The 72,089-nt window shown below is 34.0% G+C and overlaps 1 protein-coding gene across 1 annotated transcript; it reads left to right on the top strand.

Annotated features, from left to right (window-relative positions):
• The first annotated feature begins 28,440 nt into the window (after positions 1 to 28,440).
• Positions 28,441 to 68,320, top strand: LOC127544579 (A disintegrin and metalloproteinase with thrombospondin motifs 6-like). Its single transcript, XM_051971259.1, has 6 exons — positions 28,441 to 29,125; positions 37,774 to 38,155; positions 41,310 to 41,674; positions 50,930 to 51,098; positions 67,930 to 68,147; positions 68,306 to 68,320. The coding sequence occupies exons 2-6, from the start codon at positions 38,059 to 38,061 to the stop codon at positions 68,318 to 68,320; spliced, it is 864 nt and encodes a 287-aa protein (XP_051827219.1). The 5' UTR covers positions 28,441 to 29,125; positions 37,774 to 38,058.
• Positions 68,321 to 72,089: the final 3,769 nt, after the last annotated feature.

Below are 72,089 nucleotides of genomic sequence, written 5' to 3'. Positions count from 1 at the left end.
CACATGATTAAGCAATAACCAACTGCAAAGTGCCTTGAAGATGAAGTGTTGAGTATCAATAATCCTCAATTGAATTGCTGGAGAAAGAAGAAAACAGTGGTTTATGAGATGCTCCAGGACTAAATCTGATTTTTATCATCCTAGCATTTGGGGATACTGGGTCATGTTATATATGTTGCCACTGATATGTTAAATGTGTTGCCATTGATAATATGAAACAATTTGAAATATGCAATTATTTTCTTAGAGTCTTAAGATTTTATACTGTTGTAAATGTCAAAAACTATTCTTTGAGAAGATTCATTTGAATAGGAGCAAATGTGAGGCTGGCCTGAGGTTGGGTGCAAAAATACAAAGAACAGTCTGAAAGGAAAAGTGGAGCAGTGTCTTGGGACAGAGTGGTTCAGATGATTCATCTCCCCTAGAGTCCTTTGAGGATGGTTGTGCTCCAGGTTCCTCTGAGGGAATCATGAGTTGAGACTTGGATAGTGGTTGCCATCAGGAGGAAACACAACCTCCTGGAAAAAAAAATTGTATCTCCAGAGAGATACCCCCAGACAAAACCCCTTTTATCCAATGCCAGTCATAGCTCTGGAATTTAGATTTACTGAGAACCATCTAATCCAGTGGTTCTCAAACTTTTGAATCTCAAGACCCCTTAAAACCCTTAAACCCTTTACAATCAACCCCAAATATGTAGATTTTATCTATTGATAATTTCCATGTTAGAAACTAAAGCATCTTAGTGCTATTGTGAAAATAGTTTTGATTTTAAACACCCCATGAAAACATCCCTGAACCATAACTTCAGAATCGCTGATCTAAGCCAACTATCTTATTTAACAAATGAGAAAACTGGAGCCCCCAGAGTTTAAATGATGTGGTAATGATTTGTTTAAATGACATAGTGAATAGACTACTAGATCTGAGGTTAGGAAGACCTAAATTCAAATCCAGGCTTAGATGTTTACTAGGTGTGAGACCCTGAACAAGTCTTTTAATCTCAATTTTCTCATCTGTAAAATGAAGATAATATTAGTACCTACCTCCCATGGTTTTAAAGATCAAATGATGCAAACCTTAAAGTGCTATATAAATATTAGCAATCATTGTCATCATCATCATCATTTTTGTTATTCTTGTTATCACAGAGGAAATAAAGATTTGAATTTGCTTACTTTAAATATAACTATGCCACATTAAACTGATATGAGAGTAATGCATGTATATTTATTCTTTGGACTCTGTAGAAATCATATTAATAATAATAATAATATGAATGGCACACTGAAAGAAATCAGATGCTACAAATCAATAAATAACATTTGAGAATACTCTACAAATGTATGGTAACCACAACACTAAGTTGCTAAAGGCTTTGGAAAATAAATAATTAAGTCTGAACTTTTAAAAGCAACATGGATTGACGCAAATAATAACTTAATGGGTATAGCAGGAGAATCTGAGGCAGCGGGAAGGAAAGCCCTGTTTATATATTCAGTTCTCTGATTGTTTCCAGAATGCAGTCTTATAACTGGAACATTTAACCTTTTTCTCCAGCCTTGGAATGAAAAATTGGTTTAGGATTATGTAATTATTGCTCTTTTAGGAAGAGGACATAATATGGTGAATATTGAAAGGTGTAATAAAAATGAGCAAATAAATGAAGTCATAACAGAACTCAGTTTGGGCTTTTCGGGAGTTCAGGAAAATACAGTTATTTACATCTTTGGTAAGATAGACACATAAAGATACAGCACTGATAGGAAATGTTTTCTTAACTTGAAAAATTATTGCTTTTACTACCTGAAGACAGAATGGTTTAAGTCCATTCTAGGAAGTATCTAGCTAAACTAGGCAAATAGTGCAAACTTTGTAATGGTTAGGAAAATAGGGTTCCAGTGAGGATCTCACTGTCACTCTGGAGCCCCCAGAGTTTAAATGACACAGTGAATAGACTACTGGATCTGAGGTCAGGAAGACCGAAGTTAAAACCTTTGGTGACAAGCCTCTGGATTCTATTAAGGTCAAAGTTCTTTCCATTTCATCAGGCTGCCTCTTGTATACATGTTATCATTAATTTATATACATGTTATCATTGAGTGGTATAACTTGTAGCGGGAAGAAGAAAGTTAGTTGCAAAGGGACTCCAAATGGGAGAAGTGCCTGAATAGACCTGCAAATGCACAGGCTTGTATTTTCCTCTTAGCTCTAAAAAAAGTTCCCCTATTCTTTAGTTTCCAATTGCTAACATTATTAAGTTCAGCAAACAATGCAGTTTTTTCTTACACATGAGTAGGAAAAGATCTATCCACCAGTCTGACATTGTCTCTGGTTTCATAACTGTATTAATAGATTTGCTGTTTTCTCCTAAATTCTTAGAATAAATAATTTCTAGGCAGTTTTCAAATTATTAGGAAGGTAATTGAGTTAATGTTAATATATTGAAATATAACAACAGAGATTTTTTTTTTATTACTTACAAATATTATATGATTTGATTGATTGATCTATTTTATCCGGTGTGGAAGTGCTACAACTACCAATCATATGTTCCTAATTTAATTACTTAATAATTTCAACTTGCTCTATTTCTCTGGCCTAGACTGCTTTTCCCCTTTTAAGGCAAAATACCACTTCTTTCTCTTGGGAGCTCACCATATTAATGCTGGACTCCCAATCAGTTTTAGATTTATGGCAGCTTAGAGCTTCACTAGCCTTGGCTTTCCCTAGGAGCAGGGATTTCAGGCCTGCTGGCTTACCTGATTGATTTTGACAAAGACTGGCAATATTTCAGACATGGGGTAACAAATTACTCATTCCCTGTTTAGATGGCAGAAAATATAGGTGGAATGAAGACTGAGACTATTTAGGTATCATCAGAAAAACCCTGATCAAAGATGTCTCCTTCACATATTCGACATTTGGGTTAATAAGTTCCTTTTTAAAATTAGATATAATATCTTCTCCCCAGTAAATCCATCAGCCATTCACACATTTCTATTTGAACAAAGTCTAGTTTACTTTTCTCCTAACAGCTGAAGGAAAAGCAGTTTTATAGGGAGGAAGATAAAGCAAAGGAGTTAAGGGATAGAGTCTGATAATATTGGAATTTGAACTACTTTTTAGGTTTGAAGACTAGACTATACTACCACAATGTTTGAATTAAATGGGACAGAAGACACCCTGAGTATACTGTGTGTGCTAGGAAAGATAGAGGGCTAGGAGATTTGAGGGGGGCATAAAGGGAGGCAAGTATTATTTGCCAAAGACATAGAAAATATCATTCAAGCATACAGAAAGAAGAAAGAATTTGCATATCAAAAAATACCCATCAGGATTTCATCAGACTTCTCAGACAAAACAATGGAGCAAAAATGCAGTTAATCCAGAATATACATGAGACTAAAAAACATAAACTTGAATCTTGCCATCCATCTTTCAGCTAATATAAGCATTCTTTTTTGAAGGCAAAAGAATGATATTTAAAAAAAAAAAAACTTTTAAGGATTTGTTAGTGGAAGTCCATTCAATCACAAATACTTAAGACATGAAATGATTGCAGAGAGAATCTAGAGATTATCATCAACCACAGTTGAAACTATAAGAATAATATTTCTTCTTAAAAATTAAATTACGTAAAATCTTATTTTGTCTAAAAGAAGCCGATCAAGTATAAATATATGATGAAAAAGAGACTTTTAGATATCCAAGAAATAAAGCAAAGGTAGTGAAAGGGAAAGGAGTATGTTATTGTCAAAGTAAAGTTCTTATTCTTAATAAAGGTAGTAGAAAGAAACTAAACTTGAAAGAATTATATAGTTTCTGTTTTAAATTACAAAGGTTGTTTAATTAATGTGGATTTACAAATAAAAATAAATTTAATAGAATTAAAGAGATAATTCATGTTGGGGGGAAATGGCAGATGATATTAGATCTAGCCATTTTTATATTAAATATGAACGGGCTGAATTCCCCTATTAAAATAATTACATCATTAGTTTAAAAAATTCAACAATATGTTGCCTACATGAAACACTTCTAATTTAAGTATATATGTTTAAATATATAAATTATACTATAAGATCTTGAAAAACTGAATTAAGTAAAATAAAATATATTCTATTTGTGTTCTATTAAATCTGGGTTAACAATCTACACAATAAAATAAGAAAGTTTTAATTCCCTTTTGATATATTGTGTATAATATGTTGTATACAAGAAATACATTTAGTGTCAAGAGATGACCACAGATTCAAAGAACAGAGATTAAGCAGAAATGAGCTACTATTGTTATTATTTTGCTAAAATGTGGTTTTTTTTTCCCTTATAATAAAAGTCATTCTGATTTTATGGTAAGATTTCTCTTCTTGTTTTGTTATTTGGTCATATTTATTGAAATGATTAAATTCAAAAGAAAAAGTTAAATTTTAAAAAAGGAAACCATAGATATAAAAAGTTTATTGAACAAACTGAAATTAATAGACTTTAGAGAGGACTAAATAGGGGATAAAAATGAATGTATTCTTTCTCCTGAGTACACTCCCAGAAATTCATAATGTTTTCAAACACAAAGTAGTATCATCTTTTTATTTCTCACCTGGCTAAATTCACTTTTTGGAATTCTTTGGCTTCTCCATTATGCCCTCAATAAACCTACCATTGAAAAATCTCATTAGATCTTGCAAGATCCAATCAGCTTTGATACTCATACCTCATTAATATCTTTTGCCTTTCTGATTGAAGGTAGATCTTTAAACACCTTCATTTAAGAAGGGGAACAGTTAACTGCATTCATTCTGGACTTCTTTAACTTCTCTAGTATCACTCATTTTGAACTTTTTTTTGGTATCTCCACCATATTCCTATAGCAGTACCTCTCTCATCCTTTTCAGCTTTCTTTTGTATATTGTCTTCTCCCATTAGATTATAACTTTCTTGAGGGCAAAAAATGTCTTTCTTTTTTGTGTGTCTCTATCTTTAAAACTTTATTCTGGTACATAATTGGAGCTTGAAAGATGTTAATTGACTGCCAATTAATGTCAGGCAAATCCAAAACGGCAAAAGCTGAATGTTCAAAATTTTTGAGGGATTATTTATGTGAAACTTTGTGTATGGAAGTGAAAGTGTGTGTGTATGTATGTGTCTGCAATATGTAGTAAGGATAGAAGAGTTGCAGCTGAAAAGTTCTCATACAGGTATGGTTCAGAATTGTGGTATGAAGAAGCAAATGAGGAGAAGTATGCTTTTCTTGTGTTTCATCCCTGATAGCATGCTGCTCTTAAATTTGAAGGCCAGATGAACTGAGACCTATAAGCAACAGGCAACAGGTATATACGATGGGACTGGGAGAGGTTTTGATGGAATAGATGTTATAGAACCTGCAACAGACTTATTGGCAAGAGTTGCTGCCTTCATAAAACACAGGTTGTTCTATCTTCCTAATTTTGAAGTGAAAAAGTATACAAAACATTAGTGTTTCATAAAATTATATATGTTAAACATGGAGGAAATTTCTCTAATAAAGACTGAAAAAATGGATAGCAAAATAAAGATAAATTTCTGTTTATATTTTATATAACATGGCATAACAAAAGTTTAGCTTTTTATGGCTTTTAAAAAAGTTCAAAGAAAAATGGTGTAATAGACTCACTTCAATTATTGAGGGAAAATGAATTTGCATCCAGCAAACAAATGAAAAGAAAATGTTTGGAGTCAGGGTACATCCATTTCTTTTACATAAAATAAAAACATTCTATGTAATTAAAAAAAATAGAGCCAAGATTTTTAAATGAAAAAGGTTATTTTAAAGGATTTTCATTAGGATTAAGGTTAAGATTGGGTTATAGTTATGATAAATATATCGGATTATAAATTGGCATACCAACATTTAAAAGAAACCAATATAAATATACAGTATAACACACAATCTGCCATGGATAAATGGTCAAAAATAGAAAAAAAAAACAATTTGGAAAAATAGGAAAAACAAATTGTGAATAATCATTTGAGAAAATTTTCAAATTTACTAATAAATGGTAACATCTGATTGCCATAAAATTGGCAAAACCAAAATGAGAACACTCAATGCTGTTAGAATTTCAGGCAAATTAGGTACACTCATGCATTTCTTTTATTATTATTATTATTATTTTAGTCAAGCAGAACCAAGAGACACTCATGCATTGCTACTGATTTTGCAATTTGATATAACTTCTTTGCAAAGCAATATGACAGTGTAGCCACAAGAATTCTAAAAGCTAGCATATCCTTAATCCAATAACCCCACTTGGGAATATACCTAAAGAAAGTCATATTTTCTTTTTAGTTAAAATCAGTAGAAACATATTTGTAGTTAGATTATTTGTAACAGCAAAAAAGTGGAAATTACTATAATGACAGATTAGCTAAATAAATTCTAGTATAGTGGTATTAATTGAACATTACACTGGCATAAAATGACAATCATGAGAAATTGAAAATGTAGTGTAAACTGAACAAAACAAAAATCAGTTATTGAAATCCAAAACTATTGGATCAAATACTGTCCTCGGATGCTTAGTTACTTCCATAGAAACTTTTAGGCTTTTCATCTGTAAAACAAAGTGGTTGTATTTTATGTCCTCTGAGCTTTTTTCCAACTCTAAACTGATGCTGTGATCTTGAGAATAGTACCTACTAAAAATAACAATTTGAAAAAAAAGTTTACATTTGCACATATGTAAATAGAGATCAAGGCAAATTTTATATTCTTGTATGTTGTTACAAATTGTAAATAATCATAAGTGTTTGTATAGTGGATTTCTTTTGCTTTAGGAAATTAACTTCACAGTAGATTTTCCAAAAGGTTCCATTACTAGTTAATGACAAAGCTAAGACTAGAACTCAGCTCTCTAGATTCAAAGGTCAGGCTTCTTTTCCTTGTACCATTGGAGAAGAAATAAAGTGTGAAGAACTGGATAGTGTGAACACAATAATTTTCCTGGCCACTTTTCCCACTAGTTCCATTTCAATTCTAAGAAAACATAGTATGTTGTTGTTGTTCATTAATTTTTCTGATTTCCTGTTTCATTCCACAGAATTAAGAATAATGACAAACAAATAAACAAACAAAAAACTTTTATTACAAATGTATAGTTAAGGAAAACAATTTCCAGCCTGACAATGTTAAAAACAAAAACAAAACCCCCAAACATATTTCACTCTGCATTCTGAATCCTTCTTCTATCTTTCAGGAGATAGGTGGTGTGTTTCATTAGTAGTCTTCTGGAATCATGGTAATCATTATGCTTATCAGCATTCCTAATTATTTCAAAGTTGTTTGTCTTTACCCTATTATCATTATATGATCTGTTCTGGTTCTTTTAACTCAGTCTGTATAAGTTCATAAAACTCTTCCTAGGCTTCTCTAAAAACATCTCCTTCAGAATTTCTTATAGTGTAATAGTATTTCATCACATTTTTATATTTTAACTTGTCCAGCCACTTTCTTATTCACTGAGAGGGCACCATCTCAGCTTCCCATTCTTTGCCATTTCAAAAAGAGTTATAAATATTTTTTGTACATACTTAGTGTTTGATTTGCTTAGAACTAATTATTCTTTTATCTCTACTTCATCTAATCCCTCCTTCCCCTATCTCCCTTTCCTCTCTATTTTCCTGATGTGTGAAATATATTTTTGTACCCAATATTTGTGTGTAGGTATGTATTAGGTTCTTTGATTAGTTTAGATGAGGAGATTGATGTGTTAGCTATTCCTCCATTTCCTCTTCTTTATGTATATAGACATCTACTTGCATTTGCAAATGTTTGGAAGTCCTCTGTTTTTTTAAAGGTCCATTTCCCCTTCCCCCTATAAAGTTATGCTAAGTATTTTTGGGAGACTATAAGTCTATATCCTCTGCTTTCTGGATTATCATATTCTAAATTTACCACTCATTTACAGTGGTCACTGCTAAATCATGTGTGCTCTGACTGGCTCCTTGGTACTTGAATTCATTCTTTCTGGCACTTGCAGTGCTTTTACTAAGAAGCCCTGGATTTTGATTATAATGTTCCTGGGATTTTTCATTTTGATGTTCCTTTCAGGAAATGGCTGGAAATCCTTTCTAATTCTATTTTGTCCTCTGGTTCTAAGAGACCTGGACAATTTTCTTTTTTAATTTCTTAAAATAAAATGTCTATGATCTTTTTGGTCATATTGTTCAAATAGTCCAAAGTTCTTAAGTTTTCTTCTTGATCTGTTTTCCGGGTCAATTGTTCTTCCTATGAGATAATTTACATTTTCTTCTATTTTTAAATATTTTCATTTTGATTGAATATTTCTTGTCCCATAAGTCATTGGCTTCTTTTTTTTATATTTTATTTTATTGTATAATAAATTTATATTGACAGAATCCATGCCAGGGTAATTTTTTTTTACAACATTATCCCTTGCACTCGCTTCTGTTTCGATTTTTCCCCTCCCTCCCTTCACCCCCTCCCCTAGATGGCAAGCAGTGCTATATATGTTAGATATGTTGCAGTATATCCTAGATACAATATATATTTGCAGAACCGAACAGTTCTCTTGTTGCACAGGGAGAATTGGATTCAGAAGGTAAAAATAACCCAGGAAGAAAAACAAAAATGCAAATAGTTCACATTCATTTCCCATTGTTCTTTCTTTGGATGTAGCTGCTTCTGTCCATCATTTATCAATTGAAACTCAGTTAGGTCTCTTTGTCAAAGAAATCCACTTCCATCAGAATACATCCTCGTACAATATTGTTGTCGAAGTGTATAATGATCTCCTGGTTCTGCTCATTTCATTTAGCATCAGTTCATGTAAGTCTCTCCAAGCCTCTCTGTATTCATCCTGCTGGTCATTTCTTACAGAACAATAATATTCCATAACATTGATATACTACAATTTACCCAGCCATTCTCCAATTGATGGGCATCCATTCAATTTCCAGTTTCTAGCCACTACAAACAGGGCTGTCACAAACATTTTGGTACATACAGGTCTCTTTCCCTCCTTTAGTATCTCTTTGGGGTATAAGCCCAGTAGAAACACTGCTGGATCAAAGAGTATGCACAGTTTGATAACTTTTGGGGCATAATTCCAGATTGCTCTCCAGAATGGTTGGATTTGTTCACCACTTCACCAACAATGCATCAGTGTCCCAGTTTTCCCACATCCCCTTCAACATTCATCATTATTTCTTTCTGTCATCTTAGCCAATCTGACAGGTGTGTAGTGGTATCTCAGGGTTGTCTTAATTTGCATTTCTCTGATTAATAGTGATTTGGAACACTCTTTCATATGGATGGTAATAATTTCAATTTCATCACCTGAAAATTGTCTGTTCATATCCTTTGACCATTTATCAATTGGAGAATGGCTTGATTTCTTATAAATTAGAGTCAGTTCTCTATATATTTTGGAAATGAGGCCTTTATCAGAACCTTTAACTGTGAAGATGCTTTCCCAGTTTGTTGCTTCCCTTCTAATCTTGTTTGCATTAGTTTTGTTTGTACAAAGGCTTTTTAATTTGATATAATCAAAATTTTCTATTTTGTGATCAGTAATGGTCTCTAGTTCATCTTTAGTCACAAATTTCTTTCTCCTCCACAAGTCTGAGAGATAAACTATCCTATGTTCCTCTAATTTATTTAGAATCTCGTTCTTTATGCCTAGGTCATGGACCCATTTTGATCTTATCTTGGTATACGGTGTTAAGTGTGGGTCCATGCCTAATTTCTGCCATACTAATTTCCAGTTATCTCAGAAGTTTTTATCAAATGATGAATTCTTATCCCAAAAGTCAGGATCTTTGGGTATGTTAAACACTAGATTGCTATAGTTGACTATTCTGTCTTGTGAACTTAACCTTTCCCACTGATCAACTAATCTATTTCTTAGCTAAGTCATTGCCTTCTTATTTGGTACATTCTAATTCTCTGGGAGTTTGTTACTTCAACAAGGTTTCTCATCTCTTGTACTGTATTATTGAAACTTTTCCCAAACACTTCTTTCATAGCCTTCATTTATTTTCCATTTATTTTTACCTCAGGTACTCTTATTTCATTGCAAAAATCTTTTTTAAAAAATCTCTTAAAAAAAAAAAAAACTCTTGCTTCATTTCTTTGAAGGATTCTAGATAAATTTGTACCACAATGTATGTTAATCTGAGACTTTGTAGATGTTTTGGAATTTTTCTCTTTTATGTTCACATCTTGAATTTCTCTATAAGTGTACTGGCTCTTTATGGTGGGACTATTATTAGTCTTTTTGCTCATTTTTCCAGCCTACTTCCTGACTTTGAACTTGAAGTTAGGGCTGGGCTTTGCACATTTCTGGAGGAAAGGTCTGGGCTGGTCCTTTTGCTGCTTTCTTGAGATATTGTATGTTGGGTTATTCTAGGATTGAGGGACAGGCAGGAGACTTACAAGTTTTCAATGTTCCCATAGTGGTTTGATTTAGGGCAAAGTCTAATTGCGTCCTGACCCCACTTTGATCTGAGTCCTGAAGAGTATCAGAATTAGAGGGTCCCTTTTTTACCTGTAATTCCCCTCCTGGTTATTCCTCTGCAGGCTTCAGACTGGGCCAGAAGTTAGAATTGAGGCCCTGCTCTCTTCTCAGGGACTTGAGCCCCACCACACAGATCCCTTAGATCTGTGACCTGAAACTGAATAATGGGTAACAAAGCTTCCACTTAGCCTCTGTTCTTGCATCCTGCAGGTCCCATCATGGATCTGAGGCCTCCTCTTGCCCTCGGACACAGTTTCTCTTTGGGCACAGAGTGTTCTACTAGCTGATGCCCTTGGCAAGACTTTGTTGATGATAATGCTTTTATGCTTCTTACGCTATAAGGTTGTTATGAAAATCAAATGAAATAAATTATGTGGAAGAGATAGAAGTAATAACAATAATACTGTTTTATTAAGTATCTCCATATCAAACACTTACAATCTTCAAGCCACCTTGAATGGAAGATTTTTTAAAACTTTATAATAACTTTTTATTGACAGAACCCATGCCAGTGTAATTTTTTACAACATTATCCCTTGCATTCACTTCTGTTCCAATTTTTCTCTTCCCTCCTTCCACACCCCCTTCCCCCCCTTAGAGGGCAAGCAGTCTTATACATGTTAAATATGTTATAGTATATCCTGTATACAATATATGTGTGCAGAATCGAACAGTTCTCTTGTTGCACAGGGAAAATTGGATTCAGAAGGTAAAAATAACCCAGGAAGAAAAACAAAAATGCAAATAGTTTACATTCGTTTTCTAGTGTTCTTTCTTTAGGTGTAGCTGCTTCTGTCCATCATTGAGCTATTGAAACTGAGTTCGGTCTCTTTGTCAAAGAAATCCACTTCCATCAGAATACATCCTCATACAGTATCGTTGTTGAAGTATATAATGATCTCCTGGTTCTGCTCATTTCACTTAGCATCAGTTCATGTAAGTCTCTCCAAGCCTCTCTGAATTCATCCTGCTGGTCATTTCTTACAGAACAATAATTTGAATGGAAGATTTAAAAATATAGAGACCTTACAGAAGAAATTAAAACCATAAGGAAACAGGATGAGGAGAATATCATTCTTATTGTTCCATTCACTATTATTAAACTTGTACTGGAAATGCCTTCATTGAGCCCTCAGGAGTATGAGTTTAAATCCCATAAAAAGTAATTATTTTATACTTGTCCAACAGATTGTTAGACAACTAGATGGTGCAGTAGAAGAGTACTGGTCCGGGAAACCAGGAAAACTCATCTTCCTGAGTTCAAATCTGACCTTAGATATTTACTACTTATGTGACGGTCTGAATCACTTAACCTTGTTTGTCTTAATTTTCTTATCTGTAAAAGGGGCTGGACAAGGAAATGGCAAACCACTCAGTATCTTTGCCAAGAAATCCCAAATGGAATCACAAAAATAATTTTAAAAGACTGAACAACAAAGAAGAGATTATAGAATATAGGCATCTAGACAACAATAGATAGACCATGGAATCAAGAGTTAAAAAGATCTGAGTTCAAATATACACTTACTAGCTGTCTGCCTCAGTTTCCTTATGTGTAAAGTAGAGATAAGGAAAGCACCTTCTTCCCAGGGTTTTTGTGAGGATAAAATGAAATATTTCTGAAGTATTTTGCAAACCTGAAAGTGTTATACAAATGTTGTCTAAAAGGAATAAAATAATATGTACTTGTAATGGGGCCATGACAACAACAAATGGAGCTGAATCCCATCTAAAAAGATGAGAAAAGGTTTCAGAAAAACCTGGAAAGACTTACATGAACTTATGCATAGTGAAGTGGACAGAATCAGGAAAAGATTATACACAGTAACAGCAAAATTGTTTGATGAAGAATTGTAAATAACTTAGGTATCCTCAGAAATACAATGATCTAAGACAATTCCAAAGGACTAATGATGAAGCATACTATCTATCTTCAAAGAAATTACTGATATTATTTGAATACCGATGGAAATGTTATTTTTCACTTTCTTTCATTTTTTTTGTTCAATTTTTTTTTGTATAAAATGATTAATATAGAAATGTTTTACATAATTGCATTATATAAACCTATATCTGGTTACTTACCATCTCAAGGAAGGGGCAGGGGAGGGAAGGAAGAAGGGATAGAATTTGGAACTCAAAACTTGAAACAAAAATATTTTAAAATTTTAAAAAAGGATGCATATAAGAGTATAATAGTAGTAACTAATATTTATAGAGTACTTTAAGATTTGTTAAACACTTTACATAAATAAGATCTCATTTGATCCTGACAACAATTTTGTGAAGTGCTGTTATCCTTATTTTATGAGGAAATGAATTCATACTAAATGACTCACTTAGAATCACATAGTTATAACATTATTAAGAAGTTGAATCTAGACCTGTTTTGAGTCTAACTGTATATGGGGCAGCTAGGTGGTGCATTGGATTGAGCACTGGACCTAGAGTTAGGAAGATTCATCTTTCCCCAGTTCAAATCTGATCTCAGACATTTATATGTGGTATGACTTTGGACAAGTCATTTAATCCTGTTTGCCTCAGGTTCCTCATCTGTAAAATAAGCTAGAGAAGGAAATAGCAAACCATTCTAGTATCTCTGCTTAGAAAATCTCCAAATGAGATGATTAAGAGCTAGACAACTGAAACAATTCAACAACAACAACAAAACAACACTGTCCACTATTCTCTGAGCCTCGCAATTATAGTAGAGTTTTATGATAAACTACATAACTGTCCTACAAGTATTATTGTTACTTCCATTTAAACAAAGGGATCCTTAGATTTAGGATAATAATGTTTATATTTTTAAGCACCCCTGGTTTTCATCAGTATTATTTACAAGTATGCAGCTTCCAATACTTGAGAAAAGACTTTTGAGGTTATCTTCTCTACTTAATCTCCCATGGGAATCAATTACATTAATTATCAATGACTTGCCAAAGGCTGGATTTTAAACCCAGATTTTGGAACTATAAATCCCATCTATTTTCTACTGCATTATGCTATCTGTACACACAGAAAACATTTTACTTATAATAATTCACTAACACAGTGCCTAGGGATTGGTTCTGAAGTAGAGATTTCATTGGTTTAGGAAACTCCAGGTGAGGAAACTCCTATCAATGCAAATTTACTAGTATTCTTCAATTGACATCATCAGAAATTTGCCTAAAAGCACAGAGAAATTAAGTGACTTGCTAAAAGTCAGCCAGTAAAAGAGATGAGATTTGAATCCACTCCAAGGCTAGGTAAGTTTTTATCCCTTATACCATGCTGCCCTCACATAGTAATGGGTATTAAATAAATATTTGTTGCTTGCAATTACTAGTTGAATAAATACTCCATTATCCATTCTCATGAAAAAATCTAGCTTAGTATATGTGATATATATAAAATTATGCCTGAAAAGGAAATTATATTTAAAATAACAGCAGAATGTGTAAAATATTTAGGAATCCTATTTCCAAAAAACACACAGGAATTAAATGAATATGACTTCAATGTACTCTATAGAAATACGGAAAGACTTAAATAATTGTTTTATTAATATTGTGGGGTTTTATTTTAATCACTACAATTTCTCCCAGTATCTTTTTCCTTTCCCCTTCTGGAGAGCTAGCTCATATAACAAATATTACTTTTTTGAGATAAAGATTAAAAATCAAAAGATATGCCTGTGCAACATTTGTGGACTTTCCCACCTTTTCAAATAATGGAATGGAAGTACCTTCTCTACTTCTGAATTATGCTTGTTCTTTATAATTTTGCAACATTCACTTTCTGGTGTATTTTTTTTTTTCATTTACATTGTTATAATTACTGTCCATATTGTTTTCTTCATTCTGCTGACTTCACTCTGCTTCAGTTCCTGCAAGTTCATGCTTCTCTGAATTTGTCAAATTCATTATTTATTATAGCATATTAATATTCTATTACATTCATACAGGCACAATTTGTTTAGCAACTCCAAATCTGATAGATATCCAATCTGTTTCCAATTTTTGTAATTGCAAAAAGTACTGCTATAAATTTGGGAACTTTCTTTGTTATTAGCTTTTTTGGGATAAAACTGGTAAGGGAATCTCTGGATCAAAGGATATAGATATTTTAGCTACTTTATTGGTTAATTTCCAAATTGTAAAGCAAAACGGTTATATTGCTTTATAATTCCAACAACACTACACTAGTACGCATACCTTTCTGCCACCTCTCTAATATCTTTGATAGATAATTCCCATTTTTTGCTATCTTTGCCAATTTTGGGGGTTTAAAGCAGTATCTCAGGTTGTTTTGATTTTCATTACTTTTATTATTTGCGATTTGGGACATTAACAACATATGGTTGTTAATACTTTGTAATAGTTCTTTTGAGAAGTCTTTATTCATATCTTTTAACTGCTTATCTATAGTTTTTGGTCATATATAAACATATCTGTTCATTGTTTTTATATCATGGATACCAAGTAATTTTCAAGAATTTGATACAAACACTGTTTCCCATTTGACCATTTCTCTTTGGTAATTGCTTGTCTACTTTGTTAAGAATACATTTCTTCTCCTTAAGTGTGAGAGGTATATATGATTTACTTCTCTTTTAATTTTTTGTAGTATCATATTTAATATTAATGTCATGTATCCATCTAGAGCATATATTGTGGAATAGGTTGTAAACTATTGGTTTAAGCTTAATATCTGCCAGATTAATTTCTAGTTCTTTTAATGATTTTCATTGAATAAGATGTTCTTTCCTAATTATTTATATTTTCCAGTTTATTGAATACTGAGTTAAGTTCCATAATTTCTAATTTTCCTTTCTATAATCTATTCCATTGATCTATATCTTTTTTTAAAAAAATGGTTAGCAAGTGGATTTGATGATTGTTGAATTATAATATAGTTTGAGACCAGAAAGTACTATTCTTCCTTTGTCCCTATATTTTTCATTATTGATATTCTAAATTTTTAATTTTTCCAAGTTGATTTTATTAATATTGTATGAAGATCTATAAAGTATTCCTTTGACAATTTGGCATACCATTAAAAGTGTACATCACTTTTGTGATTTGTAAATCAATTTTAATAGTCTTATTATTTTTATTATTATATTGGCACAGCCCAGGCATGAGCACTGATTTTTCCTCTAGCTATTTAAGTTGTTCTTTATTTATTTCATTGGTTTGTTTTTGTTTTTGTTTTTGTTACTTTTTAAAGAAGCATTCTATAATTGAATCTGCACATGTATTTTCTTGCTTTGTTAGATTGATCCCACAATATTTTGTGCATTTTGTACTTATTTAGAATGAGATTTCCCAGTCTATTTACTGCCTCTTAGGCAGTATTTTTTTGAGGATTTATTTTGCAGCCTGCAATTTTACAGGAGCTATTGTCTCTGTTAGTATCTTTATTGATACTCCAGAATTTCTACATAAACTGTTATCTATGTAACAAATAGGAATGGTTTTATTTCCTCTTCATCTATCTTTATGACTTTCATTTTTTTGTCTTGTCTTATTGCTATTGTTTGCATTTCTAGAATTATATTAAATAATAGTAGAGAGAGTGGGCATTGTCACTTTACTCTTGAATTAATTGGAAAAGCTTCTAGTGTATCCCTATTTCAAATTGTACTTACTTTTGGTTTTAGATAGATACATATAATGATGTTTAAAAAGGCTCTCTATGTCTATATTCTGTAATTTTTTTAATAGGATAACTAAGAGTGGGACTTCATTGAATTTTTTGCATATATTGAGAGAATGCTATTGCTTTGCATATTTTTACTTTTAATATGATTTATTATTAACTTTTCCCTTAATGGTAAACTATCTTGTATCCCTAGTATACAACTTGATCATAATGAACAGTTTCTTGGATGAATCCTTGTAGACTGACAGAATTTTATTTAATTTTTGAATTAATATTTGTTGATGATATTGATTTATAATTCTCTTTTTGTATTTTATCCTTCCTTGGTTTTGGTATTAGAACAATATTTGTTCCATGAAAGGAATCTGGTGGGATTATTTATTTCTTGGTATTTTAAAATAAATTGCATAGTATTGGTATTAATTGTTCTTTAAAACTTTGATATAATTCTTCTGTGAATCCATTAGGAACAGAAGTTGTTTCCTCCCTCTCCAACCTCCTCCTTTGGTAGTTCATATAAAACAAGTCTTATTTTCTTTTCTGAGATTGGATTACTTGAGATTTGTATTTGGCCTTCTTTTAATGTGAGTATTTTTTTTGGAAGGTATTTTTCTATTTTCTTTGGATTTTAGGCTTAATTGGCATATAACTGTACATAAGTTTTGATAATTCTTTTTTTCTTTTATTTTTTTGTGAGGTGCTTCACATTTTTCATTTACTATTTTATTGATTTGTCCATCTGACAACTAGTTTGGATATTTTTATATTTTTGAAGATATTCCTCAATTTTTTCTGAGTTCTCAGTTTTGCTAGTATATAGCTGGATATATGAGGTTCTGATAATTCTTTTTCTTTTTCTTTTGTTGTAATTTCACATTGTTTATTTGTCATTTTGTTGATTTTCTGTCATCCTTTTAAATCAAATTGGCTAAAGACATTAATTTTATTAGTTTTTTCTAAGAAACAGCTTTTATTTAATTCATCATTTCTACAGTCATTTTATTTCTAGTTTATTTCATCTCTTTTGCTCTTATTTTAGATTTATTTGTTAACTTCCTAATTGTTTTAAATACATAGCCTATTAATTAATTGAATCCTCCTTTTTCCCCCTTTTATTTTCTTAATGTATGTTTGTTGGGATAGGATTCTCCCTCCCTGAATTGCATTAGCTGCTTCCCAGAAAGTTTTATTCATTATTAATTGTTTCTATCATTTGTTCTTTGATCTACTTATTATTTAAGATTTCACTGTTAAGTCTTCACATGGGTTTATCTTTTGTGCTCTTTGATTTGCTTATTATTTTTATTGCATTATGGTGTGTAAAAGATATGTTTACTATTTCTGTCATTTTAACATTTGTTTACAACATCTCTGTGTCCTAATACAGGGTCAATTTTTGTAAAAGTTCCAGGTGGTGCTTGCTTTTGATTTTAGGTTCTACTATTAGTGATAATATGATCTTTACAATCCCATTTAGAAGATCCTATAAATTATTTAATTCTGGTTTTTCCAGCAACTTGTTCAATTCCATATTTTCCCTTTTGTTTATTTATCTGTTAGACTTATCCAAAACTAAGAAAGGGACAATGGAATCTCCTGCTACTATTGCATGACTGCCTGCCTCTTCTAGTTAGTTGATTATTTGTTTATGCTTTTAGATGTAAGGTATTTGGAGCATTTAAGTTTGATACTGATTTGTTGATATAGTTCCTTTCAGTACAGTGGAACTTCTTTATATTATGAATGTTTGTTTTGATTTTTTTCTGATATCATGATTGCAATTACTTTTTTGGCTTTATCAGATACATAGTAAAATTTCCTCCCAGCCTCTTATTTGAATTCTGTAATGTTTTTGTTTTTCAAATGGATTTCTTATAAGCAACAGATTGTGAGGGTATGTTTTCTCCTCTAATTTGTGGCTTTTTAATTTTTCATTGGTTGGTTTAATCAATTACTATTCAAAGTTATGAGTTAGTCTTATCTTTTCTTCAAATTGTCTTTAATTTTTTTTTTTTTTTTTTTTACAAATTAGAAATCCCCCTCCCCTTTCTTTGTAAACATAGCATTTGTCTCTTTATTTTTACTGAATCTACTTCAAGATAATCTTCTTCCCACTATCTATCTTCCTCTCACCCTTAACCTTCCTCCCATTTGTTATTCACCTCCCTAGATCTGGAGTTTTGTTAAATATATTAGTTCCTTCACCCTCTTCTTTTTATGTAGTTATTTAATTCTTCCCCCTTTCCCCCCTCTGAGTTAAGTAATCAAGTAAAACCCTCCTTCCTCTCCTTCAACTTTTATTTGTTTTGTTTCTCTGAAAAGGATTTCTTTTCCTCAGTCTTTACATTATTTCTGTTTCTTTTCTGTTTATTCTGCTCTTTTATTCTTTGATTTATGGCCCTTATACTTATTAAGTACTTTAGTCTCCCAGTTCCTTATAGGATTAAAGCTTTTAAGGTGCTTATTATGAGTATCCTCTTTAAAGCAGTTTGCATGTTATTGCTTTGTAGATCTTGACCCTTGACTCCTCAGTTTTCAGTTGTACCTCAATCTTGGAAAAATATCAATTTCTGCTGGACATAGGAAAAATATTGCCTCATGGTAAGAATTTTCCAAAGTCCTTAATTGTCCAGTTCATTATTAACCTTTGCCCTCCCCGTGGTCACTTTTTCCCCTTTACCCTCCATTTGCTTTGAAATTTCTTTCCTGAGTGCACACCCTCTTACTCTTCTGGGTGTCAGCTCTACATTTTTCATTGTAAGGTACCCAGCTATCTTTATGGAATATCTTTCTTTCCCCATAGGAGCATCCACAACAGTGGTACCCCCTCCCAACCCTAAAATGCCTCTTTTTTCCTCTTTATTCATTCTACTGCAGAATGTAGTTCATCAGATTGTTACCTTGTTACCTCAATTTTGTGAAGTCTTGTTTTAAGCAACTGGAACCTTATCAATGTATCAATTGTTAATCTGTCAAGCAAGAATGAATCATTTTGATATAGATGGGAGAAATCTTGTTGAAAAAGAACTTGTAAAGTGATATTCTGTTCTACTGAATCAAATGCTTTTTAAAAAATCAGTAACAATAAGCATAATGTAATCATGTGTTCTCTACATCTTTTAGCTAATTGTGAAATAATAAAGATTTAGTCTGTTATTGAATATAGCTTGAGAAAGAATGTTCTCTACTAATACCCTCATCAAGAATGATTTATCTATATATAAAGCTTTTCCAAGATGGGATAATAAACTATATAGACTGATTAGTAGTTGTGTTCTCTTGGTTACCTTTTTTTAAAATTAAAAAAGTCCATTTTTTTTCATGCTATTGCTACTTTTATTTCCTTCAGATACTTTCTATATTACCTTCACCAAATACAAAATTTTTCCTCCTCTTTCTCAAAGAAGATCTCCTCTATAATTTGGCTTCTTTTCCAGTCTTTGGACTGGAATAAGCATGATTATAAGGTTCAAGTGTTTCCATAACAAAAAATTGATAAAATAACTTTCAAAATATTTTTCATTTTTCTTCTTTCTCCCGTTTTTCCCACTTTTATCTTTAAACATTTCAGAATGGCTTTGCCTAGTTGTATGTCTTTCCAAACCTTAACTAAACTGCTTTTACTTTTCATTGCTTCTTTCTTCCTTGAGAACTAATACTGCTCAAAATTATATCTAATATTTTATAAACAAATTTATTCTCCTTGACATTATGTTTAGTAGGCATCTCTCTCCATTTGTTAGACAAGTTGGAAAAATAATCAAAATGTTTTCTGGGTTTCTTTAGTCTTCTTGTTGTGGTAAAACTTGCATATAAAATTATTAAAATTTACATCTATACATATTTCCTTATTTGCTATTTTTATGGTCATTTATTTTGTTTGAATAGTTCAAAATAAAGTTGTTTCAACTTTATGACATTTTTCTCATTATTATATTTTTCTGAATTATGGGAAAAATAATGCTTAGCTCTGATGACTATGTGCAGACAACTGATTCAGGGATAATTACAATGATTATAGTTAACATTTATACATTGTGTTTTAAGGCTTGCAAATTGCTTTACAAATATTATCTTATAACCCTGAGAAGTAGGTGCCAGTATTATGTCACTTTACAGTTAAGGAAACTGAGATAGAGGACTCTCCATGATCACACAACTAGTAAATGTCTGAGAATATATTTGAAATCAGATTTTCCTGATTCCAGGTCTTTATGGTCTCACCTAGATACCTCACTGACTCCTATATCAATAGTGAATCTTTTCCTATTTATTAAAATATAATAATTTAAGGGTTTTGTCACAGTATTTGGTGCTGGTCAAGTGCAGTTCAGTTCAGCAAAAAGAATGCTTTCTTAAAGAAAGTTTTCAATAACAGAAAAATTTGAAGTTTTTAGTTATTATTTGTTTGTTTTTTATTTTGGTTAACTCCTTGTCAGATATCCTTGGTCATTATTTTTGCCCTACAATATGACTGGAGAAGTCCTTATACTAGGAATAGAATAAATATCAGTTCTTCCATTTTCTTTTTTTCTTTTTGTGCTTAAATTATTAATATAATTTTCAATTCATAGTTTCTTTGAAGTAAGAAAATTGTCTTGTCTATTTTATGAGAGGCTAGATAAAACTTGAAGATATACTCCACAAAGACATTTAATTAGGCACATGTGAACTGAAATATGTGGAAATAGACTTGAAAGTGAATAAATGAGTGAGGATGCCACTGCAAACCACTACATGTCTTGGAAATCTCACTCTTTCAGGATACATTGTGTATTGTGGTCACATGACTGGCACATGACATATGGAACAAATAAAGACATTATTAATACTAGTGTCAATCTGTACCCTAAGTATAAGTAAAGCATAATTTCTTTTTCTTTTTCCTCCTTCTCTCCCTCTCTCTTTTCCTCCCTTCATTTCTCCCTTCTTTCTCCCCTCTTTCTCTTCTTTCCTCCCTCCCTCCCTCCCTTGTTCGTTCATTCCTTCCTTCCTTCCTTCAACAGAATTAGAAGTTCTAATATTTTCCTGCCACCTCAATGGATAATCTTATACTCCCCTTGGAGTCTATCTACCTTACTTTGGATACTAATGGTCTAAACTATTTCATTTTAAAGATGTAGAAGTGAAAATTATGAGAGATAAAAGTTTGTTATCAGACATATTCAGGTTGTTTCACTCCAAATCCAGCTCTTTCTACATATCCACAATGCTCCTTTTAGTAGCTAGTGTGGGTGACTGTGACCTCGCTCCAAAGTTGAAAATTTACCTGGTACAAAATCTAAAAGACAAAAAATATGACACCTTCAGTCAGTCCTTTAGCTGAGGAGAGCTCAAATTCAAACCTGTGATAAGAAAGGGGAAGAGGAGTTTGAAAGTTCCCTATCAGGATAGTGAACTGCAAGAGGTGTGTTCCCCTTTTTTTTCTTCCTTTACCTTATAAATTCCTAAGAGTTTGCCCCATCCTTCCCTTAAGGCTTTTTATCCCTTCCCAATGGATGACCCTTCACCTTACCCTCCCTCTTTCCTTCCCTCTGCAAAGTTACATTTTTTTCTACCAAGAGCCAGTTATAATCCTAATGATTTCTTCCCTACTACAATCCATAAGGGAAATAATTTTCCATTGGTTGGATTAAATTACAAACAAGGTCCCTTCCAAATCTGTGATTCTATCCCCTAAATTCCTATAGGAACTAATTTCCCTCCCACTCAGCTGAAGGAGTCAGTTACTTCTTGTATTATTTTTATATCCTTCCTTACCAAGTTAATTTGAAGGGTACAACTTGTATTGCCTGCTTAAGTAGCTGATAATTGTCCTAGGCAGCAGTTCCCCCCACAAGATGGAATTGCTTCTTAGATACTGCTATTGGAGAAACACTGAGTTAGACAACATATTGTTCTTAGAGCTGGCATACCTCAGGATGATACCCTGCCCTGATCTGATGTTGGCTTGTTTTTCTTAGACTTGGTCTTCCCCTGAACAAAAAATCAGTCTTTTGCTTTTGGATCCCATTTCTGTTACTGTGGCTTTCCTCACAGATGGAACCTCATGTACCTACATTCAGGCCCTTGCTTCCCTTCCCTCCCTCCCACATTTTGATTCAAAAATAAATAGTTTGAACCTGTTCCTACTAATGTTTTTCCTACTTTAGGTTGACCCTTTGCTCTGTCTGATCTCCTTGGAGCAAACTGCTCTGGTGACCTGTTGCCCTCTCCTGCCTCATTTGCACCAAGCTTCACTTAGGTCGTTTATTAATTACAAGCTTGGGGTCTCCTATTGCCTCAGGCTCAACTCAGTATGGTTCTAACTTCTGCTCCGTCATCGAACAACCCCACAATAGAGTAGCAAAAATTGCATTCAGTGGTTTATTTTACCTCTCTGTCTACCCTCTTTCAGTTCCTTTTCTGACAAGGGTATTCTCTGCTTGAAATTGTGGAGGCCGGACAGTCCAGAAAACCCAACTCTCTTTCTTTTCAGCAGCTTGCAGCTTAATTTATAACAAAGATTAACTATGACCCCAATTAAATTGTATTTTTCATATAATCATCATAATTTAATGACCAAACTTTGATATTTTGATATTTTTGCACAATTTCATCACTGTGGGTTTTTTTTTCTCCAAGGATACCTTTGTTCCTACTCATCCAATGTGATTCTTCCTATGTTTTGCCATCAGTCCTCTACAGAACATATGTACCTTTTTTTTTTTTTAATTTTGGAGATAACTGAATGTCTTGAGGATATCTCATGCCAAATTGATTTTCCTAAAGCATCATGTCACTTTTCAACTTAAACTTCAGTGACTCCTTACTATCTTTAGGATCAAAATCAAACTTTTCTGTTTGGCATTTAAACTGGCTTCATGGATTATCCTCCCTTTGCATCCTTATTATATATCATTCTTTTTTCCATGCAATTTATGGTCTGGTGAAATTGACCTTCTTGCTGTTCCTCATATAGGACATCGCCTCCAGACTGCTATTACAATTTCTGCACAGGTTGTCCCCATATGCCTGAAATGCCCTCATGCTCATTGTCACCTCTCAGAATCTTTAGCTTCCTTTGAAACTCAGCTTCGATCCAGTTTCTACATGATCCTTTGCTGATCCTCTACATGACAGGACATTCTTCCATGAAATTACATTGTATTTATTTTTGTATGAATTTTGTATAAAATATACAATGAATATTGTATCATGCATATACAATATATATAATGCATATGTATATACCACATATACCTTATGTATTGTATTATACATGTACCTGTTGTTTCTTCTGAATGAATGTTTGTCTCTGTATATTTATCAAATTACACAATGCTGTTAAAATGCTATTAGTAAATTACTTAATGCTATTAATAAATGAATTTTTTGATTAATTGTCTCTCATTCTCACCAGAAGACTACCAGCTCACATATTATTCCACCTCTACTATGTCCCTTTCTCAACTTCTTAGATACAAGTTGGGGTATCATTAATGTTATAATGTTATGAACAAACCATTTTATGGTTTCTAAACTAACAAGATTGCTATTTCTTCCATTAAAAATGCTGTAAAGGGAGTGTCAAACATGTTCCTGCATTTGACCAATGTCTCGCTCAACCCCAAAATAAGTAAAAATGCAACAGAACATAGATAATGTTAATATGTGATTTTTCTAAGTTGATATGTACTTGCAAGGATCCTTAAATATAGATCTGATTTGATATAGTTTTGATTTGAGTTGGACATCACTGATGTAAAATAGACATTACTTATAAGAAATTCCATGGTGCAGAAGAATGAAAGGTGCATTTGAAGTTTAGAGATCTGGTTTTGAATTCTACTCCCGCTACTTGTTATCTGTATAATCAGGAATATGGGGGGATTTCTCTGGATCTCAATTTCTTCAAATGTAAATGAAAGGGTGAATTCAATGTCCTCTAAGATCTCTTCCCCTTCAAAATCCTGTAAACCCCAACAAAACCTGGATAACAAATATTAATTCTAGCTTTTTTTTTTTTAATGTAGGCACTTAGATTTGTAATTTCTTAACTGGGACAGCTAGGTGACATAGTAGATATTAGGAAAACCTGAGTTCAAATTTGGCTCCAGATCTTTACCAGGTATGTGATCCATGGCAAGTCACTTAACTCTGCTTTAGTTTCCTCATCTGTAAAATGAGCTGGAGAAGAACTACCAAACCACTCTAGAATCTCTGCCAAGAGAACCCCAAAAAGGGATCACAAAGAGTTGAATCTGATTCAACAATAACAACTTCTAACAGTTTTTCTAAGTGTCCTCAGAATTCCAAGACTGATTCAATTAATTGATGAGTTAAGACTTCATAAATTTGTCTTTCCTCAATGGTCAGCTGTATGATATGGTATGGTGGGTAGGGAGTATACTTAGATTTAGAAAACCTAGGGTCATATCTCTTTTTACTGGTGGGGTAATTCTGAACAAATTACTAAGTGTTCTAAACATCCTTTTAAGATTATGCAACACATAGGGGCAACCTGCATGGTAGGAAAAGTTTCTTCATGACAGGAGTACACTATAATAATAAAATAACAGGCTTATTCCTTATCTTGACATTAAAGTTCTAAAATTCTAAAATTTATAAGCCATCCATTCTTCCTTTGCCTCCATACTTTGATGCCTTTACTTGCTTCAGTCTGCACATTGCTGTTCTCCCAAATTGCTATTCTCTCAGACTTGTAGTTTCCCCCTTTCTTTTCACAGTCATAGAATCTTCCTTTTTCTCCACTGTGTCAAATGAAATGTGAGAAAAATAACTTTTCCCATGACTTTGCTTAGGGGTGTCTCATCTTCACTCTATCTCAGGTAATTATATAAACCTAATTCTTAAACTAAAGCCAGGAGGGGAAATGCTAAAACTAGGGCAGAAGCTTGGAAAAGGAAAAAAGCAGCAGCTATCCCTATGACTTCCAAAGATCTTCTAGGTGAAAACTAGTAGTTTATTTTCCCCTCACATTTTTTAATTTGACTTGGAATCTCATTTAATTCATTCACTCTGTTGCCAAGAGAAGAAAGAGTGTGTGGGGGTTGTGTGAGGAGAATACAGCATCACTGCAATAAGTGACGCAAACTTGAAGAACACCACATCAGTTACATTCTTAGTTTTATGATAATATAATATGTAATATATATGATAAATATGTAATGTAATATATATGATAAAATTTATTCATGTATTCTTGTACAAAATAACTAATACAGAAATGTTTTATATAATTGCACATGTATAAATTATATCTGGTTGCTTACCATCTCAAAAATGGGAGAGGAGGGAGGAATGAAATTTGGAATGCAAAACTTTAAATAAAGATATTTAAAAATATAATATATCAACATAAATTATATCATATACATAACATCAAGGCATCTAGGTAATCCAGTGGATAGAGTGATAGGCCTAGATAGAATCAGGAAGACAGGAATTCATCTGCAGTCTTAGACACAACTAATGGTAAGACTGGACAAGTTATTTAACCTCTGTCTGCCTTAGTTTCTTTATCTGCAAAATTAGGCTTATAATGGCATCTTCCTTCCAGGTTACCGTAAGGATAAAACGAAATACTTGAGAAACTTTTGGAAAACCTTTGTGCGTTATATAAATGCTGGCTATAATTATTATTGCTCATAGAGATAGCTTTTTCCTTCTCCACTTTCTTCCCGCAGCCTATTTCAGAAGAAATTAGAGAGAAGACTCTTTGGCTCGGATCTTCCCATTACACTATTTAGACGCAGGATGGCGCCCTTTGAATAAGCAATTACTCCAGAGCACTCATGCCGGAACAATGCCTCTTTCCCTAACAAATCCAACTATTTCTAAGGGCATTTTGATCATTCTGACCACAGGTCTGACCTGTACCTGGACAATGGCAATAATTCAACTAGAACGCAACTATTGCAAGCTTTAGCTTGAGGAGTAGGTGGCATATTTCCTGCCCATATAGATATTTTACGCGTTTGGAAGATTTCAGAGCAGCAACCTTTTTACGAAGGAAAGCGGTCATAAATGCATCTTTTCCATTCTATTCTTTTCTATTCTATTCTTTTCCTTTCCTTTCTCTTACTTTCCATTCCTTTTCTATTTTCCATTTACTCTTAGAACTATCATTAAGCCATCTCACGTATTTTATGTAAAGTCAAGTTTCACCATAATAGCTCTTTATCTCAAAAGGAAAAAAAAAGGAAGAACGGAAAAGAAAGAAAGGAAAGAAGAAAAGAAAGAAGACGTGCTACCACCATATGGACTGTGTTTATTTGAAACTGTCAATGTCAACTACAGAATATATTTCTACATTTTCAATGGCATGTAGCCAAATCCTGATTAAGGTCACGATGAGGACTATTGACTCTGTCGACTGATGCTTTTTCCCTTTCAACCCTCGAAGAAGAATGGAAATAACTGTATTCTTGGATCTTTGGAGTCTGATTCATGCCTCTCTTTCGCCAGCTATTCATGGATTCACCAGAAGAATTACACCTACTACCTCCGGCGTAGGATGAGGTGGGGGAGGGGAGAGGGAGAAGAAATCAAATGGGAAATAATGTTAGCAGAAGTTGGAAACTTCAGAGTATATTCAGCAAGGGAGGGAGGGCCCCCTCCCCCTCCGCTCCGGTCTACTCCCCCTTTCTCCTCCTGGCCATCGGAAATTGACTTGGCGGTTCTAAGCTGGAATTTCAAGGCGCCAACTTTACCCCTTCCCCCACCATTCTCCGAAACCCTTAATGTTACTCCCATTCTAACCTCCGAGATACAGATAAATGATACAACAGATTACACCGCGGGAAAGCAACATTTTGTTCTACTTTATTCTCCCCCTCTCCTCGTTTCCAATTTGTATGCCAGAGTTTGCTAAACTTACTACATCCAAAACCTATTTGGGCTTTTCGCTTACTCCTCATCACCTTCTTCTCCCCCCTGCGTTAGGCCAGTGCCAGTAGACTTCTCCTAGCAAATGAAAGTGAAAGTGCTACGTGTTGTAGAGTTTTTATCCTTAAAAATCAGGACTGGCCGCATGTGGCTGGGGGTGGGGTGGGGTAGAGGAGAGCAAGTGAAGAGCCGGTTTGAGGTTTTGTTTGTTTATCTTGAGATCGCAGTGGGGTTCCTGTTTTTTGTCTGACTTCAGATTTATTTTCATTTGGCCAGTCATTGAAGTTTTCATTCAATGTGCTTGCTTTAAAAAACCCCAAACCTAAAAACGCCACTTCACTTGTAGCTTTCCCCTGGCTGCACCATTCTTACCATTCAAATCTCACTCTCATCTGGAAATAATGCAAACTTTCCTCCCCATCCCCCGCTTCTCTCTCTCTCTCTCTCTCTCTCTCTCCTCTCTCTCTCTCTCTCTCTCTCTCTCTCTCTCTCTCTCATTTTTTCCCCTAAAAACTTCCAGAGATCTAAACTTCCTAATTAGATGGAAAATGTGTTTATTTGACTCGTTTTCGGGGTGACTATCTTTCTAGTTAAAGCATACACATACAAGCTCTTTGGGGGGCAAGGATCAACTGTCTTTTTCCTTTCTTTGTATACTCACTGTTTAACACATGTACTAGGCACATAGTAGGCGCCGGATAAATGCTAGATGACAGACCACAGACTCTCGGATGGGTTGTGCACATGTAGCTTCAGTCTGCAAAGTTGCCCGCTCCACCAGATCATGCATTTTACCTCCGGGCCGCTGAATATCTGCAACTTTCCCCAGTTATTATTATGCCTACCTTAAACGCACACACACACACACTCACACATACAACGCACTACACCACTGAAAGTTCGGGGGTCCTCTTAGTGATTTTAGCTCATCTTAAGTCATTCATCCTCTCCCTCCCTCCCTCCCCCCTCCCCTTCCCCAGGAAACAGCTAACAACAACTCAGGCAGTGATTTCTAAAGGTTTCAGGAGAAAGGGGCGGGGTGGGGTGGAGGAGAGAGGTTAGAGGGCCAGACTTTCTCTCTCCCATTCACTGGGTGGAAAAGTTGACATTGTCTAAGCCCTTCTGAATGGTTCGGTTGGTTTTTGGGTTACCCTGATTGTACCTCTGCCTCCCCCTCCCCCTCCACGTGACGGCCCAGGACATGCGCACCCGATGCCTCTACAGCCAGAGGCACATCTGCAGACTGACGTCAGTGCGTTCAACCTCCCAGGAAAAACTGCCAAAATTTCCTCCTGCTGCTGCACTCTAGTTGGCTGGAGGCCGGTAGTGAAAGAGAGAGAGAGAGGGAGAGAGAGAGAGAGAGAGAGAGAGAGAGAGAGAGAGAGAGAGAGAGGGAGAGAAGAGAGAGCGAGAGCGAGACACTGAGAGAGAGACAGAAAAAGACACAGAGAGACAGAGATAGACAGAAAGAGACAAACAGAAAGCGAGACAGAGAATGAGAGAGCGAGAGAGCTAGGCTACTTCAAAACTTTGCAGTGCCCCTTTCTGCTCCTCTTGTCTTTCTTTCTCCTGATATCTTTTGATGCTGCTTACACGTTATTAGCACAGAAAAGGCATTAGACTAGCTAGGAAGAGGGCACCACTTTCACCCCAATAAGTTTCTTTTCCGTTCCCCTTTCCCCCCCTCCATTTCTTTCTTTTTCTTTCTTTTTTCTCCTCCTCCTCCTTCTTTTTCTTCTTCTTCTTCTTCTTTTTTTGGTGGGAGGTAGGGGGAGTCGAAGGGAAGGGGTTGCAAAGACAACATCTCAGAGTGATAGATTGGGTGAATTCAAGGCATCTCTCTTTCTGCCAAGTCAGTCCGTTCTCTAAAGCCCCTCGTAGCCAGGCTATAGGAGTTTATTCTGGTTGCAGAATAACTCTGGTGTGGTTTTGCAAAGGGGAGGAGGGGGAGAGAAGAGAGGTGGGCAAAAAAAAAAAAAGGCTGAGAGGAAAGAGAGGATACGTGAATCGTCCAGTGCAAACTCTATTGTTTGAAACTCACTTTATATCAGAATTTGAAGATGAAAACGGTAAGGAAGTCTTCAACAATATTCAATGAAACTTTTTTTCTTGTGCTTTTCTTGTCTCCCGAATAATGCGTAGAGACCTTTTTTCTGTGTGCTTTTTTTTTTTTTTTTTTAATGGCATTGGTCGAGCTTAACTGTAAAAACTCCTTTTTACAGATAGAAATCTTGTGAAACTCCAAAACTAATTGGGGATTGGAATGATTTTAGGATGTTCAAATATATTGTGTTTCAAAGAATATCAGGTTATTATATAAATATATAATTTCATGAAGCATGAATTATTTTAATTGTGGTTACCGGAACTTTAGGATGGCTTATCAACTAGTTGCCGGGAAAGAAAAAAGAGATGAAAAAACGTTTTGAAGTGATTTTGATTTCTCACAGAAATCTTCCAGCATAATATGGTTTCATGCCAGTGGCTTATGTAGTCAGACAAGTGCATATTTTATGCCTGGGCTCAAAGGGCAGCATTAATATGATAGCTGCAGTTCTGATGCTCTAGGATAAGTTAAGCTCTTAATAGGCTAATCAAAGAGATGGAAGCGTGTGTTTTTGATTTATTTCTGGCCACTTGGGACGTGCTAGACTCGTAACTCTACGGAGACTTATTTATCGGTGTGTGTCTGTGTATATATTGTATGGCACGGAGTTCAAAGGGATTTTTTTTTTCTTATTTTATTGGAAACTCGCCTCCTGATGAAGTGTATGTACAAGTCCTGTCTTTGCTAATTTCTTTCACTGTTGCACCAGAGGGCAAAGAGAAGGAGAGAAGGAGATAGGCAAAGATAGAGGGAAAGAGACAGGAGAAAGAAGTGGGGGGCGTAGAAAGAAAGAGAGACAGACAGACAGACAGAGAAACAGAGACACAGAGAGAGAACGAGCGGAGAGTGAATTTCTTAGACCCTTGTTTTTATTTGAGCTGCCGGTGCAACGCATTTGGGCCAAATGCCAACTGTCTGGGTCACACGCGTTTTATCCAAATAGATTTAGCGCTGCTGTCTGGAAATGGGCTGCTGAATGTTAACTTTAGGATCAACTCAACCAGAGCAACTCAGACTGTTCCCCTCTGTCTCAGAAGGGGGTAGATGGGTGTGGAGGGGGGTTATAGGAGTATGTTGTGGGGAGGGGAGTGACTTATGTTGATTTTTTTTTTTTAAGGCAAGCTGTGTTACTTCCAATTTATTCATTTATACCCAGAATCCCTGCCCGGATTTTCTTGGCTTTTTGCTACCCCCTCCCCCATTTGTTTTAAGGTTCTCCCTAACTTATTGATTCGTCTGGTATTTTTAGATAGTAGAATGACAGGTCTTAGAAAGCGTGGCAAGAGGAGTGGAAAAGGTGCTGGTAGTAGTAGAAGGGCAGAATGTTGAAGGAAAATTACTTTAAAACTCTTTACAGCTGTTTTCCGGACAAGGTAGAAGCCGCTTGTACCCCAGATTGTATGATTTCAGCTATGATTCTCTCTCTCTCTCTCTCTCTCTCTCTCTCTCTCTCTCTCTCTCTCTCTCTCTCTCTCTCTCTCTCTCTGTGTGTGTGTGTGTGTGTGTGTGTGTGTGTGTGTGTAATTTTGGATATCAGAAGGGCAAAAACCCTTTCAGTTTTTACTCATTTTGCCTAAATCAAACCCACTAGTTTTGCCATAAGTGTCTTAAAAGAAGGTCTGGATAGCGGTATTTATGATTTTGTTACTCACAGGGGGAAAATCTCTAATTTCCAGGCTTTTGAAACACTGTAATGATTTTCATGTCCATTCCGATACCTGTAAAATTAATTCCTACCCTAGCCCGTATTGGTCCCTCCCTCCTCATTTCCCTAGCAACCATTCCTAGTACTCACTACTGTCCGTTTAAGAAGACTCAGTCTCTAGTCTCACCTTCTCTGATTTGCATTAGAGAATGGAGAAAAACGAATATGCCCAATTGTTTCTGTAGAACATAAATTCCAGAGAAAACAATCTTCTGAGAATAAGTTTTTACCCAAAGCCTATCTTGACAGTCAACCATGTGTATCTGACCAGGCTGGGAGTCTTTTGTAGACAGGAATTGTGGAAAATGTGTGTTATCCTTGTTGTCTAGAAGGAAAGCTTAGGGTTATTTGTCATTGAATGATGTATTTCTGTACAAAAGCTCTTTTCTTTTTGTACATTCACCTACATTTTGTGTATCTCCTTAGTAGGAGATAGCTTTTCAAGGTTTACACAGAAAGGAGGAAACCTTTGTGCTTGGTTGACTAAATAAGGAGAAACCCACCTAAAAGGACGATTAATAAATAAGTATTGGAAAAGAAAAAACTGTTAAGGAGAAGCAACTATATCTTCTCCATTTTGGAACTCCCAGGAATGATTGGATACCAGCTGCCATACTAATCAAATTCTAGGGTGAGGATGGAGGAAGGAAGCCCCCTAGGAGAGTGTTCTACCTGTTGCTTTAGCTGCATATTAATAGCTCATGGGAGGAAGCCATGACCTCAGCTACACTGATTAGTGTGAGCAGGAAGTTACCAGGGAAGGGAAAGGTGATTTGTCAGCGGAAGCTGACAACAAATGCTCTCTTCTTCAGGCAGGTTGTTGAGGCTAGAGAGGCATTTTTTCCCCAATAGCTTATCTCACCTCATTTCCCATTTAGCTAGTATAGCTTTGATCTAGGGAAACAAGTAAATGACACCTTAACTTTATGGCCTGATGATTTGTGGTGACTTTTAATATATTTTATAAATGGAGTTCTTTATATATAAAATCAGGTCCTTGGAGGTTCTTATCTGCTCCAAGAGTTAACTGGACTTAATGGATTCATGTAAGCCAAGAAAAATTGTTTCATATCTTTTTCTTTTGGAGAGGGACAAGAGGCCATATAGTTCAACCTATTCAGAGTGACCTATTTGAAGGGAGAGTTAGCTCTTCCTTTGAAAGAAGATGGGTTGAATGACAGCAGGCGGTTACACAAAGAACTGCTACATTATGATCAATGGCATCTTCCTGTCCTTTCATGTCAAATTGATCTTTGACCTGTGGGCACCACATCTGGAAAGTTCAATGTCTCTACTCATCTGATGATGGTCCCCAGGCCAAGCAGGCTCTGGAGACTAGCAATTATGAGCGTGATTTTTCTTAGGGAGTAAAACATCTGCCCACTAGAGAGTAGAATAACCTATTAGTTTTTGTCATGTGGATTCCCAACAGCATTTAGATGGAAAAGGCTTTAAATTGTTATTGAGGGAGCTGAACTTCACTCCTCCCTCCTTTCCCATCAGCACTTAGTCACTAAGTGGTAAGTTTCCTGAGATCTCCAAGCAAAGCTCACTAGACCAGACCATTTAGTAATTAAACTGAATGAATTAAACCTGTTTCAATTGAACCCACATTTATTAAAATAGTACTTTGTACAATACACTGTACCAACTTAGGGGACTCAAAGACAACCTCTTTCCCCAATAGTTTCTGTCTTCACAGCAGTTTACATCTCACAGGGACTAGAGATAGTGCAACTGGGAAACAATTGCATTATTAGACTTATGCTCACTGCTACTGGCAATATTGCTATTATTAGTTGTAATAATAACATTTGTATAGCACTTTAAGGTTTGCAAAGTATTTTCCAAATATTATGTCATTGGATCCTCAATCAATATTGAGAGGTAGTTGCTATTATTCTCTCTAAATTAGAGTTGAGGAAACTCTCTAAATTATAGCTGAGGAAACTGAGGCAAATAAAAGATTGTGGCTTGCCTAGGGTTACATAGCTAGTAAATGTCTGAAACCAGATTTGAACTCAAATCTTCCCAGGACTTGCTCCATTGCTCTATCCACTAGGACACTTAGTTTCCAGGATGGAGGAAAATTTGCATTCATTTAATCCTGGTCAACTGTATTACAGATTTGTGTTATTGGTCACAGGTTCAGAACACCAAGAGATCAAGTATAGATGAATCAGTATAAATCCATCAAGTTTACTAAAAAAAGTTTAATCTTCTGCTTTTGGCTCAGTAACATTGTATATCTACAAGGGACTTATCTTCAAGTGCAATATCACTGAATTTCGTAAAATACTATAGTGATTTAGAAAGAAATGAATGTTAATGAACATTATTCCTACAACACTAATTACATTTAAATACCTTGTTATAACAATGCTTGGCATTTTTATAGTGCTTTGAGGTTAGCCAAGTACTTTACACACATTTTGTTTGATCTTCCTAACAACCTTATAAGATGGAGGTATTTGTAGTATTATACTTTATTTAGCAGATGAAGAAACTGAAGCACAGAGAATTAAAGTGATTTAATGATAAACATTGATATAATATGTTCATTTAGACAATTTATAGTCTAATGAATTGGGGACCAAAATATGTAGTGGTGTTTGTTTTTTTTTTTTTTCTATACTCTGTCACTGAATGACTAGTTGATCAGGGAAAGTCATTTTATCACTCAGATTCTCCCTCTGTGAAATGAAAATGGATATAATAATTATTATTAGTAATTATAATTATATTACTTAATTCAGAGAAGATGGTTTCAAAGTAATATTATTTGTGGTTACTGAAAACTGATTATATTCTCAGTATTCTCAAATGCAGGCAATGTTGTATGCTGGACTTGAATTCAAGCCCATTTTCTGACACTTACTGAGTGACAACGGCCCTCTCTATAAAATGAGGATAGTGATATTTCTACTATCTACCCTCCTCTTTTCCCTGACTTCCTTAGTGATCTCATCCAATCTTTCTGTGCAGCTTATTCTTTATTATTTGGACTGTAGTCCTTCAGCTTTAGCTGCATATTCTATATCTCTATGTTGATTCTCGTCAGCTCCATGAACTCATAATTTTCCTTCAGTATTACTGTTGATGGTGCCATTATTGCATTAAGTCACCCAGGCTTGAAATTTCAGAATCCTCTTTGGCCCTTTACTTTCTTTTATTCCCCTGCCTCCCATCCTGCTCCTCTTCTCTCCTTGATTCCCTTCTCTCATCCCCATCCCTCCCTCCACATCTTACAGATTTTAAGTTCTGATGATTCTCTTTCCATTATATTTCTCCTTCCTTTAATTCAAGCCTTTACCTGACCAATTTCAAAAGCCTCCTAACAGGTCTCCTGGCTTCTAGTCTCTATTTTTTTCCAATTTGTTTTTCACACAACCCATGGGGCAATTCAGCCCATGTCACTCCTCTGCTAAAAACACAGCAGTAGTTTCCTCTTAAGGTCCTTAGCAATCTGCCACTAATCTATGTTTCTAGCATTATTTCTCATTGTCACTTTGAAGATTGCATGTTCCATCCCAAATAATCAGTACATATTCCCTAATGTTGCCTTGCCATCTCCCATCTTCATTTATTCAGACAGGCCATCCTCATATCCCATAACTGAAATTCATTCTCTCTTTTATTCTTCTCTCTGTTCAACTCTCTTTGAAATCCTTATCTTCTTGGTAAGCACTAGAAGTTTTACCTGATTGCCCCTCCACTCCATTGAAAGGGATTCTTCACATTTTCTTCAAGTACTTAATCTGAATTTCTTTGCCCTCATCCCATCCCACTTTGCATATATGTCTATATACATGCCATTTTTCTTTCAGTAAAGGATAAGGACTTCTTTTTAAGTTTATTATGATACAAGTATTTTGTAAATGTTAAAAGTACTATACAAATGTGTGCTGTCATTGTATTCTTCATCATACTTTGCACATAGATTTCCAATAAACATTATAAATCAGTGTCATTTTCAAACAAAACACTAGATTATGAGTCAGTAGACCTTGTGTTTTAGTCCTGCCCCTAGTTCCTAGCTCTTTATGACCTTAGAGACCCTTAACTTTTCTGAGCTTCAGTTTTCTTATCCTAAATGGGAATAATAGTATCTGCCATATCTGATAAGCTAATTGAATAAGAAAACTTATGTGAAAGCACTTCTTAAATTAAAAAAAATTAATGCAGGGATGGTAGTATCATTAATTAGATAGCTGGTGATGCAGTGGATAGAGTACAGGAACCAGAGTCAGGAAGACCTAAATTCAAATCCAATTTCAAGAACTTGCTAATAAAGATGTGATCTTTGGCAAGTCACTTTACCACTGTCTGCCTCAGTTTCTTCATCTGTAAAAATGAGGATGATAACACTAACTTCCCAGGGTTTTTTGAGATGTAATGAGACAATATTTTAAAAATGCTTTTCAAATCTTAAAGTAATATGTAAATGTTAGGTATCATCATAATTATTATTCATTGAATTAATTCATTAAAAAAACTTAGGGATGAAAAATTTCTTATAGTCATGGTTGTTTTACTGTATAATAACACCTCATTTATTTATCCTAAGACACAGACAAGGAGTGAGGTATTAAAATGGTGGGCCCAGTCAAATACGGGAAACCTATTTTATATACCAGAGAGTTTTTTATACTATCCATTTTAGATGAAAATATTTCTAGAATGTGTGACACATTGCTCTGCTTTCTTAAACATAGTTCATCATCATAAAGATGACATGTTGTTCAGTCATTTTTTAGTCATGTCAAACTCTTCTTTACTCTTTTTGGGGTTTTCTTGGCCATTTCCTTTTCACTGAAGATGAAGAAACTGGACAACGAGAAGGAAATGATCAAGAAACCCCCAAAAGATGAATAAACTAAGGTAAATAGGGTTAAGTGACTTGTTTAGAATCACCCAGGTAGTAAGTATCTGAGGCTGGATTTGAACTCAGGAAGAAGGTCTTCCTGACTTCTGGTCTGGCCCTCTATTCACCGAGTCATCTAGTTGCCTTATGACTTATATAGCCCTATGATAATTTAATATAATGTAATATAGTAACATAGTAATGCAATATAGTAATATAGTAATTTAATATAATATAGCCATAAATTAATACAATAGTAATATAGTAATTTAATATAATATAATATAGTAATATAATATCCAGTGATATTTAAATGTGTAAGGCAATTTGATTTTGCAGTAAATAATTCCAGATTGCTTTTCAACAACAATTTCCTTCTTCCTTCCTTCCTTCTTCTTCCTTCCTTCCTTCCTTCTTCCTTCCTTCCTTCCTTCCTTCCTTCCTTCCTTCCTTCCTTCCTTCCTTCCTTCCTCCCTCCCTCCCTCCATTCCTATCCCCTCCTCTCTCCCTCTCTCTCACCCCTTTCTTCTTCTTCTTCTTTCTCTTCTTCTTCTTCTTCTTCTTCTTCTTCTTCTTCTTCTTCTTTCTCTTCCTCTTCTTCTTCTTCTTCTTCTTCTTCTTCTTCTTCTTCTTCTTCTTCTTCTCTTCCTCTTCTTCTTGTTCTTCTTCTTCTTTCTCTTCTTCTTCTTCTTTCTCTTCCTCTTCTTCTTGTTCTTCTTCTTCTTTCTCTTCTTCTTCTTCTTTCTCTTCTCTCTTCTTCTTCTCTTCTTCTTCTTCTTCTTCTTCTTCTTCTCTCTTCTTCTTTCTCTTCCTCTTCTTCTTGTTCTTCTTCTTCTTTCTCTTCTTCTTCTTCTTCTCTTCCTCTTCTTCTTGTTGTTCTTCTTCTTCTTTCTCTTCTTCTTCTTCTTCTTCTTCTTCTTCTTCTTCTTTTTCCTCTTCCTCTTCCTCCTCCTTTTCTTCTTCTTCTTCCTCCTTCCTCTTCCTCTTCCTTCCTCCTCCTCCTCCTCCTCCTCCTCCTCTTCTTCTTCTCCTTTCTCTCCTTCTCCTTTTCCTCTTTTTCTCCTTCTTTTTCTTCTCCTTTCTCTCCTCTTCCTCCTTTTCTTCTTCCACCTTTTCCTATTCCTCCTCCCTCTTTCTGTTTCCTTATCATTCTGTTAACTGTCAGTGAATGTATTTCTCTCTAGCAGCCCAAAGACTATTGAAGTTTAGAGTACTGATCTGTAGTCTAGGAAACTAGGTTATTAAATTTCTTTGAGAATCATCAATAAAGTAAGAGTAAATATATCCAAAAGAAGATATCTTCTTAAAAGCATTAATATGGACTTTATAGCCATTTTTACTATTCAGAAACTTTTTTTTTTTTTTTTTGCTTGCTTGGCTGTACTCTGGATAGCTGAGGTTGCTGGATTCATGACCTCCACCTAAGTGAGAGTTTACTATAAACTGTTTTTTAACTTTTCAGCAGCTTAGTTTGGACTACCGTTTGGGTGTATAGAGGCAGCTGTTATATGTCACTCTATATTTACAAATGTATGTTGTCAAAGAAATGATAGCAATCATAGAATGCAACAATTAATACATATGCTCCCTGAGTATGAATTGAAATGAAAATGTATGTTATGGAGTAAAATTACCTCCCACTTGCCCTTAATACTTAACTGACTTAGAAAATCATGCAATTTTTGTTTATGATTTTATAGAAAGTGAGAGTGGGTGGGTATTATTCTGCCCCATCCCAGAGATTTAGATACATGAATATGTATACAGATATCTATGTATCTGTATATATCATGATCCCTCTTTTGGTTCCTTCTTTGGCTATTAACTAGATCTGGCATTGTTCAGATAAAATACCATTTAGGTTTCTAGCTCCATGTTTAGTCTTGTAGATGTTTATTTAGACTATAAAGAACAACAATGGTCTAATTGAATTCCCCCAAGTTATTTTGTAATTTATGTACTTTGGCAAGCATTCTGCCATATACAGTGGATCTGTCCATCCAGATGATTGTATTTTGACTTTATTTTTTGGATGTTCTAGGTACAAAAATGGCCCTACTTCTGCAATTATCCAGCCTAATGCCTTACTGATGAAAATTTTTACAACGTTATCTTTCTTTTTCATTTTGGATTGGAAAAAAAAATGAATCCAGAGAGAAGAGAAAGTACAGGATGTTGGAAACGAGCACCTGCTAAAAAGTGGAATATCTAATCATTGAATTTTCAATAAATAGCAAACAAAACTGTTATGCAGCAATTCTGGAGTTGTGTTAATTCTCTAGCAAGTAGGTAGCCCTCCAACAACTCATCCAATTTTTTCTAAATTATGGAAATTTTGTGGAAGACGTTGACCTGGATTTTGAGCCTCGTCATGGCTTCATCGGAATTTCACAGTGACACCAGGCTTTCATACCGTTCCCAAGGTAGGGTTCCTCCTTTTACAAATGGTGAGAAATCTGATGCAATGTTGGGATAGTAGTGATTCTAGCAGATGAAGAATGTCTTGGGAGAATGAAGTCTCTGAAGCCAAGGGCTCTGTGATAGGACAACAGTTCTGGGCCCATTCTGTATGTTTCTTTTAAAATAGATTGTCTTTTTGGTAAGAAATATGATTATAAGAATAAATCTTTGTGACAATATTTTCTCCCCTTTCATTATAAGTTGATCCCTTTTTTTTTGGTCTGTGAATGGACTTTGCTATTTAAAAAATTGTAAACTACCCACATGACAGAATGCCTATCTAGTATCACAATACAAATTAGGACCTATTCAATAAATAATCTCTCTAAGTCCTAGGAGACTTCTCATATAGTGAGCATCAACAATAACAAGCACTAGTCTGCAGCATTCACTAAAGATTAATTGTAGGACTTCATTATGTTTACAGAAGGTAGGAATTCCACTTCTAGAACTTAACTTCTTCTTTAGTTCTTCCTGCCAAACTGAATGCCCTTCCTTTGGAGAGGATGCATTGTAAGGTTTGACAAAAAACAGGAATCAACATAGGTGTGTTTGGGTGTGTGTGTACATATAGCAAAACATATCATAATATATTGAATGTATATACATGTACATTTGCATTAGATACATATATGAATACAAAACTGTTATGCTACAATTCTGGAGTGGTGTAAGTTCTCTAACATGTAGCCCTCCAACAACATAACCAATTTTTTCTAAATTATGATAGTTTTGTGGAAGTTGTTGACCTGGATTTTGAGCATGGTTTCATTGGAATTTCACAGTGACTGCAGGATTTAGTATTTTTTTTCCCAAAGTAGGATTCTTCTTTTTACAACTGGTAAAAATTCTTCTAGAATCATGTATCTACACATATATAGTGATTCCTGCTTCTTGTCAATCTCTGGCAATGTGTTCTCTTCAAAAGAAGGGTATGCAGTCTGATAAGGAGGACTAATAAGAAGCTAAATTTTATAAATGGAATTCCTACCATCTGTATATGTATTCCATATATATGTGTGTGTGTGTGTGTGTATGCATATATACATATACATATATGGAAGGAGAGAAACAGAAAGAGAAAAAGAAAGAGAGAGAGAGAGAGAGAGAGAGAGAGAGAGAGAGAGAGAGAGAGGGTCTTAATTCACTTTAAAACTAGTAAAGCTTAAAACTACATTAAAATCTTTGGAGCATCCTGTACATGCCAATAGCTAATAGGCATGGGCATACCATTTATCATATTTGAATTTGTAGAGCAGAATTTGTAAAATAGGAATGTACAGGGAGAATATCAGGCTAACAAAGCTCACGAATGTTCAGCTTTCCATTGTTAGAAGAGAACAAACCATTTTTACAGGAAAATGGTCATGGTCTCATTGGGAGGCAGGATGATGAATTTACACTATCTAGAGAATAATTAAGATACAGGATCAAGGAAGGACATTGATGCTCAAGTCTGGACTCTGGTGAAAATGATTCCTTTTCTAATCTCCAGGAATTTAAATCTAGGGATTAGAATTAGACAGCGGAGCAAAAGTTATTGCCAATAAGTGTCTCCTTCCTTTTTAGAGCCCTTGGCTCCTTGTAATCTATAAAACGAACTTTCTTATTATGGAAGGGTCCCTTCAACAGAGGTCAAGAGTAAAGAAAGCAATACCTGGCAATAGAGTTAGTGATGTTGGTTTTATACTTGATATCTACTCTCCAAGTCTCCATCTCTACCAATTTAAATAGGGTAACTCCCTGACCTATGTTTGCTGAATACTGCCAAGCAGTGACTAAGATTCCACCTTACTTCATGAAGCAGCCCAATGCTGGATGCTTTTCTGACCACAATTCCCATGAGAGCTCAATAAGAAAATATTTCAGGAAATAGTTTTCTAAATTTTAAGGGCTATATAGAGCAAAGCCAAGACTGAGGCATCTGTATTCCCAGATGAGGGTGTCAGAAAGTAGATGATAATAATAATAATTCACATGGATATAGCATTTTAAAAAAGACAGAATGCTTCCCTAACAGTGACCCTGAGACTTAAGTAATGTAAGTACCATTTTACAGATGAGAAAAAAGAGGCTCTCAGAATACCTTTGTATTGTATAGTCAGGAAGAATTTGAGAGGAGATTACAATTCAGATATTGACTTCAAGTCCAACACTGCCCACTATTGCCACTCTTTCCTTTAGAACTGTGTCTTTTAGCATACAGTTTGGTCTAGAGGAAATTATTTCATCTTAGCCTTTTTCTCTCTGTTTTCTTTTGGTTATGATTTTTTGAGAATTTATAATTGTAGGGAAACTCATATTTTTTTGTAGTCAGGTGTTTACACTTTAATTTAACAAATGGGGGGCATCACAGAGAAAGGGAAGGCGAGTGGAGAACTACCATTTGGGAATGTGTGTGAAGAAGGCATGAATATTGTGAATTAGTTAATTTTTGGTAAGTTTGAAGACTTTTTGGCTAGCTCTCTAGGGCATTGTTCAAATTCTTGTTAGGTAACTTCCATATCAACCAATTTCGCCTTTGATTGTAAGTTTACTTTAATTTTGACTTTCATTTTGATGAAAAGTTTTCATGCACATGGCACAATTAGATCTCCCAAATTCACTTCCTACCATTAGATAGAAATTGGGGTGAGGGAAAACCTACCCACTGTTATATTGGAGCACCATATGGCTTCTGAGAGCTAATTTTTAAATGTTTAATGTGAGCTCGTATATCTCAGCAATTAGCAAAAAATCAGGACTTTATTTTTTTTTTTTATTGATTGTCTATATTTAAGAAAGTGATGGAGAAAATGTCAGTAATTCAGATTAACTTCAAAAATGTCCTTTAGACATTTTCCCTTTAGAGAGCTAGTTGTTAAACATTAATATTCACTATATCCCTGAACCCATACCACTTCAAATACATTAAATGATTAGGTTCTTGTTCAACTTTTATTCACTTCCCTCTTTGTTATATTTTTTTTCTGAATGATTTGTTTACCAGTACCTCACTCCCTTATGCTGGTGAGTGGGCTTAATGGTGTGGTATTGTTTGTACTACTGCTTGGTTCTGTTCCATTTTCTTCTCTTTCATGCCTATCTCCTGGACTGTTCTACCTTGTGATTACAAAGAGGAATTCCTGTCGTACCTTGAACACTACCAGCTCACCATCCCAATCAGGGTTGATCAAAATGGAGCTTTCCTCAGCTTTACTGTGAAAAATGACAAACACTCAAGGAGAAGGCGGAGTACGGACCCTATTGACCCACAGCAGGCAGGATCTAAGTTATTTTTTAAACTCTCAGCCTATGGCAAGCACTTTCATTTAAACTTGACTCTCAACACAGATTTAGTGTCCAAACACTTTACCGTGGAATACTGGGGGAAAGATGGGCCTCAGTGGAAGCATGGTTTTTTAGACAACTGTCATTACACAGGATACTTACAAGATCAACACAGCACAACTAAAGTGGCTATGAGCAACTGCATCGGGTTGGTAAGTGTGTGTGACATGTTTGATTTCTGCTAGAAGGAAAAACACATCTACCCAGGAACAGTGCATAATTTTTTTTTCTCACCACAGGGCCTTTAAAAATACAGTCCATTCTGTTATAACAAGATATATCCATTTTCCAAAAGCACCATGCTGTGCAAAATCATGCAAAACTGGGCAATAAAAACCAGAGAGTTTGTGAGAACAATAGGGTCAGGGGCACAATGGGACCTTGGGCTGCTGTTTGGGCAGAGGCAGTTTGTGGCAGTGTGGAACCCATAGCTACTCCTGTGCCAGAAGATAGACAACAAATATGGTACCTTGTCTTTACAAAGATCTGAAGTTTGTAGAAATGAATGTTGGAAGGATTGTACCACACGAGTGAATTATTATGAAGTGGTTCTATTTTCTGCCTTCTGTTTCATCACTTTTTCTCAAGGAAGAAATTAATCAGAAGAAAACTATGAATTCAAGATATGCTTAAATATGTTAATTGAATTGGGAACAAATTTATGCTTTTAAAATGCATTATATCAAAACTAGCTGTAATGAGAATTATATAGCTAGTTTAACAATAGTCTAAAGATTGAGGACAATTTAAAAACTTTTTGTTTCTACTTTTATTGTTACTGGGAATGTTTTTGGAAAGGATTCTTTTTCCTAGAAGGAATAGTTTTTAAATTTTTTGAATTGTACAAAATAAATGATCCATTTAGACTTCTGGTCTGGATTTCAGGGTGTCAGATATTCTGGGGTCCCTATGTTTTTGTTTCATCAGAAAGACACTCATCGATAAAAAGAAAATTGGCTTGGGTGAGAAAGATCACTTTTTCCTTTGGTCAGATTTTCTTTGTGAGAGCTTAGTTCTTAGAGGTTATCTATTTTAATCCCCTCTTTTTATAAATAAGCAAATTGAGATCTAGAAAGCTTCTGTGACTTATGAAATGGCACAATGGTAATATATAGTACTTCTTTTTATTTTTCTTCTTTTTTTATTAAAGCTTTTTATTTACAAAACATATGAATGGGTAATTTTTCAACACTGACCCTTGCAAAATCTTCTGTTCCAAAATTTCCCCTTCTTCCCTTCACCTCCTCCCCTAGATGCCAGGTAGTCCAATACATGTTAAGTATGTTAAAATAGAAGTTAAATCCAATATATATATATACATATTATATAGTTATCTTGCTGCATAAGAAAAATCAGATCAAGAAGAAAAAAAATACCTGAGAAATATAATGTTTCTTATAATGAAATCAAATGAGATAATATTTATAAAGCTTCTTGCATGTAGTAGGCATTTAATAAATGGTTGTTTCCTTCTCTTTTCTTCCTCTTCCTTCTTAATGGATTCTAGAAATTGAAAATACATAAGGCCTTTGACTACTTGAATTTTAATTTAAGAAGGGGTTAGAGTTTAGCCCTCAAAAAAGTAAATATATGCTACGAGTATAGGAAGTATCATTTATAAACTTGGAAAGAGATAATGAATCATCCTAATATTCTATTCTGAATTTAATTCCTGTCACGGGCACTTTCAAATCTTTGGTCCAGTATATCCAACATTTAGGCTGAAGGCATGATTTTACATAAAAACATAAAATCAGATGAAAAGAAGACAAAGAGATTCATTTGGTGTCAAATTCTAAACCTATAAAAGAATCAGGCTTTTAAAATGACATGTGATTACCCTAATAAATGTTACTAATAAAGGAAATATGAAATCTTCCCCCCCCTGAAATAAATATGTATATGTCAGTATAGTGATGTCACTTTTGACATAAAATTCTCATTTAAAAATTAAAGGTAAAGGGCAAATTTAAATATACAGCAAAAATATTGGGCACCTGAATCTATTGCAACTCCAGCAATTAAAAAAAAAGGTTTATAATTAAGTTAAGCAAATTCAACAGAGATACAAATTTTAGGAAATATGCAGCATCTTCTTTTCTAAATTTATCAATCAAGCATATTTTAGTGACTTTTGGAATCAATCATGATCATAGATTGATAGGGCTTGAAGTGTTAGGGTGTTCTCTCCAGTAAACTGTAAGTTCCTTGAAGGTAGGAACTGTTTTTATCTTTGCATCTGTAGTGCCTAGTATGTTGTTGGGGGATGGATGGGATTTTTAAGGTGAGAAGTTGTGATTTCATCAGTGTGGAGTACTCTTGATTTGGAAACTCTATTCATCCATGTAGATTGACAATTCATCTGGTATCTGTGGTCCAAGAGAGTTGCTTGAGGGCATTGAGGAGTTGAATATCTTACCCTTGGTGACACAATCATTATGTATCAGTGGTAGGCTGGGAAGCTAGCCATAGGTCTCTATGTCCTCTCTCCTTTTTACCATACTGTCAGTTGCATGGATTGAATGGAAAGGGACCTTAGAGACTGAATTTAAACAGGGCAATCAAAGCTCAGAGAAGGGAAATGAATTGCCTAATATCACACATTTGCTCATATCCACAAATTCTGTTTCCTACAGTTTGGGAATATCAGATATTTCTAGTATATCTCCAAATTCCAAATATATTTCCAATGTATTTTTGAAGTCACCAATTTTCCTAACTTCACTTAGCTATATTATTATTCTCATCTCATCATGACAAAGTCACATAAAAATGGATCTGAGAAATTCAAGTCCTCTCTAACCATTCTATACTAGAATCCTCTTCTCTAACTTTCCTTGAGATGCTGTCTTTCCTCTATTAGCATGTAAGCTCTCAGAAGACACACTATCTTATTTGCTTGTATTTGTATTTCAAGAATTTAACACAGTGCCTGGCAACATTGAATGAATGCTTTATTTATTCTCTCTCTCTCTCTCTCTCTCTCTCTCTCTCTCTCTCTCTCTCTCTCTCTCTCTCTCTCTCTCTCTCTCTGTCTCTTTTCCCCTTCTCTTTTCCCCTCTCCTTCTCTCTCTCCTTCCCTCCCTCTTCCTCTCTTTTTCTCTCTGTCTCTTTCTGTTCTCTCTGTCTTTCTCCTTTCTTCTCCCTCTCTTTCCTCTCTTCTTTCTTCTCTTATCTTTCCCCCTTCCTCTTTCTGAATCTATGTTTATTATTAAACAGAGAAGAAGTTAGACAGATTTTTCTGTTTTCTGCAGAAATTTCTGGCATGAACTATCAGTCAGAATCATGATTTAAATATCTGGGTAGGATTTGGCCTTAAGAGGATAAGATTCTTATATAGATGACATGTTGTATACATTTATCATGAGTTTCTTCCTAAATAAGTAGTGTTTATTAGGATGTTGCATTTCTATTCAAAACAGTGAGTTGTTGCTTTGAGTAACATTTGTCCAAAATAAATCTCTGTTGTAAACATTCTTATTTTGATGGAAGATGTGAGTTACCATAAGAAGGAACTATGTTCACTTCTCAACCAAGTTTGGCATCCTTATTAATGCCCATAAATCCTGTCATGCCAGAGCATCCTTGTGAAGAGATTGTTTCAAGAAAGAAAAATTCTGTCATCTGTTTAATGACTCACTAGATCTTAGTAACATGGCTTGCAGAAGTGGAAGGGTCATTCAGCAGGAGAATCTTTCTTAGGCATTTCAGAGCACTAATGCATGCTTATTATTAGAGGCAAGGAAAAGGATTGGGATTTCACTCCTTCCTAGAACAGTATGGTCTATTCATGGAAAATGAAAACCTTTCGACAACTTTTAGTCTTAGATGCCTAGAATACTTAGAGACTAAGTAGTTTGTCAAGGATCACCTAGCCGTTATGTGTCAGAGGTTGGGAGATGAACTCTTGTCCTCCTGACTGGTTCTCTACCCTACATTGCCCCTCATCCTTCCTGAAGACCATGCCTCTAAGTACTTTATGCATCTCAGCTGCGTAAGACCTGTACACTGATTATACAAAGTTTGGATCACCATTCCTTGCCAGGAATACTTGTTTGCCCACCCACTATGGGCTGAGGCAGAACTGAACTTTAAGAAGCAAGCAGTTCCAACTTTGACCAACAAGGGCACATACATGAAAAGCATATAAAGAACCCATGGATCAGGAAGTAGGGCTTTGAGAGGTGCCTCAGGAGGAGAATCACCTGCTTGCTCTTGATATAATTCATCTGTTCCAACAACTTTACTTTTGAAATATGAGGAGCTACTGGTTGCTGACTTCCTAACTCATTGACCATCTGTCTTATGGCATTGCTTTAACTTTTTGTAGGAAAACCTAGTTTTCCTAGGTTTTTAAGTATTTATATGGAATATGAACTTGTCTTACTCTGCCTTCTAATATCTATATCACATCCATCACAAGATGAGTTCATTAAGTACTGAGATTCAGTTTTTACTCTTTTTGGTATCCTAGTTAGCACAGTTCCTGGCATGTAGTAATCAGTCCATAAGGATGATGCCTTCTCCATTCTAGCCCTCCTCCTTTGATATGGCATCTACCACCTGGCATGACAGTATGCAGAGACTACATTTGTCTTCAATTTAGCCTTTCTAGTCTGTTCTCACTTCTGGAAATCACCCTGTGATTCGCATTCCTGAGTCTAGGACTTCAATCCCAGTTGTAGTGCTCTGGCTTGAGAAGTGTCCTTTCGCTTGTCATTTAGACCTTAGATGTCTATTGAAATTCCTTCCTCTATATCTGATAGAAAGAATATTTTGCCACTTGAGTCTTCTGAGCCCTGAACATCTGAACCTTTTGAAGTAACTTCAGAGAATTTGGAACATGCCTCTTTATGTGAAGGTGTTCTTAGGGACTAAGCAACTTCTTTAATCTCAGAAAATATGTCCTATTTTTCCTGAGCTCTGGAAATGTAGATCTTGTTAGAGTCAACAAGATATAGTAAGTACATACTATAGGATAAGCATGAGTAATACAAAGAGAAAATGCACTTCTCTTTCTCTGTTTCTGTCTCTCCATCTCTTTCTGTCCTATTTCTCTCTACCTCTGTGTCTCTTTGTCTCTCTTTCTCTGTCTCTCCCTCTTTTTCTTTCTCTCTGTGTCTCTGTTTGTCTGTCTCTGCCTCTCTCTTTCTCCCCTTTCTCTTTATCTCTCTCTTTCTTCCCTGCATCACTTAGTTGCAGTAGATCAGGCAGGTTCATGCAAATTCCACTGACTTCATTAAAGGACCCATTCTGATGCCAATAGTACTTCTTGGAAAGGACAACTTCAACCTTACAGGACTTAACATTACATTTTGAAAGTATATATCTTCCTGTCCCTCAAAGCTAATATCACATCCTGATCCTCCATGAACCTAAAGTTTTCTTAGCATCTCCTGATAGAGAGGATAGGGCCAGAGCTCTCAGTATGAACTTCAGAGCTTGCTGTCACTGTTCAGCGTTTCCACCAGACCATCTTATGAGGTCCACATATTTATTTAAGAGTACCAGAGCCTTAAGTTGTGGTTTAAAAGTATCTCACTGATGCCAGACTCCAGGATCACCTCAGAATCCCTTATAAAAGGACCAGTTCAGTCTCAAAAAGATTAGAATGCAGATTCTTGCTCACATCCATTAAGTTCATTTACTGAGAATCTACACAGTGATTCTAATGGAATTGTATACCATGTAAGTAATCTTGGAGATATATGAGCCTACAATTATGAAACAGGTAATAAAACAGTCCCTTCCTTTTCTTCTCTCTCCCTTTACTCCTGTTCCTATTCCATTAGCAGAATTGATTTTCCTTATTTATCCAATGTTCAGCCTCATACTATTAGCCATTTAGGAATAGTAAAATTGATGAGGAGACAATATTTCTCTGACTGTATTTTTACACATTTCCTTTTAAATGTATGTGTCATGAACTTAATCATGAATAAATATGAACATTTCAGCTTATAGAGAAAAACAAACAAAAAGAGGATTGTATATAATTGTTTTTTTTTTAAGGCCTCTGGTATGGACAAAATTTTCCTATTTGTGTTCCCTTGATAGACTTCTTTTGTTTTCTAATATTCAGTTTTGAAAAAACAACATTCATTTAAAAAATTTTCAGTTCCCAGATCTCTCCCTCCTTTCTACCCCTCCTCCATCTACTGAAAAGGCAAGCAATATGATACTCATTATACATATAAAGTCATGTAAAACATTTCTTTATTTTAATATACATTTTAAAGATAGTTTGTTGTTACTTTTTTGTGTCTATCATTACCGACTTACTCATTCCCCCCACCCCTGACAGACTCTTCTTTGTAACAAATAATATATTTAAGCAAAAAAAAAATACATTGATATATTGACCATGTCTAGTCTTTCATTATGCACCTCTAGTCCATAACCTTTGCCAAGAGGGAGGAGACATGTTCAATGATAAGTTTTCTGGAATCATGAATTGTCCCCACTTGATTCTAAATAAATTTTATCAGTGACAGAAGCTAGTATTGACTCAAAAGACAAGACAAAACATCTCCTCATTGGGCTATTTGGTAGGGATGATGCAGCCCCTGTTTTCTTTTTCAAACATAAGGTAGAGATGCTGCTTTTTCATCTAAAGAACCCTCTGTCATGCTACTGAGAAAAACAGTGGCTGGCTTTATTGCTTAAGTAATCGTTCTTGTAATCCAGTTAAAGTAAAGAAGTTGCTGGCAAATATAGTGGCCACTTTAATCTGCCACTGTTTCACTGTAACTTTGTAACAATGATGGATTCTCTAAGTCTTTAGCTTAATTGACCAGAATCAGCAACTTTGATCAATGATAAAAAAATCTGCTGACATTATTTAGGGGAAAAAAGAGATAAGGAACCTGTTGTTTCCTTATCTGATCTGAGATCCTTCTGATACACGGAAACAGAACAAGACATTTAGCCAAGATGTGTGCATATGATAATAATGTTGATTAGTGCAAGGAAGAGTGAAAGCATTCTTTTAAAAAATATTTTATTTTTAATTTATGGAATAAAATAAGTATTTCTATAACATACCATTTCTATAATATGAATATTTTATTTTTAGTTTATGAAATAAAGTATGCATTTCTATAACATAGTATAATAAAACAGACATTAACATAAAAGTGCAAATCTATCCCACACAACTTGCTATTCATTTTAAATATAAAATAAGAAGGAATATTGTCAATCTCCATGCTTCTTTATTCCTCTGCACTAGAGAGACTTCCTTATTTATAGCCATCTACCTGTGGACTTATGTCCAATAGCATCTGGATACTCATTCTGGCCCTGGACAGGAAGCATATAAGGGGGCTTCTTCATTTGCTCGGTATCAAACTTCTTGCTTGATCCTGATAGTATATTAGCTGACTCTTATCATGTCCTGTTCACTCCACATTCCAAATTATGGATTCTTTGCATGAACATTGTATCTTCTGCTTTTCTTAGACCTTGGGTGTCTCTGGTCATCTCAATTCTATTTTTTTTGCTTGGCATCTTTTCCTATTTCATGTTGTGCCATGCTTCCTGAGTTTTTAATATAAGAGAACTTATAAGGGATTCGAAGGTTCTTAACTGTGATACATGAACTTCAATTTTTTTTCTATTTTAATATAATTGTTTTCCTCAGTAAGCTTGTGTATCTCATTTTATGCATTTAAAAAAATTTTGAGAATAGGTCCATAGACTTTACTACATTATCAAAGGATCTCTGATGCAAAAAAGTTAAACTGTCTAGTTATACTCCCTCAATGTACAAGTGAAAATATTCAGGAAAAGAGAATGAAATGATTTCTTCAAGGTTAGCTGGTAGGTGAGAGAGAGCTCAAGTTCTTTGATTTCAAATCTGAGTTTTTCTATTACATCATATATAAAATAGGGATAGAGAATTGGCCTTGCTTACTGAAAATCATTGACCATTATGTGCCTCCAGGCAACTCTTGGATGCTTAAAAATTGCACTACAATTGCTGATCTACATTTGTGAAGGGATTTTCCTCACCAGGAAATACAGGTTGCAAGTCTATTTATTATTTTGCCCTTTCTCTTCCCAATTCTTAAACTAAAGGATCCATAATGGGAAGAGAAAAGGAACAAGCATATGTTAAGAGTCTACTGTGTGCAAAGTACCATGCTAAGTGTTTTATAAATATTATTTCATTTGATATATAAGGTTAGGAGGAAGATATCCTGGGATAAAGATAACTGCTTAGAACTCTTTAAATCTGTCGCTGGCTATCTACATTGAGTGTGAGCCTGATTGGATCTTATTCTGAGTACTAAAATAATGTTGATCTTCTTGAACTCTCTAGAGTCATACTAAATTGAGAATCTTTGATATCATCCAATTCATTTATTTTTACAATGGAGAATGTTGTGGTTCAGAAATCTGTATTTTATAGGTTTGCCATTAAGCAGTAAGACTTCAAATAAGGGTTGTAGAAAACAGAGTTAAATGTTCATTTTATAATTGAGGAAAGTGAAGGGTACAGTAATTAAATGACATGAACAGGTTAATACAACTAGTAAACAAGAGAGAATTTTAATGTAAATCTTGATTCCCATTCCATTAGAACATCCCACCCATCACTTTGTAATGATAGGAGCATGCCTCCCATATGTATATTTTGGTAAACATTACTTCCTTATATAATGATAGTAGTTTTTCCTTCTCTTCTGCATTCATTTTTCCCATTTTGTTTCTGTGCAGTAAAATAAAACCAATAAAGATTTTTGAATTCCTATTATCTGGAGTGTTTCTTGTTTTAGTAATAATAAAATATTTAGAAATAACCATACTCATGTTATGCCTTAAAGGTTTGCAAAACACTTTCAATCTTTAAAGAGCTATTAGCCTTCAAAGAACTTTATTGTGAAAGGCAAGTGAAAGGTTAATTGTATAGAATATTTTAAAATTCAAGATAATAGAAGATTTTATCAAGCACAAACTATGTGTAAAGCTCTGTGCCACATAAAGAATATAAGAAAAAGCATTATCATTCTTGAATTCAAGAGTATTTAATGCTATAGCATAATATACATTTGAAAAGTAGTACAACATTAGTTGCCAAATGAATTACATAGCTAATTGGTACTGTAAGAGCTTAGAGCAGGGAGATCCACTCTACTTTCAGTCAGAGATAATACAAATGAGAGCAATAATGAAAGATGGGGGAAGATTTGGAGGGGTAGGGAGAGAATATTAACTTAAGTGTAAAGAATTTCTAAATAAACTCCATTAGATTTGCCTCAACAATACACATGATATATATTCTCTTTTCTCTTGGGATTACTTCTAGAGGGAGGAGAGTACAAATACATCTTGTAATGTGTGCACTTCTAGTGTTTTTGTGAAACCGTTTGGACCTGTGTTTTTGTTTTCCCTTTTCCTTTTAGCATGGTGTTATTGCTACAGAAGATGAAGAGTATTTTATTGAGCCTTTAAGGAACACTACAGAAGATTCTAAACATTTTAGTTATGAAAATGGCCATCCTCATGTTGTTTACAAAAAGTCTACCCTTCAACAAAAGCATCTATATGATCACTCCCATTGTGGTGTTTCAGGTAAGCAAACATTTATCATTTAGGAACAAAGGTAATGACCCCTTCCTCCTTTATTTGACTAATATTGGTTAGATGAATGACTATAGCTTTATTTTTAGTTTTTCACAAAGTTTTTGATTATAATCACCATAGTAGGTCATTTTGTAGTAACAAGAGAAATGATTGAATTTTTAGGAATTAGCTTTCCAAGAAAACATAAAGCCATAAGGACAACTATAAAACCATGATGACCAAAATAAAAGAGGACTTAATTAATTGAATATATATTTCAGGTCATTAATGCATTAGATTAATATAGTAAAAATGGCAGTGCTGCCCAAATCAGTTTATATATTCAACATATTGTTAAAGTGCTAAAGAACTTCTTTAGGAAATTAGACAAAATTAAAATTATAGTTATATGGAATCATATAGCGGGTTATATATTGAACCTTTTTAAAAGTGCTTGTATCTATCTCCTTGTTCTTAGTAGCCCTTTTTACCTTGAACTGAAAACCATAAGATTTGCATCTTGGATGATACATGGAAGATGTTTAGTAAGAATTTCATAATATTTATATAAAAGTCTATAATGCCAGTCACTGGAGTCTCAAATTTGAGTGATCAAATTTTTTTATAGACCTGGGAGAAGGTCTTGTTTTATTCATGTGTTGGGACATACTTTTAATACACTGATAATGCACAGGAGTTGATTTTTATCTATTCTCATGCTGAGAAATGGGTGTGTTGAGTAAATTAGAGGTGCTCTCGCCATCCAGATACATCAAGTAGGGTGTGAGAAATCAGCTAGGTGGGGCCAAAGGATTGGACAAGTATTCAAGATCAGAGCAGAAGGGAATCAGACAAGTTTTAAGTTGTGAAGATCCCAAATATCAAGGTGAACAAACATAGAGAAGATCAGTGGCAGTGGTGGCAGAAATAAAGAAGTGAGTCTAATTCTCTTTAGGAGTGTTTTCCCTCAAAATAAGGGTTTTTATGGTTTTTGATGACCATCTGATCCTAAATATAAACAGGTGGGAATTGTAGGCTAAGCTGAAGCCTAAAAGTAGATTTCAATTCTGAGGAGAAAGGGGCTAGTCTAGGCTTAAGATAGCAAAGTGTGTCATGTATATATATATATATATATATATATTTTTCCTGGAGAGCCAATTGTTAAAATTTTTCTAGCACATGACTGTATTCCTACTTCTAGTTAGAGAGAGCAGAGGATCTTATATACTCTTGAGTCTAAGGTTCTTCAAACATTGAAGATTTTCTGTGAGCTATTATTTTTTGATTTGGGAAAGGGTTGTCTCAGTAGACTTTGCATTAGGAAACAGTAAGTGATTTTGAGGAAATCAGTTTAAATAAGTTAGGTTAATATAATGGTGATTTAGGAACAGCATAACTTGTTCCTTCAGTGTCATGTTGGATATTGGCATTTTCTTATTTTGCCTTAGTTTTTGGGGCACTTTTGTGTAAACAGATGGTAAACATCTGGTCCTGCTGGTGTCAGTATGTACTGGTGGTGACAGGAAAATATATTTATCCTCCTGACTTTTTCCTGGCTAGGGCTAGGAATGGGGATAGATTCTGGGATAGAGTGGGCTAAAATGTGTTAAATATTTGTTCAAGCTATATGTTTATAGATGAATCTCTCTTGACTAGGAGATTTCCAATCAGGGAAGAACTAGGTGTATATAAGTTGGGTAATGAGTCAGACTCATGGATATAGGATGCCCACTGGAGTGCCCAAATGCAGTGGCCATATTAAGAGTAGGTTCAATAGGTAAAACAGAGTCTGTAGTGATATGTGAAGACATCTGGCCCATGAAAAGGTAACAATTAAATACTGAGATAGCACAGAAGACCTGACATATGTAAGAAGTTTTCTCCATTTGCTGCATTCAACTTATTTCAGGCTTATGTTTATTTTTATGGGATCCTTTCCCTTAGCTTCTTCCAAATTCACTGAGCTGGACAGCTCCCACCACTGCCTGCATTACTGTCCATGGAAATGACTGTCTTTCATGGACAAATAGGTGTGTAGATTAAAAACCATAGTTGGCCTAAAAGAAACTGTATTGAGAATATGTGCATAGTCACAGTGGATAATTATATTCAAATTCAGCCAGTGATAAAAGAGAAAGCTATTTTTTTCTGGTACTCCAGAAACCCCCCGAGATCTGATTTATTCACTTTTTTTGGAGAGGAAACCAAATGATTTTAATTTCTCAAAAACCTCTTCCCAAAAGGAGTAAATTATACACTGTAGTCTGATTTGGAGGAAATTTTATTATAAACATAGATAATCTTGAAGGAGTAGTACTATCTGCGGGTTATAGGGTAAGATTGGAGGTTGTAAAGCTCATAAGAACTCAAAGGCTAGATATTAACAACTAATAGGTTGTGCTGTAAAGCTGTTATGGAGGGTGGTCAAGATGGGGGAAATCTAGAAGTTCAGGTGGCACAAGGCAATGATATTAGCAAAGAAAACCATAAGAGTGATCTAGGAGCTCCTTTAAATTTTTTTAGTTAAATATTTTCTTTAAAATAACATCAATACAATTAACACAACTTTAAGAAACTATTGACATATGAATGAAAGCTTTTCTTCAAATTATTTTATCTTTTATTTTTATGTCATCTTCATTTCTAAGTATATCCTTTCACCACCATACCCAGATAGCCATTTCTTATAACAAAGAATAAAATAGAGAAAAAGGAAAGTGGAGCAGTTCAGTATAACTAACCTGTACCTCAACTAAATTAACTATATATATGTTTTTCAACACTCACATGATTTCACTTCTGCAAAGAAGGAAGGAACATGAATTTTCTTACCTCTTCTTTGTAAATGAGTTGATACTAAAATTACATCATTTCAATTCATTTGTTGTTCTTTTCATTTGCAATGATAATAGATACATATATACATAAGCATTTACCTAGTTCATATAAGTTCTCATGTTCCTGTATTTTTTATGTTCATATTTCTTATAGCATACTAATATTTCCTAAAAGTTTGATCTGTATGATAACTTTATTTCTATCTTTGACCTCCATATATATTTCTAGTAAAGAACATGGGAATTTTAATCACTTTCTTAGCTTAACTCATAATTCTAGAGTAATTAGACTAGTTCAAACCTACACTACTAATGAATTAATATTTATTTACAATACTTCCAAAAATTGACTATTCCCTACCCCTTCCACCTGTCCACATCTTTTTGGTCATCTTAACCAATTTGTTGAGTGGGAGCTGAAACCTCAGGGTTATTTCAGGCGGTATTTCTTTTCTTAGTGTTTGGGGGAGTTCACTCCTATGATTTTTAATAATTTTTGATAACTGTTCATATATTTAGATTCTCTTATCTGTTGGAGAAATACTTCTGAATTTATATATTTATTTCAGTTTGCTATGTCTCTTGGTTATCAAACATTTAACAGAGATACTAGATACAAAGATTCTCCTTCCCCTCCATGGCATTTATTTTTTTCATACAGAAATTTTTCAATTTCATGTGATTGAAATGAAATATTTTATCTTTCATAATTGCTTTTAATCTTTTTTAGATAATTTTTCCTTAGACATATCTATGGAAGAGCACCTAATTTTTTAAATGACATAACTTGTAATATTCAGGTCAACTATTCATTTTAATCTTTTTATATTATGCAGTATAAGAAGTTGATATAAACTTAATTTCTGCTAAAACACTTCATACGTTTTCCAGTAGTGCTTGTCAAAAATATAGTTCTTTCAAAAGTAATTTATGTCCTTGGATTGATTAATTGCTGATTTATTGAGTCAAATTATTTTTAATTCCCCCTTCCTTAGTCATTTGCATTAATATATTTTTTAAAGCTAGTACTAATTTTGATGATTATTACTTTATTGTATAATTTGGGTTCTAGAAATACAGTTTACTTTTTTGTTCCTATTTTTTTTCTTAATGTTGGAATTTCAAAGCTTTAAGTATCTTAAGCTTTTAGTCACTTCCACTGAGTCTGCTTCATTATTCTTTGCACATTTATTCTTATTTACTTTTTCTCTTATCTGATTGTAGTTAATTGAACTCCATTGTTCAGGTTCTATTTTTTTTTTTCTTCTTCCTATCACATTTAAAGGACACTAAATCTTTTTATAGTTTAATAGTTCTTGGGTCTTAATTGCATTATCCTCCCATTATATTAACACATAATAGCTTTATTTATCTATTCCTTTACTGTTGAAAGTTAGGTTGTTTTCAGGATTTTTTTGCAATTATATGTCATGCTGCTATGACAACCTTTGAACATATGTCTTTTTTTGTTTTCTTGTTTTAATAGTGATTTCATGGTATGTTCCCAACAATAGAATAATTAGGTCAAAGGGTGTGATTATTTTTGTGTTCTTACTTTGCCATGTCTAGTCTCTTTTAGACTTCTTACTGGGCACTATTGACCTTAGACCTTTAGGTGTACACAAGGCATAGCAGAAAGAATGAGAGGGCCTCACTAGTATGTCTGGATTCTGGCTAGGGCAGAGAGAAAAACTATTTCTCTAACTATTTCATTTGAGCTAATAGCACGCTAACTCCATTAGTCTTTATATAAAATATAATTAGAATTAAGGTATCACTCAACTTGATTCATTAATAGTGACATTCAACCCTGGTTCTACAAGTCTGTTTCTCTAAGGGCTTTTGCAAAAATTCTTATTAACTTGAATTTGAAAATGTGCACATATATGTATATATACTATGTATCTATGTATCGATCCATCACAATTCACTTTTCAAGAAGCTATGGGGAGGGTACAGAAATTAAACCAGTAGTAAGGTGTCATATTTCCCCAAAGTTGGAAATCATAGCAATAAGAACTGCTTACAGTTCTCAAGTATCTTCAATGCTCTGGATAAAAAACTTTCAAAAATATCTTGTAGATATAGCATATTTCCATCTTTGGCACCATTTTTTGGGGACTTCAAACTTAACTATAGGAAATGCTTATTAAACATATAACTTAAATGATTATGTCTAGACTATTTAGATTTCTAAAATGAACAATAATTCTTTTTATGGTAGTCAAACCCTAGAAACAAAGTAGGTACTTCATAATTGGGAAATGATCTTTTATGGTATGCAACTATTATAAAATATCATTACACCATAAGAAATTACAAATATAAAGATTCGAGAAACATGTACATGTTTCTAATATGACATGATTTGTGTGGAGTGGGCATAATCAAGAAAATAGTATACAGAGACCCTACAAATGTACTTGAATAATAAAACAAAGCCTAATGTTTAATTATAATGATCAGTCTATAATAATAATAACAGCCAACATTGATGTGACACTTTAAGGTTTGCAAAGCCCATTACTTGTATCATTTTTCATATGACTCTTACAGTAGTCATGTTTGGTAGATGTGAAGTAGGTTGCCTAGGGTCATACAAGATTGAGATAGGATTTAAACTCAGGTCTTCTTGACTTCAATCCTAGAACTCTAATGACTATACCATTTTCCCTTATGGCAAAAGAGATCAATAGAAAAGTAGCCTCCTTTCTTTTGTTGGAGAGATGGGGAATATTGGTGTATAATGCTGTATAACCTGTGTGAAGTGATTGCTTTAGTGATTGATTTTTCTAAACTGTTATTTTTTGAGGAAAGTCTACTGAGTTAGAGAGAGTATATCTGCAACTGATTGTGATGTAAAAGCAGAAGATATTGTTTAAACCTAAAAGATAAAATAAAATAATTAAAATGAGGGCCTGGATGTTTCATTACTAACTTGTGTCATTTTTTTTTTTCAGATGTAATAGTAAGGCTTTAATTGTAGTCCACGCATACATTTTCTCACTCTTTGCCCATTTCTCTTCCTGTTTCCCTCCCACTCAATTCCATATTAAAAGTTCAATTTTTCATTTTCTGTTCCACATTCCCATCCCAAAATTTGCTAGGGTAAGTGAAGTAATTTTATGCCTTGAAACCTATATTCCTTACTACTTATTTAAAAGAAAAAATACATCAAGATTCTAAAATTCCAGGTCAAAAAACAGTTTAATTCCTGACAAGTGAAAAGTTAGCAGACCAAGATCACATGAAATAGCAATTCTCTTTCCCAGACTTTAGTATGCAGACCTTTTTTTCATTAAAACAACAGCCTGAAAATCAATTACAGACTCCAAAGATACTACATGAATTTTCACCTTTTTATAGCCAAATAGTTTTTAGATCTTAGTCCTGCCCCAAGATAAATGGTACACATTATTCATGTCTTATTCAATTAGATAACTTTGCTTGTTGAATGTGCATGACTTAACCTAAAGTCAGATAAACTCATGTATCGGTTGATTCATATTCTCTAAAAATATATTTAAATATGGACCAGCTTGTTCTGGCACATTCTCATTTTGTTTGGTGCAGGGACGTTTTAGTCTGATCCAAAGGTACCATCAATGTCCTTCATGATCTGTATTGTGTGGCTTTCAGTTCAAAATTAAATCTAAAAAGAATTTTTTATTATAAATTCTTGGCAAAGACAAATAACCAAATAAACAATATAAAGTAATGAATAAAATCTTTACAAAACCCTGAGAATTTAATGGAGTAGAAATAAACAAATTAGCAGAAAACAAACAATTAAAATACATTTGTTCTTGGGCTCCTTTGCAAGATTGTCTGAGATTTTAGGACCTTTTGCTTTAAAAAAAAAACATGTACTTTTCATTGATAACATTTGGTTACATTATTTGGATAATATGCTCCAGTAAACCTAGCCTAGCAGTCTTTTGAGCAATAAGCGTTCCTTTTAGAGAAAATTAATCTGCAAGGAGGTAGGAAAGTAGATAAAACCTATTGAACCTGAAATCAAAAAGATAAGAGTACAAATTTAGCCCTATACAGTTACTAGCAAGTCTGTTAACCACTGCTTCTCTCATCTATAAAATGGAGATAATAATAACACCTACCTTGAAGAGTTGTTGTGAGCATCAAATGAGACAATAATTATAAAGTGCTTACCACAGTATCTGGCACAAACTAACTTCTTTATAAATGTTAGCTATTATTTAACCTCTCAGTGATTCAGGAAAAATGTCAGTTATGCAGTTCGAGATTCCAGAGGACAATGTAATTGGGAAGCATTTAACTAAATAAAAATATGATATAATCTAGGTCTCATGAACTCTAGATTAAGAACTGTTAGTCTAAGTGTGAGTTGTATTGAATTTCGTTTCAAGTTCTTTATACCAGTGAGGTCACATATATGTGACCTATCCCTCTTAATTTTATTGATGAATAAATGCAGTTGTGGAAAAGTGAATGTGTTAACACAGGATTCTATATCTGTGTAAGGGGTGAGACCAGGACTAGAACTTCTAATTGATCAAGTCTTAATCCAGTGGTAGGTCCATTAAATCAAGATGCCTCCTCAAGAATAGGCAGCTACCCTAAAAAAATTAAAAATTTTAAAATAGCAGGCAGCTGCCAATGTAATATGATTTTAAGGATATCAAAAGACCTACTTACTCCAAATAACTGTTCACTTGCTTGCTAGCATATTTGAAATTGCAGTTCTCAGAGCATTTCCTTTTGGGATGAGTTTTGTTTTTAAAAAGTTGTTGTGAAGATGAAATAGATTACCAGCCTGAGTTAGTGATGATGAAGAAAACGAAATAACTAACATTTAGCTCCTTATGGTTTACAAAATACTTTATGCATATTATTTTATTTGATCCTTAAAAGAACTTTGAAAAGAACTATCATTATCTCTGCTTTTTGAATGAGGAAACTGATGCTGAGAGGTAAAACAACTTGCCTAGACTCATACACAATTACCATGTGAAATAAGTGCTATTATTAGCTTCATTTTACAGATTTCCAGACTGAGACTGAGACAAATTAAGTGACTTACCCAGAAGTAATTGAAGCAGTATTTGAACTCAAGAATTCCTGACTCCAAATACAGCACTGAATCCATTATATTATCTGCTAAAATAATCTTGTAAACTATCAACCTATTAGTACATCTTTTCACATTAAGTAATTTCTTTTGGTTAGTTAAGAATGAGACTCAGTATTGGTAAATTTTGATGAGAGGAGTTGGAAATGATTACAGCTATGGAACCTTGGAAGTGCCTGTGAAGTAGAGAGGAGGTACTCACCTGCATGCTTGCTATACTGATTTGAAGGAGAGATTAGAGAAGGAGAATCGATATAGGCAATAAGATAGAGATAATTTAAAAAAGCTTTGTTCTGAGCCTTTTTCCCCCCATCTTTATATTCCTTCCCTTGGTAATTTCATTATCTCCCATGTGTGTCAATTATCATTGATTGATTCGCAAAGCTATATATCTACCCCTAATATCTATCTTGAACTCTAGGCCCACACCATTAACAATCTATTGAACATTTCTACTTGGATATTATCTTGGTGTCCTTCATTCATTATGACCAAAATAAAACCCATCCTTTCTTCCTCAGAACACCCAACTATTTCTCTATTTCCATTAAGTTGCCACCATCTTCCTAGTCACTTAGGTTCATAGACTTGGAGTCATCTTTACTTCTTGATTCCCCGTGTTCCATCTAGTTGCCAAATCCTCTTGTATCCATCCCCATCTTTCCACTCATAAGGCTACCTTTCTATCTCATATCTCACCTTGATATCTTGCCTAGAAGTAATGCTGTTCTAGATACAACAATGGCTGAATGAATTAATTCAGTGTTGATGAATTTATTAGAACTGGAAGTAGGTTTCTGGTGGCATGCTTCAGGAATCTGTACTAGATCCTGTCCTGTTTAACAAACAGTGACTTCAAAGGAATGTTTATCAAACTTACAAATGACTTAAAGATAGCTGTAACTAGTATTTTGGGAATCAAGGTTCAAAAGGATCTTGATAGACTAACGACGAGCCAAAAGCAACAAGACTAAACTTTATAGGCACAAATATTAAGTCATATACTTAAGTTTAAATATTCAACTTGAGATAAGGCAGATGTGGATCAGTAGAAGTTCCTGTATTAAAAAAAAAACAAAAAACAAAGCCAAAGGAGTCTATATATAGTCCTACTATTTTCTGACTTGTTAAGATATCTACTGTATTATGTTCCATTCTTTAGGACACATTAGGAAGAACATTGATATGTCAGTGAACCTTTAGGAACAAACATAAAATCCTTTATGTGGTATTTAAAACCCTTCATAACCAGGTACCTTCCCACCTTTCTAATCTTCTTACACTTTACTTCCCTCCATTTGTAATGCTCTCTCTTTCTCACCTCTGCTTCTGGGCTTCCTTCAGGACTCAGCTCAAATCTCACTTTGTGCCTAAATCCTCACCATTGCTAGTTACTGGTTTATATTTTGTATGTACACTTTTTTTGAATGCTGTCTACCCCATTAAAATGTGAACTTCTTGAGGGCAGAGAATGTCCTTTTTTTTTTTTTTTCAATTCCTCAAATTAGTTCAGTATACCTGGAATATATTATGAGCTTAATAAATACTTTTAGACTGACTGATGAGGCTACCCATGATGAAAGTCTGGAAAACCATTCCATTCAATAATTATTTGAAAGAACTGGTAATGTTTAGCTTTGAAGGAGAGAGTACTTAGAGCAGACATATGTGATGGTTGTTTTCAAGTATTTGGAGGACTGTCATATGCAAGAAGGATTAGATTTGCTTAGTTTTGCCCCAGAAGATAGAACTTGAAACAAGGGGTAGAAGTTAGAGAGAGACAGATTTAGATTTAATGTTAAGAAAAACTTCCTTATTGGGAGGGTTGTCCAGAAATGGAATAAGTTGCCTCAGAAATCTGTAAGTGGAAACTGGAAGGCAGCTTGTCAAGAATATTATACAAGGAGTGTCCGCTTGGAGGAGCTGACTTGTGAAATCCACTTTTATTCTGGAAATTAGTTGGGAATGTGTTGTACCATAAGAATATCTACTGAATTCTTAGATTGAGTTAATATGGACACAGAGGGGATGCACTCAAAGTGCAGATTGAGCCTTTATTTTTGACATGACTGATACATGGGATTTTTTTTTTTTGCTTGCTTATATAGGTTTTTAATAAGGATTTTGTTTTTCTTTTCTTTTTTTCCTCCATTTTCCTTAATGGGGGTTGGGAGGCAGGTAAGATAGAAAGAAAGCTGATTTTGATTGAAATTAACATATAAATAAGGTTTAAAGTTTGCAAAGGCAAACATCTGATTTTTTCCCTTACAACTGCCTTATGAAGTAGATGTTTTTATTCACATTTTACAGATGAGGAAACTGAGGTGATTTGTCCAGTTATTCAACTAGTAAACTTCTTAAGACTGGATTTGAACTCAGATCTTCCTGATTTGAGCCAGGTCTGGTGCTCTATCCATTGATTATTGTCCTTCACTCCTTTTTCTAGGCATGCAGTGAAAATCATACCTATCTCAGAAATATTTTTTTTTAATTTTAAATTTTATTTTATTTAATAATAACTTTGTATTGACAGAATCCATGCCAGGATAATTTTTTTACAACATTATCCCTTGTACTTGCTTATGTTCTCTCAGAAATATTTTTGTTAGAAATGGTTAGTTGAAAAAAATAAGAATAGCAACCTTTACTGTCAGAGATATTAGGACCAAAAAAAGATGGAAACACAGATATATAGTAGAATGAGAATTACTACTACAGCAGCATAATTTGGATGTACCTTCATCAAATGACACCTTTTTGCCATGAAGGTAGCTAGAGTGAAACATTTTCTAATGGTAGTCATGCCTTGACTTGGTGATCTGATCTTTTTTTTTTTTTAAGTTTTATTGCTTTATTAAGAACTTAAGACTAAACAACAATACAACCAACTAAAGTTGCCTAGTAGTTATTTACATTTTATCTCTTTTCTATACAGCTTAAATCAGTCTGTTTCCCATACTTGAAATCTTACCCCATATTATCTTATTGCTCAAAATCCCTAATCTACTTTAAGGTTTAACTCAAGTGATACTTTCTATAAGGGAACCTCCTGTTTGTCTCCCCTAAATTACTTTTTTTGGCATATTTTATTTATTTTTCTATGAACATATTGTATTTCTCTAGTAGAATGTAAGCTCCTTCAGGAGAACCTGTACCCAGCAAATAGTAGATGCTTAATAAATATGTATTAAGCCATTCATTTCAAAGCTTTAAGTATTATTTTTTAAAAGTCTTTGGCAGGTTTCTTTGTCCATTCATACTCATTTACTTTCCCTCTAAATTGTCATAGTGTTTCCTCCATTCTTATGCTTTTGCTTTGTTCTGTTTTGAATTATTTTTACAAGATTTCAACTAATTCCATATATTTAGTCTTTCATAATACTATTCCATCACTCTAATAAAACCCAATTTATTAAATCATTCATTTATCATTAGATATTTAGGTTGTTTCTAGATTTTTGCATTTACACATATTGCTCTTAGGAAAATATCTGCTCTGATGATACTATGATACTATTATAATGCTATTTCCCTCTTTCACCTCCCCCACCCAATTGAAGTGTTAAGTCAAAAGGGTAAGATTATTTTTGTAATTTTTACTGTGTTCAGCTGAATACCTTCTAAGAATATTCTCAGTTTCCATTTCTACAACACAGACCTTCATTGCCTTTATTTCTCTAATTTGTTGAATATGAGATGGGTACTTGAAAGTTGATTTAGTTTGTATCTCTTTTAATTATAAGTAAAGTTGGGGATTTTTTCAAGTGATTTTTAACTATCTGTGTTTCTGCCTTTGAAAAAGTTTTCAAAGTATTTGTAGTGTTTGATTATTCATTGTGGACTGAAGATTACTAATAGTTTCTTATATATTTTAGATTTCAAATTTTTAATGCTATATTTACTATAAATATTTTTCTATTCTATCATTTTTAACTCAATTATTTATATATTTATATTTTTTTTGTTGTAAAAAAATCTTTTCTTTCAGTGTAAATAGGCATATATTGTCTCTATAATTTTAATTCCTTCTATTTAGTGACTTGCAAACCCCACCAATATTCTTCTCCTTTTATACAATTAAGGCACTTTATTCCACTTTTCTGCTATTTTTTATGGTTAAAATGCATTTATGCTTGTAAATAAAAAGCTATAATAAATAAAATTTAAAAAATGCATTTATGTCTCTTATACAGCAAGAATTCAATGGGTTATATGGATGTAGATCTAAATCTTTTTCTTGCAAAACTGACAATCATTTTTTTATTAAGAATTTAAGACTAAACAACAATACAACCAACTAAACTTGACCAGTAATTATTTACATTCTATACAGCTTTTCTATGTGGCTTCACTCAGGCTATTTCCCATACTTAAAATCTTGCTAATTAAAACCTCTAATCTACTTTAAGGTTCAACTCAAGTGCTACTTCCTACAAAGGAACCTTCTTTATTCCTCCTGTTTATCTCCTCTAAATTACTTTTTAAAGATTTTAAAAAATATTTTATCACTTTTGTTCTTTTGAAAGAATTCAGAGCATTCATCTTTGTTGCTATAAGTAATATATATGTTTTCAATTGTTCTTTTATTGATATTAGTATTGTTTAGAGTGAATACAGTCTTAATCATCAGTAACCACTGAAACAACTAATAACATGGGTTATAGTTCTATATTAATTAAAACTCCTTGAGATTTAACTCCTTTCTTAATCTAGATAAAGGAATGTTGCTTTTGATAGTAATTGTTCCCTTTTACTTCTTTTTTAATGTTTCTCATCTGTGTTTTAATAATAGAATTTGACTTTTTTTTTTTAAAAAAAGAATGTATCTTTTTTGGGCTAATTATTATAGTACGTATTTTTATCCCAAACTTTAGTTTAGTTATATCTAATACAGTTGGAAAAATTGTATACCCTATCCTTAACTATAGTTATTTCAAATATAAAATAAAGGAATACAGGTTTACTGGTTTAGTCGGTTTGAATTTCTTCTTCCATTATTTATAGGAATTGTTTAGTTGTAGGTTTTTGTCAATAAGTTTTTCCAGGTCTTATTTATTTTTCAAGTGAATTTTTCTGTTTTAAGTAATGTGATCATGTTTGCAAGCTATGTAATTTTGGTGTCCAGTTTTTTTAAAAGACTTGTCCATTTTTGTTCAACATTGATGATTTTCCTTTTGTTTTTGAAAATTTTCACATTACTCTAAATTGCATTTCTTTACTGTAGCTATTTTTTTTCTTTGATTTAGAATTTTTTTTTATTTTTATAATTCTACAGTTCTATGTCTTAGTGAATCAATGTTAAAATTTTTTCTTGTTTGTTGCCTTTCTACTTGCATAGCACTGATTAATCTAATTCAAAGTGGAAATTTTTCCCTGATTAGTTCCTTAAATATATTATTTAGCTTTATTTTTTCTTATTCAGTGTATTCTAAATTTCTAATTAATTTAATTTTTCTACTTCTTGCTTTGTCTTCTAAATCTTTAGCTTTGTCTTTAATATTTATTAGCAGCTTGTTCTATTGCTTCTCGAGTTTATTTTTCAAGTTCATTATTTATTGATAATTGCCAAATTTTCTTGGTCCTATTGTTTTCTGCTTTCATCAATATATTTTAGATGTTGGACACTGTTTTGTATTTCTCCTAGTTTTTGCTTCATGTGTTTCACACACACACACACACACACAACATATATACATACATATATATTTTTAAAACCCTGCTTTTGAGAATTAATTATTAATTTTTAAAAATGTATTTACTTTTTAATTTAATTTTATCAGTTCATATTTCTTCCATTCTAGTCAATAATGACAACTGAAAACAAAATCTTGGGTTATGAAGGAGTTTTGTTACTTAGGATATATAGTTATACATTTATATTTATAGTTAGAAGGGGCCTTAAAGAGTACGTAATCCAGTACTTTGATTTTATAGATGAAGAAACTGAGACTTAAAGAAGTGATTCACTGAGGGTTATGAGGATAAAGTGACAGAGCCAGGATTTAAATTACATTCTTCCGACTCCAAATGGAACACCTCTTTTGCTTCATTATATTTATGTCTCAATATATTTTACTTTGCACAAATTCTTTACTGGATAATAGATTAAAAATATTTAGCACTAATTTTTCAGTTCCAAGAAGGGAGAAATAAAGTGCTATAAGAATGGAAAGGTTTTGACTGATTCTTTTCTTCTTGCTTCTTTTCTCATTATTCTTCATGGGATGAGGATGTGTTTGAATAGTGTTTCATAACATTGCAGGAGTTTTGGGAAAATCTGATTCCAGTGGCTTTCTTATTGCATAGTCATCTTTACCCAGGTGATCTAATCTTGATCTGGACCTTTGTCTTATTCATATTACCAGGGCAAGTTATTGCCGTGTGAAAGTTATATGAAGTCTTTGACAAACATTCATAACGGTCAGAAGTATCCTGTCCATAGTGGTCTAAGGTACCCAGTATTTTTTTCCTGGGATCTTTCCTCGGAAATGTGGTTTGGAAAAGTCACAGGATCATAAATGTCTAGCTTGAAGAGGCATCAAAATTCATCCAGTCTTCCTCTTTAATTTTACAGATGACTAACTTGAGGCATAGAGAGTAACCCATAGTAAGTAACAGCTGTGATTAGGACCAAGATTCTCTGACTCCAGACCCAGTGATCTTTTCTTTTTTAACCTGATGCTGCCCATCATTGTGCTCTATTGATCTGTGTTTGACAGTGATCAGAGGGAAGGAGTCAGGAGTCTGGCTTCAGTAAGTTTACGATATACCTAAGGTTGAGTTACAGCCCTAGACTAGGCTGATTAAATTTGCATTCAAGAATGGATAACTGAGGTTCCCACTGTGGCACTTTCACATGGTATGGATGGTTTTCAATGAACATAAACTAAAATGAATACTCTTATAGAGAGAAAAAGCAATTTTAAATGAGTTGGATTAAAAGAATTGACATGGCATGGTAAAAAAAAATTGGATTGAGAATTAGGAGATTTAGATCCTAGTCTTAGCTCTCCCACTGACCAGTTGTGTGATATTGAGCAAGTCATTTTATTTTTCTACTCTGTAAAATGAAGGAATTAAATGAAATGATTTTCACAATCCTTTCTCAAATTGTGTGTGTGTGTATCACAGAATCATAGATCAAAAGTAGGAAGTAGTTTTTCTACTGTATTCTGCCTTAAATTCTTAAGAGAATATCATATCTAATATTATTAATAGTAGATTAAAAAGCACATGAGAAAGGTAGATTACAAACTAGTAAGAGAAGAAAAGTCAAAATGAAACAACAGGTATAAATATATAACCATAGGAGAGAGATAAAAAGATTTGTCATTGCTTAGCCTAGTGATAGCTAAGAGGTGACTGAATTGTTGTCTATAACTACATGCAGAGTTTTTAAAGGAAGCTGAGGATCATTTCTATGTTTGCCAAAGACTGAGTAATAAAAAAAAATGGTATCTAAGGAGAAAAGACTTGGATTGGACACAAGGAAGTACTTTCAGACTGTCACAGGGATAAAATAATTTAGGTCTTCCTTAGAGACCTTTAAAAGAAGAAAAAAAAGTAAGAAAACCCCATGTTTTAGTAATGAGCCTAAATTCAGATAGATTACTGGGTTTCATAATCCATATATGACAGTCTTACGTTGATTATATGTAATCTTATTAAATTGGGAATGGATGAAGCTAGAAGTAGAAAGATGAAGGGAACATAATTTTTTTTCTTTCCCATACATTCCCCACAACTTTCCCACCCCCATGGAGCTAAATATGCTTCATATATGTTAACTTTACTTTTCCTTACAAAATCTTTCAATATGTGGGGTGTGAGATGGATTTTCTGTCCCATTGTATAGATACAAAAACTGAAGCAGAAAAAGGCCTTCTGACCTTCCTAAATTCACATAGAAGTGGGTTTGGATGAGGGAAGTATTTGCAAACAGAATTGTTCTATTTTGCCTAAAAGGTGCCTTTAGTCTCAAAGGAGCAAATGTTTTTTTTAAAGCAATGGTGAATTGAAAAAGTTAATCACTGCCACTCATCTGTTTTTGCATTATTTACTGAAAAGTGAGTAAAAATGGGTGAGGAATCTGGATTTAGAATTAAACCTTTTCCCTTCTCTGTACTGCTATATTTCCCCTTTGATACTGATCCCTGGGACTGTGGAGAACAAATAATTGGTTGTAAAACTTTTTTCCCCCTAGTATAAGCACATACTCTGTGCAGTACAAGTCTGCGAAAAACCATTCTCAGACCTGTAACATATTCCTAGCATAATGTCTAATGGATGATTGTATAGTATTGTCTAATTAAATAGGTTCAAGTGAAGCATAATAGAGTTCACTAGATATAGGGCTACTGCCATTAGGGCTACTGATCATGCTGTGGCTCTTCAGAAGAAGAGTTGCATCATTTGAAAAGCTAAATGGACCTTCAAGTTCACATTAAGATAAAATTTAAATGGGATCCCCAAACATCTTGTTATGTCTTGTCTCTCTCTCCTCTCCCACCTCAGATGAGAGCTTAAGGCATCTGATATCATTCTAAAAGATTCATTATCTGGGGGCAATCAATAGGGAATAATACCTGAAAATACTTTTAAATTAGTAATTCTCTTTAATAGCTTAGAGTTTTAATTAGCAACAGCATTTTGATTTTAAAGAATTAAAAAAAATTTCCTTGTTTGAGAACACAAGCATTTTGAGAAATCCCAGTATCATTCAAGAATGTTTTATTTCCATGCTATTCTCATCCCTCAGCCCACTTCCCGAACTCTGAAGAACTTGGATATATTTAGAAGTTTTAAGAGAAGCATATCTACAATAAAACAGCTGTATTTTTAAAGGCTTTAACTAATGAACTCATCTGAAGTGGTTAATTATTTTGATTCCTAGAAGACCTCCCAAGAAGCAGCAAACCTTGGTGGTTGAATGATACTTCTGCTCTTCCAGCTTCCCTCCCAATTAATGACACTTTAAGTAGCCATCTCAGACAGAAGAGATCTGTCAGCACTGAGCGATTTGTGGAGACGTTAGTCGTGGCAGACAAAATGATGGTGGGCTACCATGGGCGCAAAGATATTGAACATTACATTTTGAGTGTAATGAATATTGTAAGTTTTATCCCTCTTAGTTTTTTTATTTCTGATTTCTTTTGGCTAAACAATTTAAAGTGGGAATTTTAAATTCCAAGGGAAGAAAACACTTCATTAGACTAACATGGATTCAGTTTATTTAAAAATACATTTATTAAATCTCTACTATATTCTAGGCACTAGCAATATAAGGCTAAAAATGAAAGCTCTTGTCCTCAAGGAAGTTATTTTCTTCTGGTCATGAAAGAGCTAGTTGAAAAATGAATGATTTTGTTCTCTGAAAGAAGAGTACCCCTGCAGTTGTGTGGCTTCTATTGAATTGTTTCAGTGTTTTAACAAGAACATCAACTGAGACTGAGTCTTTACACTGTTTGCGAAACATTTTCCAAACCTTAAAGTTCTAGAAAAGTACCAGCTGTTATTATTATGGTCGTGTTTGAAATTATATGTAGATAGCTTAAGATGATTGCAAAAAATTTGCAGTAAAGAATTTCTTTCAGTGGGGTTATATAAAGCAAATTACATTGTTGGATAGAGTTTAATTAGTTAATATAGTTTTTGAAATGTCTTTTAAGATCTACTTCATACTACTAGTTAGCTTTCTGATAAATTGTGATAAATTACAAAATTCCACCTTTTTCTTTAAAACTGTCAATCAATTGTCCAGTAATTTTTGTCTGACTTTTTGTCTTTTCTTGTTTTCTGGAGGTCAGGTTGCCAAACTTTATCGGGATTCTAGCCTAGGAAACGTTGTGAATATCATAGTGGCTCGTTTAATTGTTCTCACTGAAGATCAGGTAAGACTAAGTTCTCCTTTCAAAGACTCCAAGCCATAAAACTCAGGCTACAGTACTGTGTATTACCACATAGACTACCTTACTCTCACTTTAGGAGAATGTATTTGATTAGGGACCTCAACTTTGAGCATTCACTATTTTAAGCAAGATTAAAATACTTAAAAGGAATATTCCTCTTATGTCATGTTGGGGATATATGTTTACATATGCTAGATGAATGTTATCAGTGCAAATTTGAGCATTTCAGTGGCAGATTTATAATAATGGTTTTATGTTTGCTTTTGTACGCGGATAATCTCAGTTTTTGTATTCACCTAATCGCTTAAGCTGGAGCTGAGAAGAATGCCTGCTCTGTAATACACTAGATGAACTCTAGGTCAGATTTTACAGAGATAAAAATTGGCAAGAGGAGATTATTCCTAGAAACCACTGCTTCTAATTATAGTCCCATTTTAGTCTTCAAAAGGCTTAACAACTGACCTTAGTAATTTGTTTGGAACATTTCTGGTATGCATGTTGTATTGCAGCCAAACTTGGAGATAAACCACCATGCAGACAAGTCCCTCGATAGCTTCTGTAAATGGCAGAAATCCATTCTCTCCCACCAAAGTGATGGAAACACCATTCCAGAAAATGGGATTGCCCACCACGATAATGCGGTTCTTATTACTAGGTATGGTTTGTTGCAAGTATTTTTCCTTTGATTGTTGTGTGTGTGTGTGTGTTCTATAGTGTTATTATATTTGCTTCTACTTAAATCTTCAATGAAATAATCCAAGAGATATGATCTAATGAGAACAAAGAGATTATTTATTGTTATTTAACCATTGAAAATTAATGAATTAGTCTATTTAAAATGTTGATCAAATAGGAGAAAGGAAAGCTTTATGATTTGATTAAATTTCACAAATATATTCCCTTCTACTTATAAGGTCAGGATTCACAATTATTTAATGGAAGAATCTATAAGATCAATTAAATTTTTGAATTGATGGTAGAGTAAAATACATGTAAAAGCAAGCATATGGCCTCCTTTCCAGTAGCAGAAAGAAGAAAGAAAAAAAAAATTGGTAACAAATACAATGATTGTCGTTGGACAAAAAATTCATTGACTCCTCAACCCCCAAGGTTTTTTAAAAAATTTGACGAGGAGAAAAATATAGAGGAGTTATATTGTCCTTAAAAATGTTCAAATTGCAAATGCAAACAGAATGCAAAGAATAAAATTTGTTATATTGTATGCTATGCAGCTAGCCTATTGGGCAAAATAGAATCGCTTTGTTATTTTCTAATTAAAATAACATGGAAAAATATGCTTACATCATCATAAGATAATTGCCTCTTCTAACCTCTTATCTGTATCCAATGGAAACCAACAGCAAAAATGGAAGCAATATTGGTGTGGTCAAATTCAATACTGGCTCTTTCTTTGTCTTCCTTATACATTCTCATTTGCAGGGACATATTTAACATGTGTTCTCTTTGTGGAGTTATAACAGATTATGTTGCTCTCCAGAGGCAATTAATAGTAGGAGATACTTAGCCAGAAGGTGTGTTGCAGTGTTGAAACCCAGTCAAATGAAATCTCTTAGCATTTGGAAAGTTTGCTCTGCTAATTATTGGACTACTAAGATATAAACTGAATTTTTGATTCCTATGCTTAATTTCCTTTACTTCATTTACTTGACATTACAAATCAGGAAATGTTCTTATGCACCTCAATCACCACTCTAATACCAAATGTCATAAACAACATTACATATGGATCTTTTATGCATTTGTAGTTCGAAATATCAATCTAATAAATTTTGGTATCTCTGTCACCGTGGTCTGTTTGGTTCTAATTCTCCTTTAAAAAAATTCAGGCATTGTAATGATTTAGCAATCTTGATATCAGGTATCACATATGTACTTATATAATACATATCAATGAAATCACTAGAGGAAAAAGTCCATTCTATGCCTTCATCAATATAATCTTCAGGAATGTTTACATGTATGTTCACCACACATACACGTATAAACATTTCCCCTGCATGCTCTCCACATTTCAGCACTCTTTCATTGAAGCATCAGCATTTATGATTTAATCTTTTGCATCAAATAACCAGAAGTTACATTAAGGGTGAATATTTATAAGAATTCAAATAATCAAATACAGCTGTGCTGTTCGCCACCCCTTACACTGGCTGTTACACACAGCTGTCTGAACTTGTTATCCTGAATTGGCTCAGCTCTCTCTCTGATCCTCTACAGAGCTTTTCTTTGCCTCTGGGAGCTCCTCTGAGTGGCTCCTTCCCAGCAATAGTCTTTGATGTCTGGTACTTGAACATCAAATTTAATTTTTAAACATTTCTTCTGATGGTCCAGACTAGTTTGGAAAATGGTCTCAGGGTTTAATGAGGGCAGAATCCCGCAGAGATGAGTGCTTAGATGATTGTGAGTGGGTACTGGAACATACCCCCATTGGGTGTCATGAGGGGGCACCCTTTGAAATTGTTGCTTTTAAAATTCTGAATGGGTTAGATCCTATTTTTGATTCTGGTGTCTGGATTACCAGGGCCACAGAGTAGCTTCTCAGTGCCTGCTGGTGGGTTCCTTCTGGTAGCTATTACACCAGATGCTCTTGAAATCCTATTTCTTAGGTAGGGCTATAACTTTCTCAGGGAACTGATCTGATTCTTTCATTTCTTTCTTTCTGATATGTGAAACTGGATGTATATTTAATCAGCAATGCTAGTTTTAGTGAAGATAATGATGTGAACCCCACAGCTGAAATTGCATTGATGCTAAAAATTCATTTTTGCAACTTACTATAATGTCTAGGTTTGTAAGTACCTCCTCTTAGAGGTAAAGTCACAAGTGATGTTCCCTTGGAATGTCAACTCATTAGAGAGTAAGTATTCTCTGTACTTGTGGAAAGTTCAGGCAGAACTCATTAATACATATGCTTATCTCTATAAGGGTCTGATTTGGTTCCAGGGATTTAAATGCGCTGTGTAGAAAATCATTTGGAATTTCTACCACCTGAAAAGATAGTATTTCTTTGTTGTATTTTTTAAATTAAAAAACACGAAATGTTATTGTTTCCAATTGGTAGTATCATACCTCATTGTTCTTTTTCTTTATTTTAAATTGAATATCAATTTATTGTGTTTGTAAA

The sequence above is a fragment of the Antechinus flavipes genome, chromosome 1 (assembly GCF_016432865.1).
Source record: "Antechinus flavipes isolate AdamAnt ecotype Samford, QLD, Australia chromosome 1, AdamAnt_v2, whole genome shotgun sequence".
In the NCBI taxonomy this organism is placed as follows: Eukaryota; Metazoa; Chordata; class Mammalia; order Dasyuromorphia; family Dasyuridae; genus Antechinus; species Antechinus flavipes.
The sequence above is the reverse complement of the archived record's forward strand: the minus strand, read 5'-3'. Positions and strand labels throughout refer to the sequence as shown.

Bases quoted from the DNA above. Each gene is read 5' to 3' on its own strand.
- LOC127544579 (XM_051971259.1), top strand. From the start codon at position 38,059: ATGGAAATTTTGTGGAAGACGTTGACCTGGATTTTGAGCCTCGTCATG. The intron at 38,156-41,309 runs GTAGGGTTCCTC...GTGATTACAAAG, and splicing joins GCTTTCATACCGTTCCCAAG to AGGAATTCCTGTCGTACCTT. The intron at 41,675-50,929 runs GTAAGTGTGTGT...TTTTCCTTTTAG, and splicing joins TGAGCAACTGCATCGGGTTG to CATGGTGTTATTGCTACAGA.